A 60948-nucleotide genomic window follows, 5' to 3' on the forward strand; every position below is an offset into this window, starting at 1 on the left:
GAGGAAGCCCCGCCCAATGGGCGGGTTCCTGAAACGAGATCAGCACCACTCCCTTTTTTTTTTTTTTTTCTCTTGTAGAAAAACCAGAGCCTATACTGGCTCTACCTATACGAAAATTGTCTCCCCAGACTAATCCTAAGTCCAGGATGTCCTTCTAGGGAGCCAGTTTAAAAGAAAGGTGAGTTTTATACATCAACGCTTCGGAAAACCGGAAGTGACGTAGCGCACCTAGGGCGCGTCACTTCCGGAAAATGGCGGCGCCCAAAAGCGCCGCACACATGCAGTAACGGAGGGACGGAGCACCGTCTACAGATGATGAGAGAAGAGGGGAGGGGACGCCCCCCTCCCCGACGGTACCCCAGACCGAAATCGCCATGATCAGGCCTAAAATAAAGGCACTGAGATCCATAGAAAGCGAGCTAAGCTTAAGGAGGGAAAAAGAACCCCTAAGCAATCTTCAGCTCCCAGAGAGGGAGCGACACGCCAGTCCACCTGTCCAGAGGACAGAAAAAAACACGGTGGGCTGGGGGTTGATCTCCTCCCTTTCAGGGAGCTGAAGATCGTTTATTGGTTCTTGGGCTCATTAAAATTCCGCCGGTCCTACCAGTCCATAGGGGCAGTTAACCCCATCTGTGCTGCTGTTGAGGACGTAAGGGAACACAGCATTAAAAAAGTTTATTGATAAACAACGTACAGAAATACGATGCGATGTTACAACACATAAATGTAAAGAGATGCACCACTTTTACATATAAATTAAAAATTCCTACATAAGTTCACACAACCTGTGTGAAGTTGGCACCCCATGTTCTTAAATTTCAAAAATAAATACACCATTCGTTTGTGCTGCGTTTGTGCTGGTTTGTGCTGCAAAAATGAACGTTTGTGCCGGTTCGGTTCCTGAGATATTGCGCATTAGATTTTTGTGAAGCCCCGCCCACTTTCCACCCCATGTTTTTAAATTTCAAAAATAAATACACCATTCGTTTGTGCTGCGTTTGTGCCGCAAAAATGAACGCTTGCGCCACTTTGGTTTCCGAGATATTGCGCGCTTGATTTGCTGAAACCCCGTCCACTTTCCACCCCATGTTTTTAAATTTTAAAAAAGAAATACACCATTCGTTTGTGCTGCATTTGTGCTGGTTTGTGCAGCAAAAATTAACGTTTGCGCCGCTTTGGTTTCCGAAATATTGCACGCTTGATTTGCTGAAACCCCGCCCACTTTCCACCCCATGTTTTTAAATTTCAAAAAGAAATACACCATTCGTTTGTGCTGCGTTTGTGCTGGTTTGTGCTGCAAAAATGAACGTTTGTGCCGGTTCGGTTCCTGAGATATTGCGCGTTAGATTTTTATGAAGCCCCGCCCACTTTCCACCTCATGTTTTTAAATTTCAAAAAGAAATACACCATTCGTTTGTGCTGCGTTTGTGCTTGTTTGTGCTGCAAAAATTAACAATTGCGCCACTTTGGTTTCCGAGGTATTGCACGCTTGATTTGCACCCCATGTTTTTAACCCTGACCCTAAACCCCCCAGGTGTGCTGCAGCTTGCCCCCCTCCCGCCCCCCACAACTATTTTTGGGGCACAAGCATATTATATATATTTTTTCTGCGTACGCTGACTGTTGCCAGGACTCTTATCGTCCGGCCACTGTTCGCGCATCGCACACCCCACCGCTGATCAACTTCAGACGGTTGATCAGCGAGTTAGAATTTTTAAAAAAATATTTTTTGTCTGTTAGGTTTAGGATAAGTTCGCGAACACCCGTCCCCCCACACACACGCACACCAAATAAAGTTTATCACGCTCACACACACTCCCCTATGGCCCGCCGGATGTTCTGGGCTGAGGAGGCATACGCCCAGCTTGCCTCCGAGTCCGAGAGCCCCAGTGTCCTTTTGTCATCCGCGTCCTCCTCATCATCTAGCGATGATGATAAGACCCCAAGGCGGCGGAGACACCGCAGTCGACGATACAATCGGGCTTGAGGACCGTTGCCACGGTACCTCGCACAAGGACAGAGGTGATGCCGTTACTATGAATTGTGGACAGTACAGGGACATCCCTCTTGTCCTAATATCTGACCCGCAACAGGTTTCCACTGTTAAGGGCACGGGTCTCACCCCTTGGGATAGGTACCTGGAGGGGGTGGGTAGGGAGGCCGCATTGATTTTTCCGCACGGTCCCACAAGCAGACGTGGATCTGGCGGCGAGGGACTGGAACAAAGGGATACTAGTATAAAAGTTATCCACGTACAGGTGGTAACCCTTATCTAGCAGTGGGTGCATAAGGTCCCACACAAGTTTCCCGCTAACACCCAGAGTGGGGGGACATTCTGGGGGTTGAATACGGGATCTCGCCCCTCGTACACACGAAACTTGTAAGTGTACCCTGAGGTACTCTCGCAAAGTTTGTACAGCTTCACGCCATACCTCGCCCGCTTAGAGGGAACATACTGGCGGAAAATGAGTCTCCCCTTGAAAGCAATGAGAGACTCATCAACCGCGACCTCCCTTCCAGGTACATAGGTCTGCACAAATTTGGCCCCAAAGTGATCGATGACTGGCCTGATTTTGTACAGGCGGTCATAGGCAGGATCACCTTGGGGGGGACATGCTGCATTATCTGCATAATGCAGGCATTTCCGGATGGCCTCAAACCGGGTACGTGTCATGGCTGTACTGTAAAGTGGGGTCTGGTAGAGGACGTCCCCACTCCAGTAATGCCTGACACTAGGTTTCTTGACTAGGCCCATATGCAGAACGAGGCCCCAAAACATCCTCATCTTGGCTGCACAGACCGGAGTCCGGCCACCGGGCCTAGCCAAAAAGGAGCCTGGGTGTTGAGCAATGAACTGTTGGGCGTACAGGTTCGTCTGCTCCAACATCAGATTCACAAAGTGGTCACTGAAAAAAAGACTAAAGTAGTCGTATTCAGTGAAGCCCACTGTGGAAATCTGGATTCCTGGTTGGCCTACAAAATCAGGAATCACGGGCTCAAAACGCTCTGGGGTATACCAGACAAGTTCACCGGTAGGGGGCTCCGGTGGACTTAACTGGTGGGCCGGAAAACTAGTACGAGCCTCAGAGCTGCTCGTACTAGGGTGGGCCACAGGGTCCCTAGCATGGCGGTCCCCTTGCTCCGCCTGGCGGCGTCTCCGCCGCCTTGGGGGAGCATCATCATCGCTAGATGATGAGAAGGACGCGGATGAAAAAAGGAAAGTGGGGTCATCCTCGTCCTCACTGGGGCTCTCGGACTCGGAGGCAAGCTGGGCATATGCCTCCTCAGCCCAGAACATCCGGCGGGCCATAGGGGAGTGTGTGTGTGCGTGATAAACTTCATTTGGTGTGCGTTTGTGTGGGGGGACGGGTGTTTGCGAACTTATCTTAAACCTAACAGACAAAAAAATAAAAATAAAAAAAGGCCAAAAAATGTGAAATAAAAAAATATATAAATTCAAACTCGCTGATCAACCGTCCGAAGTTGATCAGCAGTGGGGTGTGCGATGCACTAACAGTGGCCGGACGCTAAGAGTCCTGGCCACAGTCAGCGTATGCAGAAAAAAAAAAAAATATATGCTTGTGCCCCAAGTTGTGGGGGGGGTGCGCGATGACGTCATAGTGCTCCGAGTAACAGGCGCAGTGGAGATGTCTGTGCAGGGAAGCGGTCAGACATTCACTGCGCATGCGCCGAATACATACGCTCACAGGGAGGATCGCATTCAGCAGGAGATGGGCGGGCTGGAGGGACGCGCTGGGCGGCGGCAGTTTATGAAGGTAGACCGAGCCTCTAGGTGCTAATGACGCCCCCATAGCACCTAGAGGCTCATTAGCATATCGATATAAGTTCTTTTTTTAGCGAAACGGCTGCCCCAAAACCTATCATATTAGGATGGTTTGTTAGAGCAGACACTAGCGGATCGCTAGTGTCTGACAGCTAAATATGTGAAACGAAGTGGTAGAAATCCTTTAAGAACATGGGGTGGAAAGTGGGCGGGGTTTCAGCAAATCAAGCGCGCAATATCTCGGAAACCAAAGCGGTGCAAACGTTAATTTTTGCGGCACAAACCAGCACAAACGCAGCACAAACTAATGGTGTATTTCTTTTTGAAATTGAAAAACATGGGGTGGAAAGTGGGCAGGGTTTCAGCAAATCAAGCCCGCAATATCTCAGAAACCAAAGCAGCGCAAATGTTCATTTTTGCAGCAAAAACCAGCACAAACGCAGCACAAACGAATGGTGTATTTCTTTTTGAAATTTAAAACCATCGGGTGGAAAGTGGGCGGGGTTTCAGCAAATCAAGCGCGCAATATCTCGGAAACCAAAGCGGCGCAAACGTTTATTTTTGCGGCACAAACCAGCACAAATGCAGCACAAACGAATGGTGTATTTCTTTTAGAAATTTAAAAACAAGGGGTGGAAAGTGGGCGGGGCTTCATACAAATCTAACGCGCAATATCTCAGGAACCGAACTGGCACAAACGTTCATTTTTGCGGCACAAACCAGCACAAACGCAGCACAAACGAATGGTGTATTTCTTTTTGAAATTTAAGAACATGGGGTGCCAACTTCACACAGGTGTTCACACATCACATTCCCAGCCTCAGATAATGCAATGAGCATTACTAAACAGAATGTAAATAATTGAGACCTTTAAGATGCAGAGTACAATAAATCTATCCATTTATGTATCTATCTATCTATCTATCATCTATCCATTTATCTATCCAACTCTTTATCTATCTATCTATCTATCTATCTATCTATCTATCTATCTATCTATCTATCATCTATCTATCTATCTATCTATCCATTTATCTATCCAACTCTCTATCTATCCATTTATCTGTTATCTATCTATGTATCTATACAGCCGTATAGCTCATCTATCTAATTTCTATCAATTTATCTATCTATTTATCTATCTATATTTCTATCTATATATCAATAACCTATTTATCTATCCATCTATCTACACATCTATATACCCCATCTATCTAAAATGTCAGAACATGTCCTAATATAAAGTCTATACATATATCTATGTATCTATCCATTTATCTGTTATCTATCCATCTATCTGTTATCTATCTATGTATCTACACATCTATATACCCCATCTATCTAAATTCTATCTATCAATTTATCTACCAATCTATCTTTCTATCTATCAATTACCGGTCCAACTCTCTATCTATCTATGTATCTATCCATCTATTTGTTATCTATCCATCTATCTGTTATCTATCTACTGTATGTATCTACACATCTATATACCCCATCTATCTAAATTATATCTGTCAATTTATCTACCTATTTATCTTTCTATCTATCAATTACCTGTCCAACTCTCTATCTATCTACAGTATGTATCTATCCATCTATCTGAAATCTATCTATGTATCTATACAGCCGTATACCCCATCTATCTAAATTCTATCAATTTATCTATCTATTTATCTATCTATATTTCTATCTATCTATGTATCTATCTATCTATCTATCTATCTGTTATCTATCTATCAATTTATCTATCCAACTCTCTATCTATCTACAGTACAGACCAAAAGTTTGGACACACCTTCTCGTTCAAAGAGTTTTCTTTATTTTCATGACTATGAAGGCATCAAAACTATGAATTAACACATATGGAATTAGATACATAACAAAAAGTGTGAAACAACTGAAAATATGTCATATTCTAGGTTCTTCAAAGTCCTTTTGCTTTGATTACTGCTTTGCACACTCTTGGCATTCTCTTGATGAGCTTCAAGAGGTAGTCCCCTGAAATGGTCTTCCAACAGTCTTGAAGGAGTTCCCAGATATGCTTAGCACTTGTTGGCCCTTTTGCCTTCACTCTGCGGTCCAGCTCACCCCAAACCATCTCGATTGGGTTCAGGTCCGGTGACTGTGGAGGCCAGGTCATCTGGCGCAGCACCCCATCACTTTCCTTCATGGTCAAATAGCCCTTACTTTCAAAGTTTTCCCAATTTTTCGGCTGACTGACTGACCTTCATTTCTTAAAGTAATGATGGCCACTCGTTTTTCTTTACTTAGCTGCTTTTTTCTTGCCATAATACAAATTCTAACAGTCTATTCAGTAGGACTATCAGCTGTGTATCCACCTGACTTCTCCTCAATGCAACGGATGGTCCCAACCCCATTTATAAGGCAAAAAATCCCACTTATTAAACCTGACAGGGCACACCTGTGAAGTGAAAACCATTTCAGGGGACTACCTCTTGAAGCTCATCAAGAGAATGCCAAGAGTGTGCAAAGCAGTAATCAAAGCAAAAGGTGGCTAGAACCTAGAATATGACATATTTTCAGTTGTTTCACACTTGTTTGTTATGTATATAATTCCACATGTGTTAATTCATAGTTTTGATGCCTTCAGTGTGAATCAACAATTTTCATAGTCATGAAAATAAAGAAAACTCTTTGAATGAGAAGGTGTGTCCAAACTTTTGGTCTGTACTGTATGTTGGCAAATGTGTAGGTAACAGGACCCATTGTGCCCTTCACCATGATGTAACGTCCATCTTGAATATGGGTGCTGTAAAGAAAAGGGAAACATTTTTGGAGCCTAATGCTCACCATCCTAGAGCCATCTACAGAGCAATGATACCATAGTGGGTAAAAATGGGTCTCTTGTAAAAATGTTACTGTTTTGCGGATGGCAAAATCTTAGTAACTCAAGAGGAGGAACCCTCAATCCGCCCTGGGCAGTTTTGTGTGCTAAATGGAATCCTGGCCTGCCATTCCCCAAGATAAAAACAACAAAACAAAACATAATAACCATAAAGTTAAGTAGTAGTACATGTGCTGTTCTTTCAAATTTAATTCATACACTGTATTATTATCTCTTCTTTTACTATGTTGTTTCAATGTATTGTTCTCTGCTGCCATCTGCTGGCTGGAATTCGTATGCTGCACGCCTTGTTCTTGGTATTAAAGTTTTTCTCTGCTGGGCGTGGTTTTAAGCAGCCTTGTCACTTCCTGCAGCCATTTTCAGTGCTGCATTCCTGTGTGACTGGAGATACACACCTTGGCTTGTGAAGGCATCAGTTTTTGACCAGCAGTTAGCCTCAGGAAAGACATCCACGCGACAGCATCTACTCTACTACTGCATTACTGTATTGCATCATCGTATGTCGCTGCTTTGGATCAAATAAACCCACGTTTGATTGCATCCTTGTGTCTACGTCTGGGTCCATCCAACCTGAGCTTCTGCCGGTTCGGTCTGCTCCACTGCTTGGATACGAAGGTAGGAAAGTCACACAGTCATTATCAGTTACACCTTCATTCGCCTTCATGTGGGGACAGAACAGTCAAAAACTGCCTTAAAGTCTTATACCCCAGTCAATATCCGTCTCAAAGTCCAATGCCCGGCTACAGATTCCCTCAGAGCCCAGTACCACACTCAGGAACCTCCCTTGCAACAGGCCCACTCGCAGCAAATCTGCCCGGCAACAGTGCATGTCCCACAAGCCCAAGGGGAAGCACGGCGTGTCCGCAGTTGATATACTCTCGCCTGGAAGTCCTCCACTACTCGCCAAGCCATTTTCTATATCCTATATTAACCCTTGCTCACATGATATAAGAACTGTTCATGCACGCGGAGCCTCCCTCAAACCAAAACCCCGCAATTCACTCAAAACACTTTGGGAACCTCATCAGGGTGCCTCATCTGAGCCGCACTGCAATTTTCAGCCCCCAATTCAAAAGTTCACTTTTCTTAAAGAGACAGCACACCTTAAATCAAAATGGCCGAAAAGGACCTTGAACAGTTCCCCAGTGATTAAATAAAGCAAATGCAACCTGATACTGATCATTACGAAGAGCTGGAGATAGAACCCACACTTCCAGCGGACCAAGTCATGCGACCAAGGCGCTCTCTCAAACCAACTATAAAGATCACGGAAAACTATCACACCAGGAAAGTTGAGCTATGTGACAACCTGAAAGAGCTATGGGAACGAGTTTCCTCCCTCATATCAGGACTTAAGTCCTCCTCAGGCGTTGCCACCAGTTTACAAGTTGCCATCGGGCGGCTGAACGCAATCCATGAAAGATACAAGAGACTGTCCACAAGGTATATAACCTTTATAAAAGACTCTAATATTGAAGAAGCCCCGTCAGAATTGTGCAAGGCAGAATCAATAGACAGACAAAGAGACGCCATGGTGCTGGATGCTAAAGATAAAGTGGAACTCCGCATCTCTCATTTGCAAGAAACTAGATCACACAGATCGCATTCATCCAAACATTCCTCTCGGTCCTACAGATCATCATGCTCTAGAAGCTCAGCCCTGAGCGACAGATTACTAGAGGCCCGTATAAATGCAGAGCAATCCAAAGTGAGACGTTCCTTCACTGAAAAAGAAGTCCTTGCAAGGGCAGAAGCAGAGGTGGAAGCCAAGAGGGCAGAAGCCAAGAGGGCAGAAGCGGAGGCTCGAATAAAGATTCTTGAATCAGAGAGGGAAGAGGAAATTGCATTAGCAAAAGTAAAACTACTTGAGCAAGCATTGAGCCAAGGCCTTGATTCAGTCTGCTTGCCACCAGAGGAGATAGACGATCCAGTTGATCGCACCAGCGACTATGTACTGAAACAGTTATCTGCACCACCCCCAGTTTGCAGTACTGTCCAAGCCAACAACTCTGAAACCTTCAAGTCAGCTCTACCTGCAGTGCCAGTGACACCCACAGCACCCAAGCAATCCAATAACAGTTGCCCAGACGCGCCCCCTCAAGGACAGTTATTATAGCAAGATGGCTACCAGGTGTTTCCTGGCCTACCTCCACAGCTCAAGCAGCAGTCATCAAAATCTACAGAGGCTAGACCACAGCTCAACCCTGCAGCAACATCATTCTACCTGGAAGCATCTCACCCTTTCACGCCACGCAGCCTATACGCCCCAGGGGCATCACAAGTTGTCATGGCAACAAGCAGTGAGGGCCTGGCCGTTATGAGGGCCTTCGAATCAGGTGATCATGCACCAGGATTCAAGGACATTAACTTGGGACTGGACAGTCCACCTGTGCAGAGGAGTTTGGGCCTCAGATGGGATCTCTCGGCTGACTCCTTCACTTTTCAGATAAGTTGTGCAGACAAGCTATTCACAAAACGAGGTGTCCTATCAGTGGTAAACAGCCTATTTGATCCGCTGGGAGTTGTAGCGCCCATCACCATACAAGGTAAATCTCTACTGAGACAGCTTTCTGAAACAGTCAAGGATTGGGATACCCCACTTCCCTCCGAGAAAGAGCAAAAATGGGAAGCCTGGAAGCGATCCTTGTGTGCCTTGGATGAGATCCACATCCCGAGATGCTATATTAAAACCTCGCTTTCCTCTAGCATAAAGAAAGAACTCCATGTGTTCTCGGACGCCTCCACGGAGGCCATTGCAGCGGTTGCCTATCTGAAGGTGACAGAACCCAACAACCAAAATCGCGTTGGATTCGTCTTTGGTAAGGCTAAGTTAGCCCCCAAGCCCGATCATACTATTCCCAGACTGGAACTTTGTGGGACTGTGTTGGCAGTGGAGATTGCGGATTTCATACAACAAGAACTGGGTGTCGACATAGCTGAAGTCCAGTATTACACCGACAGTAAGGTCGTTTTAGGTTACATCCACAATCAGACCAAGTGATTTTATGTGTACGTTAGTAACCGCATAGAGAGAATCAGGAGGTCCTCCAAACCTGAACAATGGCACTATGTACCATCCGAACTTAATCCAGCAGATCACGCCACTAGGCCTATGTCTATAGGTTCCTTTACTAACTCTACTTGGCTTAGAAGTCCAGAGTTTCTGCTTGGAGAGGCGGACGAATGTGTACAGGAAGCTTTCAGCATCCAGGATCCGGATAATGATCCAGAAATCCGTGCTGAAGTTAGTGCATTAGTCACTGGAACAAAGCAAACCGCCAGCTTCGGTTGTCAGCGCTTTGAGCATTTCTCCAGTTGGATGAGACTCGTCAGAACTATTGCAAGGTTAGTGCACATTGCAAGATGTTATCATAATACTCACGAAGATAAAGATTGTCATGGTTGGCATGTCTGCCATAAACCCTTCTCTGCTGAGAACATCTCTCATAGTGAGTACCTCATAATACATCACGTCCAGCAGGAAAATTTCAACATAGAATGGAAGTGCTTGTACAACAAACAGCAGATTCCTTTAAAAAGTCCTCTCCTCTCCAACTTAAATCCAGTTATCGACAGTTTTGGCTTGCTAAGAGTTGGTGGTCGTTTGAATCAAGCCCACCTAGGAATGGCAGAACAAAATCCTCTCATTATCCCCAGCAAACATCATATCACCGTCTTGCTAATCCGACACTACCACGAAAGGGCCGAACACCAAGGCAGGCAAATTACTGAGGGCAAATTACGGTCTGCAGGCCTTTGGATTATAGGTATTAAAAAACGTGTGGCCCAAGTACTGCATCAATGTGTGCACTGTTGCAAAGCAAGAGGAAAACAACTACACCAACAAATGGCCGACTTGCCTGCGGATAGACTATGTACAGAGCCGCCTTTCACCTACGTTGGCCTAGATGTCTTTGGGCCATGGATGGTGTCCACACGCAGGACCCGCGGCGGTCACGCAAACAGTAAGCGTTAGGCTGTACTATTTACTTGCATGAGTGTGCGAGCAGTTCACATAGAGGTGATAGAATCTATGGACACATCCAGCCTTATTAATGCCTTAAGACGGTTCTTCGCAATCAGAGGACCAGTAAAACAATTGAGGTCTGACCAGGGAAGCAACTTCATCGGAGCCTGTAGAGAACTTAACATCGACACCAAGTCAATTCAAGATCAGTTGGCAGAAAAAGGTTGCACCTGGATTTTCAATCCTCCTCATAGTTCCCACATGGGGGCTCTTGGGAGAGAATGATCGGCATCTCAAACAACATCTTAAATTCTATGTTGATGGATGTAAACTCGTCTAGACTCACACATGAGAATCTAGTCACCCTTCTCGCTGAAGTTTCGGCCATTATCAATTCAAGACCCCTTGTGCCAGTGTCTATGGATCCTGAAACACCAGCCATACTGACTCCGGCTATTCTACTTACCTAAAGAATACGCTAATACCTAGTGGAGAATTTACTCACGCAAACATCTATCAAAAACACTGGAAATGTGTACAATACCTAGCAGATTACTTCTGGAACAGGTGGCGAAAGGAGTACCTCAGTATTCTTCAAGGAAGAAGAAAATGGCAACACCACAAACCAAACTTGAAGGAAGGAGACCTCGTATTGATGAAAGAGCAACAAACCAAAAGGATTGACTGGCCTATCGGACTAATTTCAAAGGTTTTCCCTAGCAAGGATGGCAAGGTCCGGAAGGTGGAGTTGAAGATCTTCAGGAAGGGCGAGCTTAAAACGTTCTCAAGACCAATTAACAAACTCATTTTAATATTACCCATCGAGAACGTCCCTGCTGGGTGAACAGAACTGTATCTAACTTCGCAGATCTTCTCCATTCCAAGTTGGAAAACAGGACTAAACTATGTTTTGCATTCTAACATGTTCTTTTTACAGGTTGTTTTATATTTTATAGACATTCGTCGTAGTGAAATCCCCGATGTGAATTTCAGACAGGGAGTGTGCTGTTCTTTAAAATTTAATTCATACACTGTATTATTATCTCTTCTTTTACTATGTTTTTTCAATGTATTGTTCTCTGCTGCCATCTGCTGGCCAGAATTCGTATGCTGCATGCCTTGTTCTTGTTATTAAAGTTTTTCTCTGCTGGGCGTGGTTTTAAGCAGCCTTGGTCCTTGTCACTTCCTGCAGCCTTTTTCAGGGCTGCATACCTGTGTGACTGGAGATACACACCTTGGCTTGTGAAGGCATCAGTTTTTGACCAGCAGTTAGCCTCAGGAAAGACATCCACGCGACAGCATCTACTCTACTACTGCATTACTGTATTGCATCATCGTATGTTGCTGCTTTGGATCAAATAAACCCACATTTGATTGCATCCTCGTGTCTACGTCTGGGTCCATCCAACCTGAGCTTCTGCCAGTCCGGTCTGCTCCACTGCTTGGATACGAAGGTAGGACAGTCACACAGTCATTATCAGTTACACCTTCATTCGCCTTCATGTGGGGACAGAACAGTACACCTGGTACCTGCAAGAGTGAAAGTGGTTGTAAAGACAACCAGTAACATAGAAAATGGTGGTTCCACTCAGAGGGGGTAATTGTGCAAATACACATGTAGAACCTGCTCATAACTGGATCTAGATAAAGATATGACCTAGAAGGTTAAACATCAATACAATGTTATGGTACAAATTAGTGTCAAAGGTGTCCAAGAGACGGATAGGCAGGAAGGGTAGGTAGGGGGAAGAGGGGGTGATGGTGAAGAAAAGGGTGTATCAAACCGTAATTGACGGTGTTTAAATTGTTAGATAGGCATACCAATTGTTGGATGAGGTAGATTAAACAAACTGGAGGGTTCCCAAAGTCCTAAGCGTTAATCCAGGAGATCCTCTTTTAAGTCAGTCCTCCTCTCCGTCTCTTGTGCCTCTGTTGCTTTGGAGTGGTCACCTTTTCCCATGGAATGGACCTTGGAAGATCTGGAAGCGATGAGAGATCTTTGACAGTATCCCAGCTTTCAATATCCAAGGGGGAGATATCCATATAAGTATAGGCATCTTGCAGGTCTGAAAAAGAGGAAACCACCATACGTGGACCAGAGAACAAGAAAGTAAGGCCAAATGGAAAGGTCCATCTATATGGGATAATTTTTGGCTCATAGGAGATCTGTCAGAGGTTTATATTGGCTAACACGGTACCAGACCTTTTTCTTTTGTCAGAGGTTTAAGCGCACGTCTCTTCTGTAATGTGGCAGGTGAGAGATCTTCGAAAATAGCAATGGGGATGTCTCCCAGACAGTGGCGTGCCTAAGGTGTTTGGCACGCGGGCGGGTCCTTTCTTTGACACCCCACCCAATATTTAAAAAAATTGTACCCCCTCACAGTAGTATTGCCCTCATTGTATAATCTTCACAATAGTTTTGTACAGATGTGTGCCCCCTGACAATAGTTATGCCCACATTGTGCCCTCTCTGTGCCCCTTTCACAGTTGTAATGCCCTCTTTGTGCCCCCTTCACAGTAATAATCCCCATTGTGCCCCCTTCACAGTAATAATCCCCATTGTGCCCCCTTCATAGTAATAATCCCCATTGTGCCCCCTTTATAGTTATAATGCCCACTGTGCCCCCTTCATAGTAATAATGCCCATTGTGCCCCCTTCACAGTAATAATACCCATTGTGTCCCCTTGTCTCCTGAAGCTCACATACCTCTCTTCCCTGCAGGCACAGATAGCTCTGCAGCACTGTGTGCGCGGAGCTTATGCAGATTTCTGGGCTGCAGGCTCTGCCCACACAGGCCAGCAGCGCGATCTGTGCCTGCAGGCTGAATGGTGGAGTAGGGAGAAGTCTTCCTGCTTCACCATTCTGTGCACTGCCGGCCTGAAGGAGGGGAGGAGCGCTGGGAGCTGAGCAGTGAGTGATAGGACCGCAGCTCCCAGCGCTCCACAATGAGCGCTTCCATCTCTATTGATGGAAACGCTCAATGCTTCTGGCACCCCCCTGAGAGCTGGCACCTGGGGTAGACTGCCCCCCAGCCCCCCCCCCCCCTTAGTACGCCACTGCTCCCAGACAAACTGAAGTTGCAGTTTTAGCTGCACTAAAGACCATTTTCTTGACCTGAAAATTTAAGAAACGACAAATAATGTCCCTTGGGGGATCAGTGTCTTTGGGACGTGGCCTATCACATGCGGCCGTCACCATCTTGGAATCTTTTGCCGCAGAAGCTGCGGGTGCTTTTTTAGAAATTTCGTCATTCCACTTGCCACGTTAGGGGTTTTTACCGAAGCAATAGTGTCTCACTGCCTTGCCCCACCGATCTTGACCATTTTTGTGCCACCAAGCTTGTGTAAGCGGGATCCAGAGCAGATAAGAGCACAGAGCTCAGTGATGTGCAGCCATTCAGCTCAGGTGCTGGCTCCGCCCCCCTAAGCTTACACTCTGATATAATAAAATCTGAGACTCTCAGCCAATATATTCTGATTAAAACATATCTGTGCCTGCCTACCAGCGTCAAGGTGGTCTTAGTCAGGCAGGTCCTATGCTAAACCTACCTATGCCGTTATATAGTGTGCTGCTCCTAGTTACCTCTGTGTGCATCAAGCAACCAATGAGAGGAGGAGCACGCACAGCTATATGTACCACCTAATCAAAGTTTCCTGTGGGACAGGTGGGCAAAAAGGTGCACAATAATGCTACTCCCCAGATAATAGGAGCGCATTCACACTTGAAGGTGCCACTCCTTTGAGCACATAAATTTACAAAAAAAACACAGAAAAAGATACAAAACATCCTGCATGATATCATAACTAAATATGCGGATGTGCATAGCAACATTTATAAGGAAAAAATCTGGGAAAATAATGCACTAACACAATAGATGCAAACATTATATATGGACTAAGCAAGACGTTATGTGCAAGCCAACCAGCCACCGTGCCAGAGGATCATGTGATCCTCCTTATTCACCTTCCCTGCCCTGCTGTGCTGTGTTCTGATCTGTAAAATAGAGGACACCATTTTGAGCAATTTAAGCAAATTGAATCGCAAACATTTCAGATTCAATTCAAGTTTTGGAAACTTTAGGAGTAATTTGATTAGTTTCCAATCGATTTGCTCATCATTTCCTGTTATATTTGGTTAATTTGTGTAGTACAAAGTCATGTTAATTTGTGTAGTACAAAGACTGTTTATTCCAAAACGTGTAGATAAAGGATGAGTCAATGTTATTTTCCACTTATAAAGAAAATGACTATTTTATGTGTATTTAGTTATTGTGATATATTTGTCACATTTACTAGTGGGTTTTAAATGTAGATGTTTCTTCATATAAATGGCATGTAAATTAAAGTCTCATGAAAAGTGTATTGGATGATCATATTATGTTGTGACTAGATAGACCATGACTACCAGAGTTCGTAAGCCAGTCATATATTCGAGGTGTGTCAAAGTGCACCATCACAATGAATAACCACCCTTTCATCAATGACTCTTCAACTATATTTCACACTGACGGGAGGCTTTTTACGGATTCATAACAATAATATTTGTTTTACAACATCTTTCATGCTTTATAAAAGCTTCTTCACCAGCAAAGATCAATTTAATTTCACAGCTCAAGCTACAGCATAACTTGCCCCTCTATCTATAGTAGATACCATTCTAGCTCTACCATGACACAGAGCATAAAGCAGGTTAAATCTGGATCCTCCCAGGGAATTTGGCAAGCATCAACTCAAAATGTACCTGTTCATCAGACAACATCCAGTAGCTCCCACCATGGGGCAAGCCATCAGGTCCGCCATAGAAGTAATTTCAGAGCTCCCAGTGTCCATGGAGGATCAGGTGGAAGTGGCATTAGCATCTCCAGACACTTCACTCAAGGCTGGAACTCTGGAATTTCAAATTTTTATACCAATGGAAATCACCATGGCAACCATGGGGCTCACAACATGTTAAGGTATGATGGCCTTTTATGTTTCAATGAAAAGGAAACCATGCAGCTACTAAACAACCGGTTGGCTTCATATATGGAAAATGTATGCTCCTTGGAGCAAGAAAATAGTCAACTGGAGAGGAATATTCGACAATGGTATGAAAAGAACCAGTCTGATGGTCTGCCTGACTGTGGCAATTACTTCAGCACCATTCAGAACCTCCAGAAACAGGTAATATCATAATTTACACCCCCTGTCTCTATTTATTTCCTTTTGCTTATTTAGCACTAACACATTCTGCAGAGCTGTCAAAGATAGTCATCATTCATCAGTCCCTGTCTCCAGTGGCACTGATCATCTAATTTCACTATCTTAGAAGAACAAATTTGGGTCCATTTCATAGAATGCAAGTTAACCTACTTGGAGTGTGGACACAAACACATACACATATATTTCAAGGAAACCCACTCAAACACAGGGAGAACATATACTGTAACCTCCATGCAGATGTTGTCTTGATCAGATTTGAGTCCAGGACTGCAGTGCTTAAAGGCAAAATTGTTAGCCACTGAGCCGCCATGACTTTCTTGCAGTTTATGCTATGTTTAGGTAGAAATTTTTAAGGGTATTACCTTAGACATCAGAATGTTAAAGTAATTTAGGTAAACATCTGATTAGGTATTAATCCATAGTTTTTAGAGTTTTTCTATACCAGATGTATGATATTACTATGTCCTGTATATTCAACTTAGACAGCAGGAACACTTAAAAGCATATACAAACACTTGTAGTTTTCTAGGGGAGGGTAGTTGTATTCAACATTGTTGTTGTTCTACAGTCTGTTATACAGTCTGGCAAATAACTGTAGTTTGGCTTTATATATGAGATTTGACGGGTTTGGATTTATAGATGAGATATGATGAAGCCTGGTCCATGGAGTTCTTTTGCAGAACTTGAACTAGAACAGCCTAATTGCCCCTCCACAAATTTTCTGAAGGTTAAGAATATAGAATTTCATATAATATTTTATTTTGAAACAACAGTCTCTTATCAGGGTAGGTTCAGAGAGGTGGCAGTTCTGTTAGGAGTCTCCATCACAGATTCATGCAAAAATGCTGATAAAATGCATGCAGTGGTGTTCTTTCTTCGGCAGAATCATGGAAACTATAACAGAAACGCAACAGACCTCATTATAGGAACCATCGGGGATCTTGGGGGCTGATGCTTATATTTATTTTCTGTTTTCTGGTTCCTACACCGGAACAGGAAAATATGCCACACATATGAACCAGGCCTTACATGTAACATTTTGATTTATATAACTCTGTCTATGTTTTTTTTCTATAGCTCCCTGCAGCCTATGTGGAAAATGCCAAAGTGTTCTTGGACATGGACAATGCCAAAATGGCTGCGGCTGACCTAAGGAATAAGTAAGTTAAAAATATCTATTAAGATGAGATGATATGATTTTTCCCTTAAGGGAACATGTCTTGTTGACCATATTGTCCATTCTGTGGTAACATTTTATAGAGCAAGACTAGCTTAGCATATGAGCTTAGTTGGGAAATTCAATGTAACTACAGTGTAAGTATGTATACTATTTTATTTATTTTAATGCCTGCTGATTCTGGGCTTACTACTCCAGTAGGGGGTCCTACTCATCGATATTTATGTATATACACATATGCAAGGAATTGAATAAGACCAACCATTGGAATACTAAGGCCAATATGTGTGTTCAATGTGATAGGTACCCTTTAGTAATCAGTAGCATTGATGATAGATAGTGGCTTTATTTCTCTATTCTTTCAGGTTTGAGCTGGATATGAGTCTACGAAAAAACATTGAGTCTGATATTAATGGTCTGCGAAGAGTTTTAGAAAGTCTTAACATGGAGACATGTGACCTACAGATGACTGTTAACAGTCTTCAGGAGGAGCTTCAAGAACTGAAGAAGAATCATGAGGAGGTAACATGTAGTTCTGAGTAAAAGAGGGACAGTTAAGGTTGCCTCTGGCATAAGTTTAAGGTTTTTTTGCAAACTGGTGTCTGTTTATGAGGCTGTCAGCCATCTTGGTCTTTTGTTTTCAGAGGACAGCTAGAACATTTGAGTTGCATTTTATAGCAGATGTACATTACTTTCCTCAAGGACATAGATTTTATTGTTGTAGATTTATATTATTTTTTTCAGGAAGTAAACTGCCTACGTACACAGCTGGGTGCCAGGGTCAGCGTTGAAGTGAATGCTGCTCCATGTGTGGATCTCAACAGTGTGCTGTCAGAGATCCGACAACAGTATGAAAATTTGATGGAAAGAAATCTACGAGAAGTTGAAGAGATCTTTCTTGCAAGGGTAAAAAAAAAGTCAAATGTCAGTCTTCTTTCCAAGTGATGCTCATGTTTCTTAGTATATGTTTGATACAGTATGTTTACCTGGTATGTTTGCTTATAGTTTATATTATTAAATTCTAGCTGTAAGGGAATCATGACATAAACTACCTTCCTGTAAAATGCTGCTGGGCTTGTGCTTATATGTACATAGCAGCCAACCAGAGCAAACAGATTTCTGCTTGATTTCTGGTGCAAAATAAGACTGATAGATAAAACCATAGCCTGACCCAGTGATAAAACAAGAGACCTTCTAAGATTTCCATAGTAGTCTTCAACCAGAGGCGTACCAGCTGTTGCAAAACTACAACTACTAACATGCCCGACAGCCTACTGTGTAGTACAGCCTAACCTGCAACAATGATCGTTCTGTCCTAATGGAAAAAAAACTAAAATATTTTTGCAGCATATTCATTTCATTCTTTGATTTAATAAGCAGTTATGACATATTTCACTCTTTCCAGGATGTAGCTATGGGGGAGGTGGGGGGTGTGCACAGGAAGCAGTCCCATCCAGGCCTAGGTATCTTTGGGAGCCCAAAGGCCCCTCTACCACATAAGAAGTGGTGTGAATGGCACATTAGGTGAAGGACCTTGTTAAAGAATTTGCTTTGTAGCCCAGGAGCTTCAAGTTACACCACTGGCCCTCTCCTCTCACTTTTTGATGCAACTTATATAGCTCATGTCTTTCTTATGCCCTTCTTGTCTTTCAATGTTATTGCAGAGTGAAGAACTGAATAGAGAGATGATTTCTGGGGCAGAACAGCTGCAGTCAGTTTCTGGTGACCTCCTGGAGTTGAAGCGTAATATGCAAACTTTAGAGATAGAACTTCAGAGTCAGCTAAGCATGGTATGCCTTAATGATCAAGTATTAGTGAGAACTGGATATTATCCAATTTCTACTAGAATTACGAACTAGGACATTATGGGGTACATTTATCAAATCAGATACATCAGTTTTGTGGTCTAAAAAAGTCGCAAGTCATGGCAAATGCGACATTTTCTGCAACATTTTCTATTTAAGAACTAAAAGTGAGATTAGAAATGGATTATGGCTCACTTACTATGTGTGTCACAAAAAAGTTGCAACCTTTTCCAGGCAACCCCCTGGTGTGCTTTTACACTTAAATTTGTAAACCACATTGCACTCCAGACTCCAGATATATTAAGGTGCGCCATTTCATAAATTTGGTGCTGGCACACAAAGCAAAGCCACACTTAAAACTGGCACAAAAACAAGCTCAAATGATAAATGACCCACTATATGCCGATTGTCATTTTGTCATTCACAGGTTGGACACATGCCACATAGTCACCACTGACACATGCTGTAAGATACATGCTGCACGCATCCTACTAAGATAAGATACATGCCACACACTCACCAATTACACATACAACACATGCTACCACCACCGACACGTTGCATAATTACCACTCAACATGAACCCCAATCCTTGGTAACATTCCTACAGGAGGGATAACCCAGACCTCCCATCTTTTTGATCTGATGTATAGAGTTGCATTATTACACTTACAATATTGATCCAGAAAATACTTGTCTGGTTCCTCTCTGTATATTAGAGCCCGTCATATATATTATTGAATTATTAAATACAATTTGGATTTTAGAAATGTCTATATTCAGATATTTTTGCTCCGTTGTGTAAAAGAAAACTATTGAAGTGTATAAATATGCCAGGAAAATTGAACTTTCACACAGTGAACCAAAATCGTCCCTCTTTGATCTTCCAAAAAGTTGGGAGAGATGTATAAACATCTCTCACAGGGAGAAGGTCACTCCCTCATATTTTTAGCCACACCTCAATACTGGTAAGTCCTACCATATACCCTTAAGCCTCTCCTCTCCTGCTAACGTTTTTGTGATTGATATCATTTTCCATATAGCTTCTGCAAGACAACAAATGTCAAGTGATCAGAAAAAGTCTAAATGCTGCACATTTTTTTCAGAAATTTGCTCTTGAGGAATCCCTGATTGAGACTGAATCTACTTATGGCTCCCAACTTGCCCAGTTACAAGGCCTGATCAATAATGTAGAGTCTGAACTGGCACAGATACGCTTTGATCTGGAGCAACAAAATATCGCATACAAACAGCTTATGGACCAGAAGAACCATTTGGAAATGGAAATTGCCACATACAAGCATCTTCTAGAAGGGCATGAAATGCAGCATGTGAAAATGTAAGACTGAAAAAAAATACTCAACATTTTTATAAATACTGTACATTGCATGTGTGTGGAGTTAAAAGGGTTATCTAGATAATCCCTTCTAAAGGTGCATTGGCACAAGCCAAGCAGCAGCAGATAATTGGGAAAGAAACGTTCCTTCCCGACAGTCAGCTGGTCATTAAAGGGATTCTGTCACCTCGTTTTACCCTACAGAGATGCGGACATGCATGGCTAGATCGCTGCTAGCATGTCCGCAATATACCTGTCCCATAGCGCTGTGTGCTTTTATTGTGTTTAAAAAATGATTTTATAGATATGTAAATGAGCCTGGTAAGGAGCCCAAGAGGCTGTACTAACCTTCTTGGTGCCCAGCCACGCCCCCTGTGAAGGAGCCCAGCACCGCCTGCGTCCTCCGAATTTCCTCCTTGCTCACAAAGTTAGATCGCCGTAATCTCGCAATATGCGAGCTTGCGCATGCGCAGTTCCTTCCCTGAGGCTGATGCCAGCACAGGGAAGGAACACTATATCGGCACTGCGCATGCGCGAGCTCGCGGCGATCTAACTGTGAGCAAGCCGTGCATGTCCACAGCTCTATAAGCTAAAACGAAGTGACAGAATCCCTTTAAAAGGAGGTCAAGCACTGTATTTACATGCAGGGATCACCTCCACAGTATGAGGACAAGTGGTCACTATTGCGATCGCTCGTCTTCATACAGCTCCATGGTTTCTGGGCAGCTGATCGCTGTTTAGACAGCACAGTTTGCTGCCCAGAAACGATCATTTAGGTGCCTGCATGGACAACAGGATCACCCAATGAACGAGCATTTTGCTCATTCATCGGGTAATCAGCAGCACCTTTAGACGGGCAGATTGTCAGGAATGAGCATTTGCAGGAACGTTCATTCCCGATAATCGGCCAGTCAGTTAATCTGCCTGTGTAAATCCACCTTAAAGAGGTTGTCTCACTTCAGCAAATGGCATTTATCATGTAGACAAATTTAATACAAGGCACTTACTAATGGACTGTGATTGTCCATATTACCTCATTTGCTGGCTGGATTCATTTTTTCATCACATTATACACTGCTCATTTCTATGATTACGACCACCCTGTAATCCAGTAGTGGTGGCCGTGCCTGCACAATATAGGAAAAAGAGTAGGCCTCTTTGGTGGCTGGGTCCACATGAGTGCGCATAGTCCACCGTTTTTTTCTATAGTGTGCAAGCACGGCCACCACTGCTGGATAGTAGGGTGGTCATAAGCATGGAAACAAGCAGAGTATAATTGATGAAAAAATTAATCTAGCCAGCAAAGGAAGCAATATGGATAATAAAAATACATAATAGTTAGTGATGAGTGAGCACCAAAGTATTCGGATGTTCGGCCCGAACACATTGCTATATTCGTGTGCTCGGCCGAGAACCCGAGTATAATGGAAGTCAATGGGAGACAACCAGGCACCACCTGCTCAGAAGAGAAGAGGGTGTCTGGTTCATAAAAAAAGGTTAGAAATTGATGGAAACCCCATCAAAATGGTTTGGAAACAGCATTAAGAGGATAGTTGGATGCGTCTAGACTCCTATTATGTACGACATACAATAGACAACCACACAAAGGCTGTATGCCAAAAGCCAGGTATGTGCAAGCCATCAATCTATCCATGAGACAGATGACAGGCTTAGTCAGCATACCTTACAATGGCAGCCTTGTGCACCATGAGATATTCCAAACCAGCTCTCATCTGACTGAGAACCATTAAATCTCAAAGTAAGGCTACTTTCACACTCGCGTTTGGTGCGGATCCGTCATAGAGCTGCACAAACGCATCTGTTCAGATAACATAACCGTCTGCATCCGTTCAGAACACATCCGTTTGTATTATCTTTAACATAGTCAACACTGATCCGTCTTGAACACTATTGAAAGTCAATGGGGGACAGATCCGTTTTCTATTGTGCCATATTGTGTCAGTGAAAACGGATCTGTCCCTATTGACTTACATTGTGTGTCAGGACAGATCCGTTTGGCTCAGTTTCGTCAGACGGACACCACAACGCTGCAAGCAAAGTTGTGGTGCCCGCCTCCAAAGCGGAATGAAGGCAGAATGGAGCCAAACTGATGCATTCTGAGCGGATCTTTATCCATTCAGAATGCATTAAGGGCAAAACTGATCCGTTTTGGGCCGCTTGTGAGATCCCTGAACGGATCTCACAAACGGAAACCAAACTGCCAATGTGAAAGTAGCCTTATTTTGCATCTGTTGGATGGCTTGGGTGGACCCACACACCTAGATCAATATCATTAGGGTGAAATAAAGTTTTCTGATTGTCCTAACATAATATTCAATAACCTTTCTATACAGTTTTGTTATGTAAAAACTCATTTGCATAAACATGGACATATGGGAAAGACATGCAAATGAGCAGAATTTGCCTTGTTTTTCAGCTGTCATAAGACTATGAAAACCAATAAATGGCGCTATTGAGTTATGAACAGCGCCCTCTATTGGTTTCACAGTCTTATGACAAGTCTAATATTCTTGTCAGAAGACTATGAAACCAACAGAGGGCGCTGTTCATAACTCAATAGCGCTATCTATTGGTTTCATAGTCTTCTGACAAGAATATTAGTGTAGCGTTTTCCATGGAAAATGTGCGAAGAAAATTCACGATTAGAATATTCGCAATCTACACTAAGATGAGATCTGACACTGGGAAAGCTGGGTAATAACTCAGTGATAAAATCTGACACTGGGAAAGCTGGGTAATAACTCACGATCTACACTGAGTTATTACCCAGCTTTTCCAGTGTCAGATATTATCATTGACTTACTACAAAATTATTACATAATATTCGCTATATTGCTATATATTTGTTTTTTAGAATATTATGAATATTCAAAAAAATTTATATAGAGCAATATAGCGAATATGATCTCAGCGAATAGTCTTGTCTTAACACTATGCAACTAATAGAGGGCGCAGTTCATGAGTCATGAATCATGACTCATGAATCATGACTCATGAACAACGCCCTCTATTAGTTGCATAGTGTTATGACAAGACTATTCGCTGTTGTGAGTGAATAGTCTTTTCATAACACTATGCAACTAATAGAGGGCGCTGTATTCATGACTCATGAATCATGACTCATGAACAGCGCCCTCTATTAGTTGCATAGTGTTATGACAAGACTATTCACTGTTGTGAGTGAATAGTCTTGTCATTACTCTATGCAACTAATAGAGGGCGCTGTTCATGAGAGATTCTGCTCATTTGCCTGTCTTTCCCATATGCCCATGTTTATGCAAATGAGTTTTTACATGACAAAATTGTATAGAAAGGTTATTGAATATTATGTTAGGACAATCGGAAAACTTTTTGATGCGCTAATGATATTGATCTAGGTGTGCAGGTCCACCCAAGCCATCCAACAGATGCAAAATAACTTTGAGGTTTACTGGTTTTCAGTCAGATGAGAGCTGGCTTGGAATATCTCATAGTGCACGAGGCTGCCATTGTAAGGTATGCTGGCTGTTATCTGTCTCATGGATAGATGGATGGCTTGTACATACCTGGCTTTTGGCATATACTGTAGCCTTTGTGTGGTTGTCTATTGTATGTCGTACATAATAGGAGTCTAAGACATATCCAGCTGTCCTCTTAATGCTGTTGCCAAACCATTTTGATGGGGTTTCCATCAATTTCTAACCTTTTTTTATGAACCAGACACCCTCTTCTCTTCCGAGCAGGGGGTGCTTGGGGTTCTCCCATTGACTTCCTTTGTATTAAATTGTATTCGAGCACCCAAATTATTTGGCCGAGCACTCGGATCTGCCAAGCATAGCGATGCTCAAGCCGAACAGCAGTTCGGCCGAGCATGCTTGCTCATCACTAATAATAGTAAGTGCCTTATATTAACTCTGGCTACATGATAAATGTAACCTCTTTAAGAATGAGGTCATTTTAACCATTAACTGACCACCATTGCTATGGTTCCCCTAATCCTTGATGATCACGGCAGCAATCACTGCAAGGGAAATGTCATATCGCATATTCAAATTAGAGAGGTGGACCACTTTAGACATCCCGTTTTGTTAGAAGTTTTCTTTGATAATTTCATATTAGGGTGTGTTGCAACTAGAACCCCAGCCACCAGCTGTAATCTGTTCTAGAGATGAGTGAAATTCTCAAAACTTCGATTCGGCTGCTTTGCTGAATTTCACAAAGAAATTTGCTTTAAGACTAATTACTTTTTCATATGAAGCGCATTTCTTTGTGAGCAGCAGGCGCAATGATGGGGAATGGCAATTGTGCCAACCCCCCTTCCCCGTCATTGAATCCGTCAGATGCTGCGTTCATCACTGATAGCGGCATCTGAGATGACAATTGAGGGCTATCAGATTTCAATCTGTTAAAAAAAATATTTAAATACTCACCTTATCCGTTTGATTACAAAGAGCCCGCTGTGGCCATCTTGTTTGAATATCCTGCGCAAAATCTTGTGCGAGGCGTGATGATGTCATCACGCTGGCCGGCGTGGTGACGTCATACGTTACCATGCACAAGATTTCGCGCAGGATCTTCAATCAAGATGGCCGCGGAGGACTCTTCGTGAACAAATGGATGAGGTGAGTATGATTTTTTTTTTTAAATGTTTTACCACCATTTTAGGGAAAATTGATTAGTTACCACGAAGCAAGAGGAAATTCGGCTTCGCAGAGAATCGACTTTTCACTTTGTGAACTTCGATTTGATGAACATTAATCTGTGCAGTTTCCTTGCTGACCCACTGCAGAAGAAATGAGCTATTATTATTACATATCAATGGGTCTACCTTGCAATGCACAAATTTCCTGTGCCCTGCAGAGCAAAAAATACGGTACTCTGTTTAGCCAATCTAATAGATAAAAGTCATTTAACTCAGAATTATTTAATAGGCCATCTGAAAAAAGATTTTGTATACCGATCATTTTACAAAATAAAACAAATGGTTGCAAAAAGTAATGGTTGCATGGAGTCTCCATGACCCCATATTATTCATATCCATAATATTCTAAATGCCCTAAAAGAACACATGAAAAGGGGTTGTACTTGAACATATGGGACAAAGTATGTATGTAAATGATAGATTACTAATTTAATTTTGGGCTAGGCAAGACCATTTCTTTGCATTTCATTTGAAATAATATGATTTTTAACTTTCTCTCTCCAGTGCTCCTATTCACCAATCTGATAAAGGTAAGATGATTGAAAACAATATATAAATCACTTTGTATGCAATGGATATTGTGCTCACCTACCTATTAGCAAAGTTAGGCTAGGAGTTTATTTCAACTCCTAGAACCCATATACCGTAATTAGAGTTCCTCCTGAAAGCCTTATTTTGTCTCCTCTGAACTTCATTCTCAGTGAGCTTCTAATAGGAGGAACTGTTTACATCTATATTTTTCAAGTTAGGCAGAATATGTTGGTATTTTTGACATCTGTTGTGTTGGTCTCTCTTAAGTGTCCATAAACGTTAAGGTACATAGACACATGGACCTTTAAGTGGGTGGATCTGTAAACCAAGTCACAAATTGCAAAATATATACCTTGAGAAATATCACCAGGACCTCGAGTTCTTATGGTATTGTGGTCCAACTGTGGACCATGGTTGGGCAGCGTTACAATATGAAAGATACAGTCATGTTATTCAGCCATAGCACATGGATAGACTTCTGCAAGATATTTCAGTAACTTTTTCACTTTCCATTTCTGTTTCAGAACAAAAGCAAACTTGCAAAGGTCATCAAATGATCACACAAGTTCACCAGACCAAGTGTTAAATGAAACCAGTGAAGCCTCCATTGCAACTTCCAAGTTTCTCCACTCCCAAAAACAACTAAGAACCCATCTTTTTACAGCTCACTTCGAAAAACTGCTAAAACCCATGGCTACTAGTCAAATTCCATTCATCTTGAAAGTCATTTAGATATTGATTGGAAATGTAGCTGGTAGACATGTTGAATTTCACTGTATGTCTGTACTAGGTTGTAAACATAACTACGTGGCACACTCATTGATAAAAAAAAAATACCGCACCCAGACAGAAATGTCAGATTGTTGCAAAACTCAGCATGCAGTTATTTCACAGGCAGATGTGTAAATGATTACAGGTGTGGTCTGATTAGACACTGGGTCTTGCCACAAGAAGGCATAAAAATTTCTTACCCCACTGCCCTATAAAAAGGCTCCCAGAGGCTACCTTTGGCAAGATATACTCACTCTTGGTGAGATATGGTTGACTGCTAGACATGCCTCTATGATACACTTGAATACATTTTACCCAGTTAGACTTTGAGAGAGAGTACATCATTGGACTGAGAGAAGTAGGATGGTCATTTTGACAAACTGCCTACCATCTAGGCTATTCTGATCTAGCTGTTAGGAGGTCTTGGGAGCAGTGATTACATGAAGGCACACACCACAGCAAGCAGCCTTCGGATGGCCCAGACAGGCGACCAGTAGAGAGGATGATTTGAGCCACCAACAAGCACAAGCAGCTCCTACATTTTCACTGCCCACCATCCAGACACAGTTGGCACCTTCATTACACACCCCTATCTCTGTCCGGACCATTTCCAAGGTCTCAGAAGAAGGAAATTTGGTGTCATAGCACCCATTGTGAGTGCTGCCATTAATAGACAGCCATCAACTCTTTCTTTTACGGTGGTGTCATGAACAAGAAACCTGGAGTGCTACAGATGGGAACCGTATTGTCTTTAATGACAAATGCAGGTTCTGTGGTGAGGGCTTCAATTCTGCCTTTTCTGTGGAGCAACATACTGCCCAACTGTGGGTATTGTGATCTGAAAAGCTATCTTGTCAGTCACCCATGGTAGTGATACTAAGGACACTTAACAACTCAGCAATAGGTGCAGAGCATTCTGCAGCCACATGTGTTGCCTCTCATGGCAAGGCTTCCTACTGACATTATTCAGTCAGCAAGGGTTTCCCAGAAATACCTCAGTTGGATTGCAACACTTCCTTGCTTCATTTACATCCCCATGCAGAATCATTATTTCTAGAAATTCTAGATAGCAGATCACTGTTCAGACAGCATGATCTGCTGCCCAGAAATGATGAATCAGGTGTCTGCACGAAAGATCATTTGCATGAAAGATTATCTGCAGCACCTTTACACTGGCCAATTGTCTGGAACAAGTGTTTGTACAAACATTCGTTCTGGATAATCAGCCCGAGTATTGGGGCATGTAAACCCACCTTCAGCCTCCCCAGTCACAGATTTATTGCCTATTGAGCATTTATGGGACCCCACTGGGATACCAGCTACAGCAACCTATAAAATGTACATGATCTACAGGCCCAGTTGCAACATCTGTGGACAAATGTGCCTCAGGATACCATACGGAACCTCCATGCCCAATCTTATCTCCTCTTGTATCCAGGCTAGATGTGGCCCAACAGGATACTGGAGCCTTCTTTCAATTGTACAGTTTTCCCTCAATAAACTTCTTCTTTTTACTTACATTTATCATCATTACATTCACACATAGGAAGTTTCATTTGATTCCAACAACTCCTTCTTGGTGCGTTATGTTTGTTGTCAATGAGTGTACGTGCAATCAGATTATCTTATTTTACTGCTGATCTACTTTCTGCTGATTATTTATCAATGATTAAAATAATCCATTTATAAAGCAAATTATGGTTGCCTTATAACCTTAATATACTAAATTCTTGCAACAGTGATGATGATCTAAAGCATAGTGCTCAGCCACTCCACTACAGCACATGCATATTAGGCAGCTAGCCTTAGCAACACTGCCATCAAAAAAATGTTGTCTTTGTACTTTCATAAAAGAGATCCTACATGCATATTTTTGGGGACCCCACGCCCATCTAACCTTCTTAGGATCCATAATATCAGGAACAAAAGAGATGTACATCTGTCACTGAACAGATTTGACTTGGTGCCACTTCTAATGGCTTTATACAAGTAGTCCCCGGTCTTCACCCTTTAACCCCTATACAGGGATCTGGACTCTGCTGCTAGGGGATTACCAGACTGCTACCTCTTGATCGCAAAGTAGTCTCTGTTAAGTGGCTGCTGACCCATGGGGGTCGAGAAACACTTGTTAAAAGCACCAAGGGATCATGCAAATCCACTGTCAGGAAATGAGCCAAGGTTAGGAGAGTACAGGCAGTGGAGACCAGAACATGGTGTAGCGCACTTTCACAAATAACTAGCAAGCTAAACATACTATTGCTCAAACATCCTCCCACAGTATCTTAAATACCCTGAAGTGGGCAACCATAGACTCAGGAATATTAAGGTGCACGAACTGTAGGAGCCAGAGGCGTGCGTGACCTATGGGTGGTAAGACACCGAACAGACCCTGCTTGGAGTCGACCCACTGGAGGGAGCAACAAGAAACTGGTGGATATGGACTGCCAGAGAGACATCAGGGGAGAGCAGGTGAGTTCTCCGGTGGCTATATTTGCCAAGAGGAGTGAGGCGGAGGGCACAGCCCGCCAATATAACAATGTAACAACTTTCTCAACAACCTGCTAGCTATCGTGTCATGTGACACATTTATCACTAAGCAACAGTGACCATGATTAGTCAATAGCCTTGATCAGAAATACTCAAATCACTTGAGCTACCTATAAATATTCGATTTATGATAGCCAAAGCATATAAATCACTGAAGAAAATGCACCAAAAGGATATGTCACTGACTATACTAGCTGGTCATACAAGCAGATATTAAAAGCTGAGACTTTCGCCAATATATTCCTGTCAGGAAAATATCGGAGCCCATCATTGCACCACGTCACGGTCACTCAGCATGGCAAAGGGTCCTACCACTACGCTAACTGTGGTGTGAACACGGTCTGAAGGTGATGTGATCCAGCTCACAGCCCAGCCTGCACACAAATGCCTAGCAGGACAGCCAGTGCAATGTGAACAAAGCAAGACTGTGAGCCCCACCCATATCAGACCATGTGATGGAGGATTCCAGGTGCAAAAGAATGTTCAATTGCCAGATGAAGGCACATTCAAGACATATAAAACAAAATCACTGTAGAATTGCAGTGGCCAATATGGCGGAACTGCTCAGACCCCAAACACTGTAGCGTGTTTCTCATTGGGCGAGCAGTCCCATCGCATGTGAACCACAGAAATATCGTGGCAGATATGGAGGAGCTGCTCAAACCCCAAACACTGTTACGTGTTTCTCATTGGGGGAGCAGTCCCACCGCATGTGGACCGCAGCAAACGACCATCCCGAGCAGTTAATGCATACAAAGGAGGACGCCAACGCGGTCCACATGCACCACAAAAGCATCCTGCACAGGCCAGAGCATTGTGCGGATGAAAATACAATTATAAAAATCACTGAAGAAAATGCACCAAAAGGATATGTCACTGACTATACTAGCTGGTCATACAAGCAGATATTAAAAGCTGAGACTTTCGCCAATATATTCCTGTCAGGAAAATATCGGAGCCCATCATTGCACCACGTCACGGTCACTCAGCATGACAAAGGGTCCTACCACTACGCTAACTGTGGTGTGAACACGGTCTGAAGGTGATGTGATCCAGCTCACAGCCCAGCCTGCACACAAATGCCTAGCAGGACAGCCAGTGCAATGTGAACAAAGCAAGACTGTGAGCCCCACCCATATCAGACCATGTGAAGGAGGATTCCAGGTGCAAAAGAATGTTCAATTGCCAGATGAAGGCACATTCAAGACATATAAAACAAAATCACTGTAGAATTGCAGTGGCCAATATGGCGGAACTGCTCAGACCCCAAACACTGTAGCGTGTTTCTCATTGGGCGAGCAGTCCCATCGCATGTGAACCACAGAAATATCATGGCAGATATGGAGGAGCTGCTCAAACCCCAAACACTGTAGCGTGTTTCTCATTGGGGGAGAGTGTTTGGGGTTTGAGCAGCTCGTCCATATCTGCCACGATATTTCTGTGGTTCACATGCGATGGGACTGCTCGCCCAATGAGAAACACGCTACAGTGTTTGGGGTCTGAGCAGTTCCGCCATATTGGCCACTGCAATTCTACAGTGATTTTGTTTTCTATGTCTTGAATGTGCCTTCATCTGGCAATTGAACATTCTTTTGCACCTGGAATCCTCCCTCACATGGTCTGATATGGGTGGGGCTCACAGTCTTGCTTTGTTCACATTGCACTGGCTGTCCTGCTAGGCATTTGTGTGCAGGCTGGGCTGTGAGCTGGATCACATCACCTTCAGACCGTGTTCACACCACAGTTAGCGTAGTGGTAGGACCCTTTGCCATGCTGAGTGACCGTGACGTGGTGCAATGATGGGCTCCGATATTTTCCTGACAGGAATATATTGGCGAAAGTCTCAGCTTTTAATATCTGCTTGTATGACCAGCTAGTATAGTCAGTGACATATCCTTTTGGTGCATTTTCTTCAGTGATTTATATAATTGTATTTTCATCCGCACAATGCTCTGGCCTGTGCAGGATGCTTTTGTGGTGCATGTGGACCGCGTTGGCGTCCTCCTTTGTATGCATTAACTGCTCGGGATGGTCGTTTGCTGCGGTCCACATGCGGTGGGACTGCTCCCCCAATGAGAAACACGCTACAGTGTTTGGGGTTTGAGCAGCTCCTCCATATCTGCCACGATATTTCTGTGGTTCACATGCGATGGGACTGCTCGCCCAATGAGAAACACGCTACAGTGTTTGGGGTCTGAGCAGTTCCGCCATATTGGCCACTGCAATTCTACAGTGATTTTGTTTTATATGTCTTGAATGTGCCTTCATCTGGCAATTGAACATTCTTTTGCACCTGGAATCCTCCATTACATGGTCTGATATGGGTGGGGCTCACAGTCTTGCTTTGTTCACATTGCACTGGCTGTCCTGCTAGGCATTTGTGTGCAGGCTGGGCTGTGAGCTGGATCACATCACCTTCAGACCGTGTTCACACCACAGTTAGCGTAGTGGTAGGACCCTTTGCCATGCTGAGTGACCGTGACGTGGTGCAATGATGGGCTCCGATATTTTCCTGACAGGAATATATTGGCGAAAGTCTCAGCTTTTAATATCTGCTTGTATGACCAGCTAGTATAGTCAGTGACATATCCTTTTGGTGCATTTTCTTCAGTGATTTATATAATTGTATTTTCATCCGCACAATGCTCTGGCCTGTGCAGGATGCTTTTGTGGTGCATGTGGACCGCGTTGGCGTCCTCCTTTGTATGCATTAACTGCTCGGGATGGTCGTTTGCTGCGGTCCACATGCGGTGGGACTGCTCCCCAATGAGAAACACGCTACAGTGTTTGGGGTTTGAGCAGCTCCTCCATATCTGCCACGATATTTCTGTGGTTCACATGCGATGGGACTGCTCGCCCAATGAGAAACACGCTACAGTGTTTGGGGTCTGAGCAGTTCCGTCATATTGGCCACTGCAATTCTACAGTGATTTTATGATAGCCAAAGCCACTGAATTCAGAAGGATTAGCCGACTAACTTATATGGGAAGAGCCAATACTTTCTATTCAAAGACATAAGCAGTTACCAGACTGTCTCGCTTCGGTGTGGGAGGGAAATCTGCACCAAATGTAGGAGGGAAAGGGGTGAGGGGGAAAGGCCTGGAAACTAGGGAAAGGAGCAGGTCACCTCCTAACGAAACCCTAATCAAAGTCCTGACTGACTGCAGGGCAAGGGCTTTATTTACAATAACACACTGCCAGGCGGAGGCCATTACCAGAAACAACACAGACACGAATTGATCCACAAGGAACTTTTCAGATCAAACCACGTGTTGCCAGTCTCACTGATCTCCTGTAACCTGTCACGGGAACGTCCGTTACACAGACGCCTTTGAAAGCTGCTTATCATGACCTCCCCAATAAAATAAACACAGGTTCGGCCTTATATGTACAGTTATCCTTAAAGGGAATGTGTCATCAGAAAATGTCTTATTGTTTAAATAACATTTTTATTTGATGTGGTATGATCAGTATTGATCGAGCACCAAAGTGCTCGGGTGCTCTGGTGCTCGAGTAGAACACTTTGGGATGCACAATGGAAGTCAATGGGAGAACCCAGGCATTAAACCAGACACCCCCTGCTCTGAAGAGGGGAGGGTGTCTGGTTCACAGGAAAAGGTCATAAATTGATTGAAACGCCACTGAAATAGTTCGGGAACAGCATGGGGAGAATGTCTGGATGCATCTTGGACTCCCAGGTCGCTGCTGGGAACGATATTGTCCGAGTAGTACGCCACTTTTACAGACTGACAATAATACGCACAAAACTGAAGATAAAATCAATTTTAGAGGAAAAATTGTTAAGAAAACATTTTTTCCTGTATATTTACTTGTATATAAAGTGCAAGTGCTGCCAAAAATTACAAGGAAGAGGCACTCCGATACAACCTGTTTATCACATAAAGGAGGGCCTCATTCACATTGTGGTACAATTGTTCAGGTAGAGGGACTCCTACACTCATGAAGCCTATGCACTAAGTGAAAGGGCTGCCGAAACTTACAAGGAATCGGCACTCCAATAGACCCTTTATTACACATAAAGGAGGGCATCATACACACCCTTGAAAAATTATGATTGATGGCCTGCTGGTGACCCTCAAAAAACATTCGGAGCAAGGGCCTGCTGTTGACCCTCTAAAACATTAGGGTTGAGGGCCCGCTGCTGATCTGACCATCTAAAACGTTAGGGGTGCGCGTCTGCTGCTGAGCTGACCATTTAAAACATTATGGGCAAGGGCCTGCTTGTGACTCTCTAAAACATTAGGGGTGAGGGCCTGCTGCTGATCTGACCATCTAAAAAATTAGGGGTGAGGGTCTGCAGCTGAGCTGACCCTCTAAAACACTAGGCGCAAGGGCCTGCTGCTGATCTGACCATCTAAAACATTAGGGGTGAGGGTCTGCTGCTAAGCTGACCCTCTAAAACATTAGGGGCAAGTGCCTGCTGCTGATCTGACCATCTAAAACATTAGGGGCGAGGGCCTGCTGCTGATCTGACAATCTAAAACAGTATGGGCGAGGGCCTGCTGGTGACCCTCCAAAACTTTAGGGGTGAGGGTCTGCTGCTGAGATGACCCTCTAAAACATTAGGAGTGAGGGCAACCTAATAAGCATGTTGATATGATGGAGGAGGAGGACGAGAAAAGGAAGACTGAACCATATACCCTTTTTTGTGGTGGAAGGGGTCAATGGGAATACAGTGTATTCCATACACCATAAAAGCCACATTTAAGGTGCCTTTATATTCAGCTGCTTTCCTCTGGTGGAGTAGAGAAGTCAGGGGCAATCCAGGCTTTGTTCATTTTGATAAGAGTCAACCGGTCAGCATTTTCAGTTGACAGGCGAATGCACTTATCAGTTATTATGCCCCCAGCAGTACTAAATACCTGCTCTGACAAAACGGCAGCAGGGAAGGCAAGCACCTCCAAAACATAGAGTGCCAGTTCGTGCCACGTGTTGTAAGGCACAGAGGGATCACTGAGGACGCTGACCTGGTCTGCTACATACTCCTTCACCATCTTCCAAAACTTTTCCCTCCTTGTGACACTAGGCCGTGCATCAGAGTGAGGGTGCTGGCGGGGTGTCATGAAACTGTCCCCGGCCTTAGAGAGTGTTGCGCAAACATTATACAGGAGATGCAGCGCAGGTAATGTCGCTGTCACCAGCGGCTACGAAAAAATTACACTGAATGTCCAAGATATTTAGGATGCGCAAACGTTATACAGGAGATGTAGGGCAGGTAATGTCGCTGTCCCCAGCGGCTAAGAAAAAATTTGACTGAACGTCCCAGATATTTAGTATGCGGAAACGTTATACAGGAGATGTAGCGCAGGTAATGTCGATGTCACCAGCGACGAAAAAATTACACTAAATGTCACAGATATTTAGGAAGAGCAAAAGTTATACAGGAGATGTAGCGCAGGTAATGTCGCTGTCACCAGTGGTGAAAAAAATTACAGTGAATGTCACAGATATTTAGGAAGCGCACACGTCATACAGGAGATGTAGTGCAGGATATGTTGCTGTCACCAGCGGCTAAGAAAAAATTACACTTATTGTCCCAGATATTTTGGATGCGCAAATGTTATACACAGGGGCGTAGCTATGGGCTCATGAGCCCTGGTGCTAGAGTTCAGCTTGGGCCCCCCTTTCCTCAGTGCTTTGTGGCCAGGGGCAGGAAAGCACATAGCCTTCATGCTTCCTGAGGTAAAAACCTCAACCTACCCCCTGACATGCCAAATTCTTGGCCTAACCCCTTCCCCCCAGTCAGAGGGGTAACTTGACCACCATGCACTTTCTATAATGCCAGTGTCTTTTTATGTGGCATGCTACCTCTGCACCCCCTATAGCTATGCCCCTTGTTATACAAGAGATGAAGCACAGGTAATGTCGGTGTCCCCAGCGGCTAAGAAAAACTTACACTGAATGTCACAGATATTTAGAATGCGCGAACATTATACAGGAGATTTAGCACAGGTAATGTTGCTGTCACCAGCGGCTAAGAAATTACACTGAATGTTACAGATATTTAGGATGTGCAAATGTTACACAGGAGATGTAGTGCAGGTAATGTCGCTGTCACCAGCGGCTAAGAAAAAATTACACTGAATGTCACAGATAGTTAGGATGCGCAAACGTTATACAGAAGATATAGCGCAGATAATGTCGCTGTCACCAGCGGCTAAGAAATTACACTGAATGTCACAGATATTTAGGATGCGCAAACGTTATACAGGAGATGTAGCACATGTAATGTCGCTGTCAACAGCAGCTAAGAAAAAATTACACAGAATGTCACAGATATTTAGGATGCGCAAACGTTATACAGGAGATGTAGCGCAGGTAATGTCGCTGTCACCAGCGGCTAAGAAATAATGACACTGAATGTCACAGATATTTAGGATGCGCAAACGTTATACAGGACATGTAGCGCAGGTTATGTCGCTGCCACCAGCAGCTAAGAAAGGTAGTAGGTGGGAGTACTGTAGAAGACGGCATGAGGAGGCTGTGTGTGTTTTGGAAGGAAGTGTATTATGTTGCCAAACATGTTTGTGCAAGTGGTCAGATTAGTAGGTAGCATGGCGGGAGAGATAAGTAGTTCCTTGCTGGGTGAAGGGATATGGGAAAGTGGGAAAAGTAATAAGAAAAACTGAAACATTTGTTTGTATTAACTATTTCTGTAATTACTTTTGGTTCCCTTCTGATTCAGTTCTGGTATCATTAAATGTGGGCTCTGATAGAGTTGCACTTAAAAGATGTTGCATTTAGAAGTCCAAGGTCTGAAAGACCTAGTGACTTAGATTTATACCACTCAATCATGTTCAATCATATGTGAACAAGAGGGGAGGGGGCTACATTTGACCTAATGAAAGGAGGACCAGATACAGGGTTGAAATAGTCAATGTAAACAAATACTTAATGAACCCAGCAGGGAAATAGAGACATTAAAAGTTCAGTGCAGACATACCAGGGGATGAGAAAAAGGAAAGATGAGATGTGAAAAGATTTGTAAATATTCATCATGCACCAGTGCCCCATGCTTTCTATGAGGCATGCACCTGTGTTTAAACAAGTTGTGCAAACAGTTGATAAATGGATCACACTGTAAATATGAAGAAACTCTTGGGACACATTTATTAAGATTGGTTTTATTAAAGCCGGCCTCTTCATAACTTCGCGGTATCCAGCGCCGCTTCTAAATGTAATGCAACAGCACCCTGCAAATCAGATAAAGTACAATAATGCCATAGTCACAAAAAATATTATAGTGCTAATGTTACGCTTATTTATAAAGTGAGATGCTTGGCATATGTATTTTGTACAAAACCATCTGAGCCAGTCTGCCGTACGTCAAGGAGATCTCTGTAAGACGGGTCCTAACACTAAATACTACCTGTTATATGCCATAAAGTTCAGGAAGTGTTGGATCCACATGCATGCTGGGTCCACTCTGCCTTTTACCATTTTTGGTGCCATAATGGCCTCTATGGCCTCGCACCTGAGCACTGGGAAGTGCTGACTAACCCCCTTTTCTTTGCAGATTTACAATGCTGGAGATGTGGCATTCCAGCGAGTCGTGCACTCCTGATTAGCCTGTGTGCCCCATAGGCTGATTTTAATTAGTTTCAGTATAAAGCTGTGGCCTGCTCTCACTACATTCATTGGAAACTGTCTGGCACAAGGAAAGGTATAGAGTGGGCTCGGCATGCATGTTGGTACCTGCATCCCTTGTAAGTAATGGAGGCCATTATGGCACCAAAAATGGTAAAAGGCAGAGTGGACCCAGCATGCATGTGGATCCAACACTTCCTGAACTTTATGGCGGCCATTATGGCGCCTAACAGGTAGTATTTAGTGTTAGGACCCGTCTTACAGAGATCCCCTTGACGTATGGCAGACGGGCTCAGATGGTTTTGTACAAAATGCATTTGCCAAGCATCTCACTTTATAAATAAATGTAGCATTAGCACTATAATATTTTTTGTGACTATGGCATTATTGTACTTTATCTGATTTGCAGGGTGCTGTTGCATTGTCTTTTTTTCTCTAGGTTTTTGCCATGGCAGAGTGCACCTGCGCACTGGGAAGTGCTGACTAACCCCCTTTTCTTTGCAGGCTTCTAAATTTAAGACAGCTTTCTACTAGCTGTCTTGAATTTAGACCTTTTTCTATGCCTGAAACAGGCATAGAAAATCATAAATGAGACGGGCCTGCCGGCCAATGTCCATCCCTGCCCACACCACACCCACTTTTTAAGACCTGGCGTGAGCAGGGAGAAGTCAGAGATTGCAGCCAATTAACTGTTGCACCGCAATCTGCACCTGAAATACACCTAATTTAGGTGTATTTTAGCTTGATAAATGACCCCCTTAATTTGCTTTGGTTCTTGGCCTTGACACAATATATTTTATTTTTGCATAAACTGGTGAAAACATAGGGAGAAATTCAATAATTCTAGTAACCATTTAAAGGTAATTAGAGCAGAACCCACATATTTGTCATGGATTTTACCTGTTTACTTACATGTATATATTCACTCATAACACATAACCAGCCTTAACATTGTCAAAATGACTGGCCTCAACATTCTCATCTGTTTTATGGTGGCTTCAAAGCCAAACCAACAGTAATCGCCAGTAGGCTTCATTTAAAAAAAAGTCACTCATGATGATATTGGGGATGTCAGCAGAAAGAAAGTGTAGGAGCCAGGTGTTGAAATGGTCAAGGAAGATGGTGACTGGGTCTGGGGGACAGTAGATGACAGCTTCTTGGAGGTTGGAGGGAGAGTAGATGTGAACACGGTGTAATTCAAATGAAGGGAGTATGTAATGGAGGGTGGCAGTGGAGCTGGGCTATAGGAACAGTTGTCTGATAAGAGAAGACCAACTCCTCCACCATTTTTGCTGCTGGGGCGGGGGTGTGAGTGAAATAAAATCCACTATAAGAGAGTGCAGTAGGGGAGGCAGTGTCAGAGAGTGTCAGTCATGTTTCTGTTAGATCCATAAAGGAAAGTTTATGAGAGATGAAAAGGTCATCAATGTAGGAGAGTTTGTTGCAGACTGAGCGAGCGTACCATAATGCTCCTGCAAGAGGGACCAAGAGAGCAGGGGCGGAACCTTTGGAGGGAATCATACTTATCTGACCCCAGCCACTGGATACCAGCTCCTTCACTTCCCTGGTGCCTCCACTGCTCTCGGGTCTCCCAGAATTAACATCCAATGACTGTCTGCAGAGATGATATATCCCCCCATGTGTCAGTTCATTGGGTATGTCCAAAAGGTTTCCAGAGGTGAACAACCCATTTAGGCTCAAGATAACCAGTCCAAAACTGGTATACCTGGACTGCTGTAACCTTGAAAGACACTGAAAAGCACTGTTTAGGGCCGCCACTCCTATCCTTATCCTGTTACTGACTACACACTGCTCCATACCTTGCCAACACTAAGCCCTGTGTGACCGGGGCAGGTTGGCCTAATGAAGTGCCGCTCACATCCTCCTGACTCAGTTGGCTCCACACCGCTCCGTACGAACCTCTCTGAGGTGAGTGTTTTGTCTCTTCAGCCATCTGTTTGTTCCCACTATAAGCTATCATCTTTGCCGCTCACAGTGTTCAGTACAGACCTAAAGTTATGTGCTTAAACGTTGTTGCCAAGAACAACAGGTCAGCCAGTTTCATAGGTACTAATCTGCTGACAGGTGCCTTTAAAAAAAAAAAATCGGACTGCAATGTACTTTTATAAAGGCTGTTTTTTACCACCAGCTAACACTGGTTTACCAGTCACCATATAAGTCTTGGTCACTTTCGCTTTACTAATAGGGTTGAGCGAACCCGAACTGTAAAGTTCGGGTTCGTACCGAACTTTAGGATTTTTGGACTCCGGACCTGAACCCGAATATTTCCGTAAAAGTTTGGTTTCGGGTTCGGTGTTCGGCGCTTTCTTGGCGCTTTTTGAAAGGCTGCACAACAGCAAATCAACAAGCGTCATACTACTTGCCCCAAGAGGTCATCACAGCCATGCCTACTAATGGCATGGCTGTGATTGGCCAGAGCAGCATGTGACCCAGGCTCTATATAAGCTTGAGTCACGTAGCGCTGCACGTCACTCTGCTGTTACAAGTGTAGGGAGAGGATGCTGCTGGACTTGTGATTTCAGGGAGAGAATAGGAGAGAATCTAACTCAGCGATCTACCTAGAAATTGTTGTGTGGGTGCAGGACACAATCGTTTTACCTTGCCCTGAGGCCATTGACCAAAAAATAATAACTTTTATAATTCTGTTAGTTAGTTGGGTGGCGGCGGTGGCCATTTTATGCATGCTCAGTGCACCAGCACTGCATCTGAGCTTTTGGGACATTGCAAATTACAATTTTTTGGGGGCAAACTACAACATCTGGATTAGTCAGTGTGCAATTTAAGGTTGAAATACACCCATCATTTTCTGGGGTTTTAAAAACACACTATTTTTTTCAAAAAAACAGTATTTTCCTGATCTGCAAGTGTTAAATTCAAGTTTAATATATTCAGCTTTCATATTCTGTTAGCAAAAAAAGACTTTTTTGGCAATCTACAACATCTGTATTAGTCAGTGTGCAATTTAAGGTAGAAATACACCCATTTTTTTGGGGGTTTTAAAAACACACTTTTTTATTTCAAAAAACTGTATTTTCCAGATCTGCAAGTGTTAAATTCAAGTTTAATATATACAGCTTTCATATTCTGTTAGCAAAAAAAGACTTTTTTGGCAATCTACACCATCTGTATTAGTCAGTGTGCAATTTATGGTAGAAGTACACCCATCATTTTCTGTGGTTTAAAAAACACACATTTTTTATCCAAAAAACTGTATTTTCCATATTTGCAAGTGTTAAATTCAAGTTTAATATATACACTTTCATATTCTGTTAGCAAAAAAAGACTTTTTTTGGCAATCTACAATATCTGTATTAGTCAGTGTGCAATTTAAGGTAGAAATACACGCATCATTTTCTGGTGTTTGAAAAACACACTTTTTTTTTCTCCAAAAAGCAGTATTTTCCAGATCTGCAAGTGTTAAATTCAAGTTTAATATATACAGCATTTATATTCTGTTAGCAAAAAAATACTTTTTTGGCAATCTACAACATCTGTATTAGTCAGTGTGCAATTTAAACGCCGGCCGGACCGCATGCTACATTCATAGTGAGTACTGATGCAGGCGATTAGGCTAGTAAAGTTTATCAAAAGGAGAGCGATTTACGGTATAAAGGATTAATGAAAGATTTTACATACAAAGAGTCTTCTGTGCGAGTGGCCCGGTGTACTACAGTGACTGCACCGGGCCCCGCTGTGAGTTGCCTCCAGCCCCTCCTCCCTCCCCGCACTGTGACTGATGTATCGCCGGCCACACTGTGCAGCATAGCGGCCGGCGATACATCCGTGTCAGCCCTGTAAAAAAAGTCTTTTATAAGACGCACTGTCATTTTCCCCCCTCTTTTGGGGGAAAAAAAGTGCGTCTTATAAAGCGAAAAATACGGTATTTACTTCAGGCCTACAGTGGTTCAGATCGTGTGAGATACACCCTCTACATACAAGGGTTTGAATCAGGCATTTGAAATACAGCCATTTGAAATACAGCCATTTTGGGGAAAGATATGTTTACTTCAGGCTTACAGTGGTTCAGACCGTGTGAGATACCCCCTCTACATACAGGAATTTGAATCAGGCATTTGAAATACAGCCATTTTGGGCAAAGATATATTTACTTCAGGCCTACAGTGGTTCATACCGTGTGAGATACTCCCTCTACATACAGGGGTTTGATTCAGGGATTTAAAATACAGCCATTTGAAATACAGCTATTTTGTGCAAAGATATATTTACTTCAGGCCTACATTGGTTCAGGCCCTGTTAGATACCCCCTCTACATACAGGGGTTTGAATCAGGCATTTGAAATACAGCCATTTTGGGCAAAGATATATTTACTTCAGGCCTACAGTGGTTCAGACCGCGTGAGATACTCCCTCTACATACAGGGGTTTGATTCAGGGATTTGAAATACAGCCATTTGAAATACAGCCATTTTGGGCAAAGATATATTTACTTCTGGCCTACAATGGTTCAGGCCCTGTGAGATATCCCCTCTACATACAGGGATTTGAATCAGGCATTTCAAATACAGCCATTTAAAATACAGCCATTTTGGGCAAAGAAATATTTACTTCAGGCCTACAGTGGTTCAGACCATGTGAGATACCCCCTCTACATACAGGGGTTTGAATCAGGCATTTGAAATACAGCCATTTGAAATACAGCCATTTTGGGAAAATAAATATTTGCTTCAGGCCTACAGTGCTTCAGGCCCTGTGAGATACCCCCTCTACATACAGGGGTTTGAATCAGGCATTTAAAATACAGCCATTTAAAATACAGCTATTTTGGGCAAAGAAATATTTACTTCAGGCCTACAGTGGTTCAGACCGTGTGAGATACACCCTCTACATACAGGGGTTTGAATCAGGCATTTGAAATACAGCCATTTGAAATACAGCCGTTTTGTGCAAAGATATATTTACTTCAGGCCTACACTGGTTCAGACCGTGTGAGATACCCCCCTACATACAGGGGTTTGAATCAGGCATTAGAAATACAGCCATTTTAAATACAGTCATTTTGTGCAAAGATATATTTACTTCAAGCCTACACTGGTTCAGGCCCTGTGAGATACCCCCTCTACATACAGGGGTTTGAATCAGGCATTTGAAATACAGCCATTTTGGGCAAAGATATATTTACTTCAGGCCTACAGTGGTTCAGACCGTGTGAGATACTCCCTCTACATACAGGGGTTTGATTCAGGCATTTGAAATACAGCAATTTAAAATACAGCCATTTTGGGCAAAGATATATTTACTTCAGGCCTGCAGTGGTTCAGACCGTGTGAGATACCCCCTCTACATACAGGGGTTTGAATAAGGCATTTGAAATACAGCCATTTGAAATACAGCCCTTTTGTGCAAAGATATGTTTACTTCAGGCCTACAGTGGTTCAGACCGTGTGAGATACCCCCTCTACATACAGGGGTTTAAATCAGCCATTTGAAATACAGCCATTTAAAATACAGCCATTTTGGGCAAAGAAATATTTACTTCAGGCCTACAGTGGTTCAGACCGTGTTAGATACCCCCGTACATACAAGGGTTTGAATCAGACATTAGAAATACAGCCATTTGAAATACAGCCATTTTGTGCAAAGATATATTTACTTCAGGCCTACACTGGTTAAGACCATGTGAGATACCCCCTCTACATACAGGGGTTTAAATCAGGGATTTGAAAAATACAGCCATTTGAAATACAGCTATTTTGGGCAAAGAAATATTTAATTTAGGCCTACACTGGTTTAAACCATGTGAGATACACCCTTTACATACTGTCATTCTTTTCTACTATTAATTTAACACCCATTTAGGGCAATTTCCTAAATTTGAAAAATATGAGGAGAGCATCAAATAAGGGACATGGCCCAGGTCGTGGTGCTGCTGGTGGAGCTCCTGTTGCAGGGAGAGGACGTGGTCGATCTGTGCCAGCTACACGCACAAGTGAAACCACTTCCTCAGGTGCGAGTAGGCGAAAAAACCTGCAGCGGTATTTGGTCAGGCCTAATGCTGCTCTACGAATGGTGAGGCCTGAACAAGTACAGGCGATACACGCTGTGCAATCAGAGCCTGAAGCGAGGCATAAACGTTCTCAACCTGAGCACAACCTGCATGACCAGGCAATTAAGTGCAAAGCACGAGTTGCAGTGGAGTAGACACCTCAAAAACCAAGAAAGGTCTCTGGCTCCTCCTGCTTCCTCTTCTGCTGCAGTCGCGGCCTCTTCATCCACCTCTGGAGTGACAGTGCTACCTGGCACCCCACAAACAGAGGATCTGCCAGCAACACCAACACCTGGGTCACCAAGCATCTCCACAATGTCCCACGGAAGCGTTCAGCTCTCCATATCCCAAAAGCTGGAGAGGAAGAGGCAGTACCCCCCTACCCACCCGCGATCCCTAGCCCTGAATGCCAGCATTTCTAAATTACTTGCCTTTGAAATGCTGTCATTCTGTCTGGTGGAGACGGATAGTTTTAAAGGCCTTATGGCAGTGGCTGTCCCACAGTACGTCGTGCCCAGCCGCCACTACCTTTCAAGGCGAGCCATCCCTTCCCTTCACAACCAAGTAGGGGACAAAATCAGGTGTGCACTGCGCAACGCCATCTGTGGCAAGGTGCACCTGACTACAGATACGTGGACCAGTAAGCAGGGTCAGGGCCGTTATATCTCCATGACAGCACACTGGGTAAATGCAGTGGCGGCTGGGCCTGAGGCGGATAGCAGTTTGGAGCATGTACTTCCACCACCGAGGATTGCAGGGCGCTTCAGTTTGCCTCCTGTTGCTTCCTCCTCCTACTCTGCTTCCTCATCCTTTACCAGCTCCTCATCCGGTCAGCGTAACACCTTCACCACCAACTTCAGCACAGCCAGGGGTAAACGACAGCATGCAGTTTTAAAAGTTATTTGTTTGGGGGACAAACCCCACACCACGCAGGAGCTGTGGACAGGCCTTGAACAACAGACCAATGAGTGGTTTGTGCCAGCCAGCCTCAAGCCCGGCCTGGTGGTGTGCAATAATGGGCGAAATCTCGTAGCAGCTCTGGGACTAGCCGGTTTGACTCACATCCCTTGCCTGGCGCATGTGCTGAATTTGGTGGTGCAGAGATTCCTTACAAATTACCCCGACATGTCAGAGCTGCTGCATAAAGTGCAGGCCGTCTGTGCAAGCTTTCGGCGTTCTCACCCTGCTGCTGTTTGCCTGTCAGCACTGCAGCGTAACTTCAGCCTTCCCGCTCACCGCCTCATATGCGACGTGCCCACAAGGTGGAACTCCACCTTGCACATGCTGGCCAGACTGTGCGAGCAGCAGCAGGCGATAGTGGAGTTTCAGCTGCAGCACGCACGGGTGAGTTGCTCGGCGGAACAGCACCACTTCACCACCAATGATTGGGCCTCCATGCGAGACCTGTGTTCCTTGTTGCGCTGTTTCGAGTACTCCACCAACATGGCCAGTGCCGATAACGCCGTTCTCAGCGTTACTATCCCACTTTGATGCCTCCTTGAAAAAACGCTCCTGGCGATGATGGAAGAGGATGTGACACAGGAGGAGGAGGAAGAGGGATCATTTCGTAGGGTTTCCGGCCAGTCATTCCCAAGTGGCTCCGAGGGTGGGTTCCTGCACCCACAAACCCAAGGTACACAATTGTCCAGCCAGGGCACAGTTCTGGAGGATGAGGAGGATGAGGAGATGGAGGAGGAGGAGGAACCATGTTCACAGCAGGGTGGCACCCAGACCAGCTTATGGCCATCACTGGTGCGTGGATGGGGGGGATACAGAGGACACAGACGATACACCTCCCACAGAGGACAGCTTTTCGTTGCCTCTGGGCAGCCTGGCACACATGAGCGATTACATGCTGCAGTGTCTCCGCAATAACTGCCGAGTTGCCCACATTCTAACTTGTGCTGATTACTGGGTGGCCACGCTGCTGGATCCCAGTTACAAGGACAACGTACTGCCCTTAATTCCGGCACTGGAGCGTGATCGTAAGATGCGCGAGTAGAAGTGCACGCTGGTATACGCGCTGCTGGTGGCATTCCCACATGACAGCGGGGGCACAGTGGAAGCACAAGGCGAACGCAGAGGACGAGGAAGAAGTCGCCAACGCAGCTGGGGCGCCGCCAGCACCTCAGAAGGCAGGGTTAGCACGGCCGAAATGTGGAAAAGCTTTGTCAGCACGCCACAATAACCAGCACCCCCAGCTGATATGGAACGTCTTAGCAGGAGGAAGCATTTCACCAACATAGTGGAGCAGTATGTGTGCACACGCCTATACGTACTGAATGACGGGTCTGCCCCCTTCAACTTCTGGGTCTCCAAATTGGGCACATGGCCTGAGCTTGCCCTTTACGCCTTGGAGGTGCTGGCCTGCCCTGCAGCCAGTGTATTATCTGAACGTGTGTTTAGCACGGCAGGGGGCGTCATCACAGACAAGCGCAGCCCCCTGTTAACAGCCAATGTGGACAAGCTCCCCTTCATTAAAATGAGCCAGGCATGGATCCCTCAGGACTTGTCCGTACCTTGTGCATAATAGACATGTATACCTGCACTAAGCAGCCATTGTAATACTGCAGCGCAATTGCTCATGTTTGTATTTTGGATATTTCACACTCTTTTGGAGTGTACCTTAATTTTACAAAATTAAATTAAAACCAAAAACCTGTGTTGGCTATCTCATCCTCCTCCACCGCCGCTTCCACATACATCCGCTACGTCCACCGCCTCCTCAAACTCCTACTCCATATGGAACTCGACCTCATAAATCCATTTTTTTTTTTTTTTACGTGTTTTATTTTATATCATTTCACTACTTTGTCATTTACATTTTCGGGTGAAATTCACCAATTTTTGGGTGTATAGTACCACTGCTATACCTAGTTGACCAGTAAAAAAAAATAAAAAAAATTGTCAGTTACATTTTATCGTGAAATTAACAAATTTTTGTGTATAGTACCACTGCTATACCTAGTAGACAGGTTAAACAAAAAAAAAATTGTCATTTACTTTTTCGGGTGAAATTAACCAATTTTTGGGTGTATAGTACCACTGCTATACCTAGTAGGCCAGGTAAAAAATAAATAAATTGTCATTTACATTTTAGGGTGAAATTCACCAATTTTCGTGTGTATAGTACCACTGCTATACCTAGTGGAACGGTAAAAAAATAAAAATAAAATTGTCAGTTACATTTTCTGGCGAAATAAAAAAAATTTGGGTGTATAGTACGACTGCTATACCTAGTTGACCAGTAAAAAAAAATTAAAAAAATTGTCAGTTACATTTTATCGTGAAATTAACAAATTTTTGTGTATAGTACCACTGCTATACCTAGTAGACAGGATAAACAAAAAAAAATGTCATTTACTTTTTCGGGTGAAATTAACCAATTTTTGGGTGTATAGTACCACTGCTATACCTAGTAGGCCAGTTAAAAAATAAATAATGAAATTCACCAATTTTCGTGTGTATAGTACCACTGCTATACCTAGTGGAACGGTAAAAAAATAAAAATAAAATTGTCAGTTACATTTTCTGGCGAAATAAACAAATTTTTGGGTGCATAGTACCACTGCTATACCTAGTAGACAGGTTAAAAAAATTAAAATAATTGTCAGTTATATATTCTGGTGAAATTCACCAATTTTTGGGTGTAATATACCCCTCCTCTACCTAGTTGACAGCTTAATTAATTTCAATAATTTTTCTGTTACATTCTTGACATTATACAATTTTAGATGTGAATAAACACCTGCTATGCATAGGTGACAGGGAATAAAATTTAATAAATTATTCAGTAATTAATGCGCACCACATACTTACATTCAATGCTTAAACTTTGAAAAGTTGTCACACTTTTATGCTTTAATAATTTCTCCCATATTTCAACTCTAATTTTAAATTTGAAAAAATGGATCCTCCCTTAAATTTGGTCTCTTTTTCTCACGCTCCCTCTCCGGCCTGGAACCCTGATTCCCCGCCACCCGTAATCACCATGGTAGGCGCATAAACGAACATCGAAAGTTGATAGAGCAGATATCAAATTGGATCGTGAACATGACGGGGACGTGCGACATGGTGGGGCAGTAAGTGTGCACACGCCTACACGAACTGACTGACAGGGGTCAGCTCCTGCAACTTCTGGGTCTCCAAATTGGGCACATGGCCTCAGCTTGCCCTTTACCCCTTGGAGGTGCTGGCCTGCCCTGCAGCCAGTGTATTGTCTGAACGTGTGTTTAGCATGACTGGAGGGGGTTATCACAGGCTATATTTCCCAAAATTTTAGGGTGTACCCTAATTTAAAAAATAAAATTTAAAACCAAAAAGCAGTGTAGACTACCTCCTCCTCCACCGCCGCTTCCACCGACATCCGCCACATCCACTGCCTCCTCAACTTCCTTCTCCATATGGACCTGGTCCTCCTAGATCAAGATTATTATTTTTTATTTTTACGTATTTTATGTTATTTAAAGTCATTTCCCTATCCACATTTGTTTGCAGAGCACTTGGCATGCTCTTAACCACATTTTGACGCCATTTGCAGCCCTCTAGCCATTTCCATGACATTTTTACAGCCATTTTAGTGCTCAAAAGTTCGGGTCCCTATTGACTTCAATGGGGTTCAGGTTCGGGGTCAAGTTCGGGTCAAGTTCGGGTCCTGAACTCGAACTTTTTTCCAAAGTTCGGCCGAACCCATCGAAACCGAACATCCAGGTGTCCACTTAACTCTATTTACTAATGCTGTATTGGTGTTAAATAACTTAAGACGGGTTGGATACAGTTCTAGGAGACTACAGAGTATGGTACACAAACCTTTTAGGGCAATTGGGGCCCAAATTCATTCAGGCCAAATCAAATCTGATTGTATCTGACTATATCCAATATGATAGACTATGAATTTAGGAAAATTCACTTACCAAGGACATGAGCCTTTTAAACCCCCCAATTCTGACCCAAAATCCCAAAAAAGTAACACAATCCTCTGGGTCACTATGGGTGGGCATTGTCATAATGAAAGCCTATGTCTACACTTAACTATGTCCAGTTAACTACATCAAAAGGAGATACATAAGAAACCTTAGCTGTGAATATTTGTTGTCACTGATGTCACGAATGGGCAGGGACATTCTTGTTTTTATAGAAGTGTAAAATTCATGGAAATGACTAGTCAGTATGACTATACATGGTCTGATTCAGCCTCTTCTTTTTATAGTAGTTACATTTCTCATACTAATGGTGTTATTTGGTCTCACATACCATGGTTTACTGAGTATTTCTATATGATCAATCTTATACTTGAATAAGAACCATATCTTCTTGCGTGTGTGCTCTATAGTGTCTTAAAGGACCTTTAAAAGTAAACAGATATGATCTATTTATTAGTCTATTCTATTAGCTATCTATCTATCTATCTATCTATCTCTATCATTTTCAGCCAGCTCTCCAAGACAGTGAAGCCAACATAGCTGCTATAGATAAAGAAATTAAACAGCCTTTATTAACAGATAGAGACTCCCTTTAAAGTAATGAACATGTAAGATAAAAATATTAGATTTCAAATGTGTTAATGTTACTAGTTCTCAAATGTACAACATATTCGTTCCTATGCAGTTGCATGCTATACCCCCTCTCAGCGCAGCATTATCTGTCTCCTTCCTCCAGAGCGGCATGTGTTTGAAAAAGGCAATTGTGCCGAAACGTCACACAAAGTGTTACTTTGCCGCATTACAATAAATACCAACAACACCTAAGCAAATCTCGCTGGAGTTTATTTTATCATATATACGGGGTGGGATCCCGACTCCACGCATCATCACCAAGTGTGCCACACTGGTCTACTATTTCGTTCCTATGTACGGTAACTGCTAACAGATTTATATGACAACACAAAAAATAAAAAAACATAAGGATCAAATATATTAAAATATGCTAAATATAATTATCCTAAGAAAAATTTAATATATAGCAATATTAATAAAATTATATTTAATTGAGACAAAAAAGATGAATGTGCAATTGCATACTCAGTTTGCATAATCTGACAAAATATTTGAGATATTCAAATAATGTGTGGAATGCTTTTAACATAATATTAAGCAATAAAATTGAAAAAAACAAGTAATAATCTGAGTTTGAGCCTCTTCTGTGCTTGCTCAGTAATCCTATAAATTAATACCTGATGACACTCAACAGTTTTACAGACCTTTGTATGCTCAGTTCACATAAATGTGAGCTCATGTCCATTTATGCTTCATATAAAAGAGAAGCTAAAGAAAGCAACATCATCACTTAACATATAGGTTCTTCTGTTCAGTGTTCCTCCCTTCTGCCAACAGTAGTGGGAACATCATGGGATACAGAGTTTTTCAACCTTTCTCTGGGACTAAGACTGGTGGAGAGTATATGAATTATCCAAAATACAGAACTCATCATTCTTCAGATGGTGACCAGCACTTCAGCCAACCTCAGAAGATGAACATTCTTTCAAATGGAGCTCACTACAGAGCACACAATGTACAAGGAACCTTTAGAAACTGTAAACATTCATCTTCTGGTTTTGGACAGAAAATGGGAAGCAATTATGCAGTATATAGGTGTCACATGAGTAATTTTGGCAACTGCAATACCTCCAAGAATAATGATCTACTCAACCTTGATGAAAAGAAAACCATGCAGTCACTCAATGGTCGACTGGTGTCTTATCTGGAAGATGTGAAGTCATTGGAGGGGGAGAATGTCTTGCTGGAGAATAAAATCTGTGAATGGCATGAAGAAAATGAAGCCCTAGTATTCCCCGATTGTAGTCAGTACTTCAGTACTATTACTGATCTCCAGAACCAGGTGTGTACTTCTTCTATGTATTTCACATAGGAATCACTGAGAACAATGGGGCAACTTTACTAATGCTACCTTAGACAGTTCAAAGATGCTCCAAATGTATCACTGGCTGATGCAAAAATTTAGTGAACTATTAGAATATCTAATCTAAGCTTATACCACCCTTTAGTTGGCTTTCATTGTGCCAGTATTTTGCAGGCTTTCTGCTAAACATCTAAAACCCTTAATAAATATTATGTATATCCGTAATAGTAAATCTGCTGCATTGTACCTATAGAATAAATTTGAGCATTTTTTATATTCTCTTGAAGGTACTTACAGCCGGTGCACACAATGGCAACCTTATTAAAAAGATAGAGGATGGACAAATAACTGCTGATGGCTATAGGAAAAAGTAAGTTTTAAGATGTTTTTAAGATAAAATGAGGAATTAATGCATGATAGTTTCCTCTGTACCCAAGGTCATACTGTACCAATAGTGGCAGTTGGAATATTGCATACTCTTGTATGGTTTATGACAGCTCTGCATATATTATAGAATGCCATTGGCATATGTAATATTTCCTATGACAAAATGGGTCATGACAGTGATGCTTCATGTCATGACCCACTCTGCAGTGGCCTAGTAAAGGACAGTTGGGAATGTCCACAACAGTCTTATTTACAAACCGGATTCCAAAAAAGTTGGGACACTATACAAATCGTGAATAAAAACTGAATGCAATGATGTGGAGGTGCCAACTTCTAATATTTTATTCAGAATAGAACATAAATCACGGAACAAAAGTTTAAACTGAGAAAATGTACCATTTTAAGGGAAAAATATGTTGAATCAGAATTTCATGGTGTCAACAAATCCCCAAAAAGTTGGGACAATGCCATTTTCACCACTGTGTGGCATCTCCCCTTCTTCTTACAACACTCAACAGACGTCTGGGGACCGAGGAGACCAGTTTCTCAAGTTTAGAAATAGGAATGCTCTCCCATTCTTGTCTAATGCAGGCCTCTAACTGTTCAATCGTCTTGGGCCTTCTTTGTTGCACCTTCCTCTTTATGATGCGCCGAATGTTCTCTATAGGTGAAAGAACTGGACTGCAGACTGGCCATTTCAGTACCCGGATCCTTCTCCTACGCAGCCATGATGTTGTGATTGATGCAGAATGTGGTCTGGCATTATCTTGTTGAAAAATGCAGGGTCTTCCCTGAAAGAGATGACGTCTGGATGGGAGCATATGTTGTTCTAGAACCTGAATATATTTTTCTACATTGATGGTGCCTTTGCAGACATGCAAGCTGCCCATGCCACACGCACTCATGCAACCCCATTCCATCAGAGATGCAGGCTTCTGAACTGAGTGTTGATAACAACTTGGGTTGTCCTTGTCCTCTTTGGTCCGGATGACATGGCGTCCCAGATTTCCAAAAAGAACTTCGAATCGTGACTCGTCTGACCACAGAACATTCTTCCATTTTGCCACACTCCATTTTAAATGATCCCTGGCCCATTGAAAACGCCTGAGCTTGTGGATCTTGCTTAGAAATTACTTCTTCTTTGCACTGTAGAGTTTCAGCTGGCAACGGCGGATGGCACGGTGGATTGTGTTCACTGACAATGGTTTCTGGAAGTATTCCTGAGCCCATTCTGTGATTTCCTTTACAGTAGCATTCCTGTTTGTGGTGCAGTGTCGTTTAAGGGCCCGGAGATCACAGGCATCCAGTATGGTTTTATGGCCTTGACCCTTACGCACAGAGATTTTTCCAGATTCTCTGAATCTTCGGATGATGTTATGCACAGTTGATGATGATAGATGCAAAGTCTTTGCAATTTTTCGCTGGGAAACACCTTTCTGATATTGCTCCACTATCTTTCTGCGCAACATTGTGGGAATTGGTGATCCTCTACCCATCTTGCCTTCTGAGAGACACTGCCACTCTGAGAAGCTCTTTTTATACCCAATCATGTTGCCAATTGACCTAATTACTGTTAATTGGTCTTCCAGCTCTTTATTATGCTCAAATTTACTTTTTCCAGCGCTTTATTGCTACTTGTCCCAACTTTTTGGGGATTTGTTGACACCGCGAAAATTGGAATCAACGTATTTTTCCTTTAAAATGATACATTTACTCAGATTAAACTTTTGATCTGTCATCTACGTTCTATTACAAATAAAATATTGACATTTGCCATCTCCACATCATTGCATTCAGTTTTTATTCACAATTTGTTTAGTGTCCCAACTTTTTTGGAATCCGGTTTGTACATAAAAGAAACTTTAGAGCCACATAGGACTCCATACCTGTTGTAAAAAGATACATTTAAGGTCCTGCTTGGAGTTAGCCAGTTGATGATATACACTGCTTTATCAATCCAGGGTTATTTCCCCATTTCAGAGCATCAATTGGAATAGTCTACTTAGGCTGGTCATTTCCTATTGTACTGTACATTATTCTTCGAAATTCACTAATTGTTCAACTCCTTTTAAGCTATGAGATGGAACTAATGATGAGGGCAAAAGCTGAAGAGGCATTATGCAATCACTATAGATTACTGGAAAACATTCATATGGAGAGCCATGTTCTGGATACACACATAGAATACCTGGAGGAGGAGCTACTTCAAATAAAAAAAATAAGTGAAGAGGTACGTAGAATAAATTCTGATTAAGGTTATGATTCTGAAGACGATTATAAAATCTGAGTCATTAATCCAAGCATCCATTGTGAAATTGATTGTATTGTGTAAGTTTATTTGATTTCCTCTGACTTTATATACCATTACTTAGTCTAGTTGGACACCCATAAACATAGGGCCCATTGGAAACAATGTAGATGCATATACCAAACTAGCAACACCGATAAAAAATGCACTCTACATATATAATTGTAAAAATGAAGATACTTTATTATAATGCACGATTAAAACACAAATATATTGACACACACCACAGAGGTGGTCAAAAATGACACAATAATAGCAGCAAGATATAATCAGGTAAAGCAGGACATACATACAAATTGATATACAAAACTGCACACAAAAGTAATATAGACCCAGTATGGCGCCTCAAAACAACCCCAACACGTGTTTCACGTTGTGCTTCCTCAGGGGTTAGAGATCTACGTGTTGCGGTTGTTTTGAGGCGCCTTACTTTTATGTGCAGTTTTGTTTATCAACTTGGATGTACAGTACAGACCAAAAGTTTGGACACACCTTCTCATTCAAAGAGTTTTCTTTATTTTCATAACTATGAAAATTATAGATTCACACTGAAGGCATCAAAACTATGAATTAACACATGTGGAATTATATACATAACAAACAAGTTTGAAACAGCTGAAAATATGTCATATTCTAGGTTCTTCAAAGTAGCCACCTTTTGCTTTGATTACTGCTTTGCACACTCTTGGCATTCTCTTGATGAGCTTCAAGAGGTAGTCCCCTGAAATGGTTTTCACTTCACAGGTGTGCCCTGTCAGGTTTAATAAGTGGGATTTCTTGCCTTATAAATGGGGTTGGGACCATCAGCGGCGTTGGGGAGAAGTCAGGTGGATACACAGCTGATAGTCCTACTGAATAGACTGTTAGAATTTGTATTATGGCAAGAAAAAAGCAGCTAAGTAAAGAAAAACGAGTGGCCATCATTACTTTAAGAAATGAAGGTCAGTCAGTCAGCCAAAAAAATTGGGAAAACTTTGAAAGTAAGGCCTATTTGACCATGAAAGAGAGTGATGGGGTGCTGCGCCAGATGACCTGGCCTCCACAGTCACCGGACCTAAACCCAATCGAGATGGTTTGGGGTGAGCTGGACCGCAGAGTGAAGGCAAAAGGGCCAACAAGTCCTAAGCATCTCTGGGAACTCGTTCAAGACTGTTGGAAGACCATTTCAGGGGACTACCTCTTGAAGCTCATCAAGAGAATGCCAAGAGTGTGCAAAGCAGTAATCAAAGCAAAAGGTGGCTACTTTGAAGAACCTAGAATATGACATATTTTCAGTTGTTTCACACTTGTTTGTTATGTATATAATTCCACATGTGTTAATTCATAGTTTTGATGCCTTCATAGTCATGAAAATAAAGAAAACTCTTTGAATGAGAAGGTGTGTCCAAACTTTTGGTCTGTACTGTATGTCCTGCTTTACTTGATTATATCTTGCTGCTATTATTGTGTCATTTATGAAAACTTATTTTTTAATCATGCATCAGAAAAATTTATCTTAATTTTTACAATTATATATGTAGAATGCGTTCTTTATCTGTGTCGTTAGTCTAGTTGGAGTGTGTAACTTTATTGTTTTTGTGCTTTTGTATATTCTTTAAATGTCTGATAATCTTACTCTGGAGTTTAATTTTCAACACCCAATAAACCCAAGTTAACAGAAGCCTTGGACTTGTCTCATATTTGTTGGATGTTAAACCTGTAAAACATTCTATTAGGGAGATGCATGAAATTTTAATCATTCTGATAAGAGCGTTTTTCTTAATGATCAAAAATGACCCATCATGTATAATTCTCTTCAGCTCTTACTAGTATTATTCCTTGATGACTTTGCAGGAGATAACCTCGCTCCAAGCTCAGCTAGGAACTAGAGTCAATGTAGAAGTAGAGACGGCTCCTTCCATAGATCTGAATACAGCCTTGTCTGAGATTCGAACTGAATATGAAACACTAATGGAGAGCAACCTTAATGATGTCGAATTTTTTTTCCAGGAAATGGTAAGCAGATCATCAGAGGCATAACTTCTAGGCCCCAATACAAAATCTGATACAGGGTCCTCCCTCCACCATGCACCATTTATAATATTGGAGTCTTCTGATGTGGCAGGAGGGCTTTTGGACCCCTTAGACAACAGGGCCCATTTACCACTGTTACCTCTAAACCCTCTGTAGCTATGTCCCTGCAAATCATGTTACTGTATCTCTAATTCACTATCCCCATCTGAGCAGTTCTTCAAGATGTATAGAAGCTGCCAGATACATTTTGGAATTAAAGACATTTTGTGCGAATAAAACAGTGATGGACTATTCTTTGAATACATTTTCAACATTTAATCAGTGAAGGAATAGATTGAATAGGGAATTAGGGATGGCCTGCAGTACCAGGCACAGCCACACATATGAACAAGCTGCTTGCTGTGTTGAAGGGGTGAGTTATAGTCCTGATGATTGATTTGGATCTCAGGATTTTGTTCTTATCCTAAGGATTGACTTACAGGTATTATTTCGATCTTGTTCTCTAGACTTCCAGACTGTCCTTAGAAGTATCTTCTGGCATTGAACAACTCCAACTATCTAATAATGAGGTGACAGAATTAAAGCTCTGTGTACACACACTAGAGACTGAGCTGAAGAAACAGCTGAGTATGGTATGTTATCATTTTAATATTGCATCTTAATTTTTATATCTTGCTTTGTATACTAGAGGCAACTGCAAACGACATTTATTGAGACTGGTGTTCCCATACGCCAGTCTTGATCCTCTATGTGTTGGAGTAATGTGAGCCTAATATATGATGAGGCAGATACCTCTTAATAAGTTAGTTGCATCTTTACCCCTCTGTGTCCCTTAAACTCAAGTCTATGCCAGTCAGGGGCTGGTGTAGACTTGAGCTACAACTTATGCCAGTTTCTGGAGTAAGTCATAGTAAATTCATCAGGACATGCTAGCACTGTTACTCCCATTAAGCCAAGCCCTTTTCTCACCACTCCAGAAAAGCAGTGAGAAGCTGAAAAAATTGCACATTATGGTGCAAATATGGCATGTGCTATAATGTGTTACTTTTTTGTGCCACGATTGTGGTGTATAAGCTCTGGTAAATGTCCTCCATTGTGTTTCTGTATTACAGGTTTAAACCAGATAGTAAGGGGCAACAATGTTCCTATAATTGACAACCCAAAAAAAAGCTGAATTTGTTTATATGGCAAATGTGCCATCCATACTTTACATGACACTCATAAATATAATCTCTTGATATATCATTTTGATACAGATAACGGCTTATGAATCCACACTGACAGAGATACATGAACAATATGGCTCCTACCTCAGTCAACTACAGGACTTGATAAATATGAATGAATCTCAAATGGCTGAGATCCAATCTAAGCTGGTGGAACTAAATTACGAGTGCAACGTCTACATGGAGATAAACTCTTCGCTGGAGAAGGAAATAGATGCATATAAGTACCTGCTGGAAGGACATGATACTTTGTATGTATTGTTAGCTTCAGATGATTCATATTATATGACTTAGTAATCAAAATCAGAGGGTTATTATTAATGGTATATACAGGGGCGTAGCTATAGGCTCATGGGCCCTGGTGCAAGAGTTCAGTTTGGGCCCCCCCTTACCTCAATACTGTTTCCTAACACCACCAGACCCCTGCACGCCCACCATGCCCAATGGCAGAACTAAAATCTCACTGAGAAAATACATTTTAATGCAATAAGTGCATGTACAGCTGCTCTCCATTAATTTTCTATGGGGCCGGTGAAAATAGCCGAGTGCTGGCTCGTCTATTTCCGTCGAGCCCGTAGAAGTGAATGGGAGCGGTGGCCGGTCATGCGCGGTATGCTCCTATTCACTTCTATGGGGAGCCGGCTTGGTGATGGCCAGACTGGAGTCCTCCAGCCACCACCTTGCGAGGCTCCGTTCTCGATATAGGTGCGGGTCCCAGTGGTGGGAGCCGCACCTATAAGACAATGGGGGCATAGCCTAGCAATATGCCCCCATTGTCTATGATGAGACAACCCCTTTAAAGTGATAAATGACTTAAGGTTAGGCTGCTACGTTCACATGGCTATGGCGCTGCCGTGCCTGTGGCACCACAGCTATGTGAATGTACAGTAGTTGACACTTTAAAGGGAATCTGTCACCTCTCCATCGGATTTTAAAGCAGTCATGCCGCACAACTTACTTTGAATCGGCTGTGCTCTTCTATCTTGTAATCCGTCCAGTAGTTTAGGAGAAAAACGACTTTTAAGTCTCTCGCAGACGCAGTACCCACTGAGGGCTGCGCCAGTGCGATCTGCAGGAGACTGAGGGAAGAGCGAGCATCGGACGAGGATGAAGCTCCTGCCCTCAGTCTCCAGCAAATCGCACTGGCGCAGCCCTCAGTGGGTACTGCGTCTGCGAGAGACTTCGCTCGGACGTGAGGGAGGGGGAGGAGAGGGATGAGACGCTGTGGGCGGTTAGGCATTCTGAAGGAAGGCGTTTTGGGCACTGTAAGAGGGGCGTTACTGGGCACACAAAGGGGAACATAACGCCCCTCTGGGCACCTTCAGGGCTAATTTGAATAATCTTAAAAGTCGTTTTTCTCCTAAACTACTGGACGGATTACAAGATAGAAGAGCACAGCCGATTCAAGGTAAGCTGTGCTGCATGACTGCTTTAAAATCCGATTTTGAGTTAGGAGAGGTGACAGAATCCCTTTAAGTCAAGTCTAAAACGGGGATACATCAGGAGGCAAGGTAGTGGCAGTGTACCCCCCAAACTGAGGTGACATGCTGTACAGCCACATTACAGCAGTGTCACTCACCCAGTGCAAGTAGAACCCAGCCCCATCCCAAGCCATCACAATCTGGGGAAACCAGTAGAAACTGGCTAGTTTATACACAGACTACTAGCAACTAGGTCCTGGGCCCCTGGCCCTACCAGCATGTAGCAGGAGTGGCCGACCCTTCCACATCAGTCAAGCCTCCGCTCATGCTGGCTGCTGTGCTGGTATCTCCCAGTCAGTCCCCATTCCTTCCCACCCAGCACCATTGCTCTGTAGAGCTCTGCTGGTCACGCCGCCTCACCTCACTCACTCCCTGCAGCAGGCATGCACAGCTTCACATCGATGTCCGGCTCACAACTCTACCACACACTAACAACGGGAGCGGAGCCACGCCCTCTCCTGAATGTGCCTGCACGTACACACGCTCTGCCTCTGCCCCCACCACTATGTACTTAGCCGGAATTGTATGTAAATCACTAGCGCTGCCTGCAGACAGTTCTGAAGCAGCGCTTTCATTGTTTACTGGGTCTAGGACTCTGTCTCTCCTGGGGGGCCCCGTGGGCCCCCCTGACTTAGGGGCCCGGTCGCAATTGCGACCGCTGCGACCCCTATAGCTACGCCACTGGGTATATACTCAGATTGGGTTACAGTCACTATGGGTTAGTATTGGACACTATTCTCTTTTTTTATAAACAATCTAGATTATAGTAAACAGTGTAAAGTAACAAAAAAGAAGACAGTATACTACTACAGATGGATCTGGATTGATCAAAGACTTAAGCATTAGACTGCATGATAATTGGGTCAATTATATTGGGCAGTGTAATTCCATGGTTAGGCAGATAAGCAGCAAATGAGGTTTAACACTAATAAATTTAAGGTTAGGCATTATTATAAGAATAAGATCATGGGTTTCATCCAAAGGAGCATAGCTGCACATGATGAGAACATAGTTCTACCACTTTAAAACTCAGTAGTCAAATCAAACTGTGGGCATGAGTACACAAGACAGACCCGGCAGAGTCTGAATAGAAGCAAAGGTGGGTAGCTAAAGTAATAATTGTAATTGTTGGACTGCAGTACCCAGAAAGATTAGCAAAATTAGGGTTACTTAAATTAATACGAAGATGCCTGCATGGAGATCTAATAACCATGTATAAATATATCAGGGGTCAGTACAGAGATCTCTCCCATCATCCATTTATACCCAGGACTGTGACTGTGACGAGGGGACATCCTCTACGTCTAGAGGAAAGAAGGCTTTTACAAAAACATAGAATGGGATTCTTTACAGTAAGAGCAGTGAGACTATGGAACTCTCTGCCTGAGGAGGTGGTGATGGTGAACTTGCTAAAAGAGTCCAAAAGAGGCCTGGATGTATTCCTGGAGTGTAATAATATTACAGGTTATAATTGCTAGATTAGTGTAGAAAGTTTGTTGCTATAGTGAAATATTTGTATTGCCAGATTTGGCATTGGGAATTTTTTTTTCCTGCATTGCGCTTCATCAGCATTGCAGGATAATAGGTTGAATTGGGTGAACGTATATTTTTTTTTTATTACCCTTACAAACTATGTTACCATGTTATTATGTTATCACAAATTCTAGAGGAAGAACATTTTATCTTATTATGCATCTGGTCATGCTGATGGCAGCAGCAGGATATTGTGCAATTTCAATGTATAATGCAAATTCAATATATTTATTAAGATATATTTTAAGAGCAGCAAAACCTGATATGTGGTAAACAAACGGCAAAGCAGCATACAGATGAAGTTGATAAATGATTCCTATTTTTGAACAAATCAATATAATAGTAAACTTAAAGAACCCTTAAAACTATAGATTTTAATAATACATTTAAAATGACCTACACTGATCAACCAATACACATATACCCTAAATGGGATGGGAAAGGGTGCAGGATTGAGTAAACAGGAGGGTATCAATCATTACAGGGACAGTACTATCCCTATTAAATTCCTGATTGATCCTCAGCCCAGAGGTATCACCTGATGGTGGTGACCCACTGTCCTCGTACCTATCCTGGATTACCCTGGTTAGCCCTGAAGAAAGCACCCTGTCAACCCGACGCGTTTCCCCCACTCGTTAGGTTTATCAGGGGGTACAAAAGACGGGTTCTCACACAAAACAAGAAAATGGGCTTGTAGATAAGGTGGAGCTGGTGAAAAGATATATATATATATATATATATATATATATACCTGTAGTGGGATAGTTCACTGATAAGATGATACATTTAGATGTCCCTCTGACCGGCGTCCAACCCCACCGAGGTCCAGGATATCTGCAGATTTTAATAGGGATAGTACTGTCCCTGTAAAGATTGATACCCTCCTGTTTACTCAATCCTGGACCCTTTCCCATCCTATTTAGGGTATATGTGTATTGGTTGACCGGTGTAGGTCATTTTAAGTGTATTATTAAAATCTATAGTTTTAAGGGTTCTTTAAGATTATTATTATAAAAACCTGATATGTGGTCCTAAGGAAGGTAATTCATATGGCCATATAAAGGCTTTTTTTTATAATCCTGTACTCTCTGTTAATTTGACATATATTTTCCAAAAACAAGGGCCAAGATGTTTTTAATGTTTTTTTTTTTTTGCTTACCCCTTTAAGTCCTATCTCAGCCCTGTCTAAATGGATTGTGTAGTCCCTTGAGAGTCAAAAGTCCCATTTGAGGCCACACAACATGTTTTATCAAAACTGGTACAAAGGAAAAGTGGCTTAGTTGCCCCTAGCAACCAATCAAAGTGAGCCTTTTATTTTCCAAAGGAGCTCTGAAAAATGAAAGGTGAAATCTGATTGGTTGCTATGGACAACTAAGCCAGTTTTTCTTTGCACCAGTTTTTAAAAATCTCCCCCTTGTGTTATCTCAGATTTAGATTCATATAATGTTATTTTAACCCCCTCCTATATGCCATTTTCTATACAGAGATCCAACGAATAATTTTCTAGAAGAAAGAGATAGTAAGTGGAAACATTTCCAACAACCATATGACAATAATCTTCTTGTACAAAATAACAGCACGGATTGTTCAATCATTAATGAAGAACGGATCACATATGACATCAAGAAACAAATTGCCACTAGTAGAGGCTTAGTAACAGAACATATTTATTATATATACAGTATATCACATATAGAGTACAAATCCAAAGCTTGAGATAATGCCACAAGTCATAATTCATTGTCGCAATGCATGGATGCATATATCTCATGTGACATCTAGTTGGAAAATGATCCCTACTTATCTAGAAATATGTTCTCCTGTATATTTGATGTAATATTTGGCCAATTTTATGGCTATGCTCCAAACAATAAAACCATGGAGATGAGTCCCCTTAAGAGGTTCAAGTCTTGGAACTTATCATGTCAACCTGTAAGTCTGTTGTCTTCTAGGAATTCTCCTCTGGAAATTACAGAAGTGAACGGACAGTTCTGGTGTGAAAGTGATGAAGATAAATCAGAAAAAATATCGTATGAGTGAAAATTTTAAACCTTCTGTTCATGATTGCTTCTTCATGTCTTAATTTACTTATCTTTTCAGCATGGCTTAGCAAGTGACACACATATTACTGGTAATACATTGACGACAATGTTTTTTCCAGAACTCAGCCTCTGGTCATAGGTTAGGGATGAGTTATGGTGAGAACATTTTATGACATAGCTATGTAATGCAGGTCCTCTCTCGTACACTATAACCTCTAGTCAAGACTGAAGTTGTCTTAGGTGTCAGTCCACCATCTTTAAAAGTTCTAGTAGCTTAAAATAAGTGGACTGGACTGATCACTCTAACTACCAATGAAATGGATATTACTAATAAGGATATAAGTAATAAAAAGTAATATGCCATTGTGTGTCATTATATGGACAGAGGCAGGACAGGTCTTCTTTTTTATGATACCTTCTTGGAAATACTTTCAATTGGAAAACATATGTATTTTAAGATGTACATAAAAGTGTTGGTTTAAATTTATATATATGTACAGAATGTATATAATTTTGAATTGTAAATATTTCCCAACTATGTTTTATGTAACTTTGAATAATTGTTCATAATAATGAAAATTGTTTGATTGAGCTTTAAGAGAATTAGTCACTATGACAGAACTAATAAAGAAATTTCCATATGATTAGAATAACAAAAGCCATTGATCGGTTGTGTCTGGTATTGCAGCTTAGTACCTTTGACCTAAATAAGACAGACCTGCAAAACCAAACACAACCTGTGAACTGCTGTTGTGCTGTTTTGGAAAATAAGGACA

General features: G+C 42.6%; 2 protein-coding genes across 2 annotated transcripts; both read left to right on the top strand.

The window, feature by feature from the left end:
• Window positions 1–15288: 15288 nt before the first annotated feature.
• Window positions 15289–26105, top strand: LOC121005669 (keratin, type I cytoskeletal 19-like). Its single transcript, XM_040438444.1, has 7 exons — window positions 15289–15783; window positions 16900–16982; window positions 17365–17521; window positions 17744–17905; window positions 18664–18789; window positions 19911–20143; window positions 25898–26105. The coding sequence occupies exons 1-7, from the start codon at window positions 15289–15291 to the stop codon at window positions 26103–26105; spliced, it is 1464 nt and encodes a 487-aa protein (XP_040294378.1).
• Window positions 26106–48669: 22564 nt separating this feature from the next.
• On the top strand, window positions 48670–60170 carry LOC121005670 (keratin, type I cuticular Ha4-like). Its single transcript, XM_040438445.1, has 7 exons — window positions 48670–49161; window positions 49470–49552; window positions 51643–51799; window positions 53711–53872; window positions 54397–54522; window positions 55147–55367; window positions 60083–60170. The coding sequence occupies exons 1-7, from the start codon at window positions 48670–48672 to the stop codon at window positions 60168–60170; spliced, it is 1329 nt and encodes a 442-aa protein (XP_040294379.1).
• Window positions 60171–60948: the final 778 nt, after the last annotated feature.

This window comes from Bufo bufo, chromosome 6 (genome assembly GCF_905171765.1).
Source record: "Bufo bufo chromosome 6, aBufBuf1.1, whole genome shotgun sequence".
Classification (NCBI taxonomy): Eukaryota; Metazoa; Chordata; class Amphibia; order Anura; family Bufonidae; genus Bufo; species Bufo bufo.

Excerpts from the sequence above, each read along its gene's own strand:
- LOC121005670 (XM_040438445.1), top strand. The coding sequence starts at position 48,670 with ATGGGATACAGAGTTTTTCAACCTTTCTCTGGGACTAAGACTGGTGGA. Across the intron at positions 51,800-53,710 it reads TAAAAAAAATAAGTGAAGAG|GAGATAACCTCGCTCCAAGC; the intron begins GTACGTAGAATA and ends ATGACTTTGCAG. Across the intron at positions 55,368-60,082 it reads CTGGAAGGACATGATACTTT|GAATTCTCCTCTGGAAATTA; the intron begins GTATGTATTGTT and ends GTTGTCTTCTAG.
- LOC121005669 (XM_040438444.1), top strand. The coding sequence starts at position 15,289 with ATGACACAGAGCATAAAGCAGGTTAAATCTGGATCCTCCCAGGGAATT. Across the intron at positions 16,983-17,364 it reads GCGGCTGACCTAAGGAATAA|GTTTGAGCTGGATATGAGTC; the intron begins GTAAGTTAAAAA and ends CTATTCTTTCAG. Across the intron at positions 18,790-19,910 it reads TTCAGAGTCAGCTAAGCATG|AAATTTGCTCTTGAGGAATC; the intron begins GTATGCCTTAAT and ends CATTTTTTTCAG.